General features: G+C 33.1%; 1 protein-coding gene across 2 annotated transcripts; it reads left to right on the top strand.

The window, feature by feature from the left end:
- The first annotated feature begins 31,662 nt into the window (after positions 1–31,662).
- LOC143226204 (endoplasmic reticulum resident protein 44-like) lies at positions 31,663–58,303 on the top strand. Of its 2 annotated transcripts, none has more exons than XM_076456874.1 (13): positions 31,663–31,816; positions 33,336–33,405; positions 38,593–38,702; positions 40,707–40,752; positions 46,040–46,224; positions 47,626–47,741; positions 48,015–48,078; positions 50,328–50,444; positions 50,977–51,088; positions 53,219–53,360; positions 54,616–54,739; positions 54,889–54,999; positions 56,477–58,303. In XM_076456874.1, the coding sequence occupies exons 1-12, from the start codon at positions 31,778–31,780 to the stop codon at positions 54,973–54,975; spliced, it is 1,212 nt and encodes a 403-aa protein (XP_076312989.1). In that variant the 5' UTR covers positions 31,663–31,777; the 3' UTR covers positions 54,976–54,999; positions 56,477–58,303. The 2 variants fall into 2 exon arrangements, with proteins under 2 accessions (XP_076312989.1, XP_076312988.1); XM_076456873.1 differs by lacking the exon at positions 31,663–31,816 and adding an exon at positions 32,046–32,192.
- Positions 58,304–72,089: the final 13,786 nt, after the last annotated feature.

The following is a 72,089-nucleotide window of genomic DNA, read 5'->3' as shown; positions in this document are numbered from 1 at the left end:
GTGACAAGTATTTTTTTTTTGCAAGTGATTTTACCTATTGTTGCTTTTTGTTAAAAAATCAAATAAACTAACAACTTTCTATAATTCGCCAAGAAATTCAAGTTGAGACGATAACATGCGAATACATAATTCATTTTTGTTACGAAACAAAAATTATGCCACACATTTTTGTTTTAATTTAGTTTCCTTGATCACTTTCTACAGTATATTTATATTAATTACGACCATTTATGTTTATTAATAAGTATCATGGAATATTTTGTTAACAATACGGTTTAGTTCAGTGGTAGGACAGAGTTAAGTCTATAAGTCTATAAATTTACATCTCTAAGCTACGGAGTTTCATCTTCTCCACTGTTGACACAGCAGACAGCTTAATTTCGCTTTCCTCTAAAAATCAGTCAACCAACCAAACGATACAGTTTTTAGAAATTGCAATTTCCTCTCAAAATTTCTAATATTTGATTAAAAAAATTAATTTCTTTATCATTCTTAAACCTAAACTTTAGCCGTTGATATGACTTTTTGCACTAGTAAAGTTCCGTATATGTAAACCAAAAAGATGTTCAATATTAACTTTATTTATTGGCAATGGCAAGCCACCTACAGGGTCAGCGGTAAGTCTGAGAAAGACAACTCTAATAATTGGGTTTTGATACCAGCGATGGATGTAATACAGACAGTCTATTATATAGCTTTGCTCTTAATAAGAAATAAATAAAATGTGATGACAGCTCCGCCTGCCGCCTGCAACATTACTTAATTAAGAGTAGCCTCCTTCAAAATGAAAATTTCTTTCAAGAACAAACTGTGGCTTTTCAATACCAATGCGAAATCTGTGTTGCTATATGAGAAAACAACTGAAGAGGTTGTTAAGAAGCTACGTGTGTTCATCCACAAATGTTAAACAAAGAGGTGAGAAGGAATACAGGACCAGCAGATATTATGGTAGAGATTTGTAGGAAGATATGAATGTGAATTGGTCATGTGGTAAGGAAACAACAGGACAGTAAGATATCATGGAATATCTTATGAAAATAATGGAAATAAAATGGATAAGCCATTTGGTAAAGAAAGAAAAGTACAGTGCCAAAAATGAGGAGTCATATAAAGAGAAAGACCCAAAACGACATGGAGAAGAGTAAGCGAAACGGGATTCAAATCCAAAGCATAGCCAACGTATGGACAGGCCCAAGCAATGGTCCAAGATATAATAAGGTTGCGAGAGTATGTGGAAGCCTTAAGTGTCATTTCGCGTGAAAAGGATTAAATAAATAAGTCCTCAAAAGTAAAGACTACTCAGAAAAGGTACCTAAACATGTACGTATATATATATATATATATACACACACACTACATGGCCAAAATTATGTGGTCATCCGACCATCACACCCATATGTGCTTGTTGAACACCTCATTCCAAAACCATGGGCATTAATATGGAGTTGGTCCCCCCTTTGCTGCTATAACAGCCTCCACTCTTCCGTGAAGGCTTTTCACTAGATTTTGGAACACGGCTAGGAGGATTCTCTCCTATTCAACTGCAAGAACATTAGTGAGGTCGAGCACTGATGTCAGGCGAGAAGGTCTGGCATGCAGTCAGCGTTCCAAGTCATCCCAAAAGTGTTCGATGGGGTCGAGGTCAGGCCAGTCAAGTTCTTCCATACCAACTTCGACAAATCATGTCTTTATGGACCTCGCTTTGTGCACGGGAGCATTGCCAAACTGAGACAAAAAAGGACCTTCTCCAAACTGTTGTCACAAAGTTAAAAGCACACAATTCTCTAAAATGTCGATGTATGTTGTAACATTAAGATTTTCCTTCACTGGAACTAAAGAGCCCAGCCCAAACCATGAAAAACAGTTTTCTCCTGACATCCGCCAAACCCAGATTCATCCGTCAGACTGCTAGATAGTGAAACGTGATTAATCACTCCAGAGGACGCGTTTTTACTGCTCCAGAGTCCAATGGCAGTGTGCTTTACACCTCTCCAGTCGACTCTTGGCATTGCGCATGGTAATCTTAGGTTTGTGTGCGGCTGTTCGGCCATGGAAACCCATTTCATGAAGCTCCCAACGAAGAGATCTTGTGCTAATGTTGCTTTCAGAGGTAGTTTGGAACTAGATAGCAAGTGTTGCAACTGTGGCCAATGATTTTTACGCGCTACACGCTTCAGCACTCGATAGTCTCGTTCTGTGAGCTTTTGAGGTCCACCGCTTCGTGGCTGAGCTGTTGTTGCGTCTAGACGTTTCCATTTCACAATAACAGCACTTACAGTTGACCGGAAGAGTTCTAGCAGGACAGAAATTTGACGAACTTACTTGTTGGAAAGGTGACATCATATTACAGTGCCACGTTGAGAGTCACTGAGCTCTTCAGTACGAACCATTCCACTGCCAGTGTTTGTCTATGGATATTGCATGGCTGTATGCTTGGTTTCATGCACTTATTAGCTGAACCCACTAATTAGAAGAAGTGTCCACACACGTTTGGCCATGTAGTGTATATAAAACAAAGACAAGCCCAACTAAAAATAAAATATGCTGCACAAATCAAAAGGATCTTCACGATACGGGCTATATTGGGGGGTATAAAATGTACCCTAGATTTTGGAGGTGATAACGAAAGTAGAACCCACATTGCGGTGAGGATACCCTTTCTATTAGTCTTTACCTACGTTCACCAGTCTCACATGAAAAATTTCATAAGTAATAACAAGATAACTGAATAATAAAGTAACCAAAAGAAATATAAATTATGAGAGCAAGGTGTGGGTGCTAAAGCTCATTAAGTCTATATCACAATTTTTTATTAAGTTGATAAATCCTTTTGACATTTTGATGTCGATTTAAAACAAAAAGCTATATAACCCCATCGCTTTCAAAAAGTTGACCTTTTTCATTAAGGGCAAAACTTATCAGATCCCTACTAATCAGAATGATAACCAAGCAATGATTTTTGAAATGGAAAATTTATGTTCTAAATAATATAACCTCTGTCGCAAAAATATATATTGTTTTATTGAGTGTCATGTAGCTGAGTGCCATTATTCATATATTGTTTTATTGAGTGTCATGTAGCTGAGTGCCATTATTCATATATTGTTTTATTGAGCGTCATGTAGCTGAGTGCCATTATTCATATATTGTTTTATTGAGCGTCATGTAGCTGAGTGCCATTATTCATATATTGTTTTATTGAGTGTCATGTAGCTGAGTGCCATTATTCGGTGATCTCCTTTATTTGATAATATTTTGCAAGAACTGCAACTGGTAATATTTATATATGTTTGTTGGGTTCTTCTATTTAGAGACCTTTACGTGATAACTATGGTAATTGTACCATGATGAAGTAATAAAAGTGTTAATTACAAAAAACAAAACATCGGCCATCTCTACAGAAAAATTATTCCCATAGGGTGTCCAATAAATTTCCTCCTAAAACTCTACTTAAATTATACTGCTGTTAATAACAAATAGCAGTAAATCTAATCATCTGACAGTTAAGTGTACGTTACTACTTATCCATCGTGAGTGGCATTTTTTCGATCTATCAAACATGACTGTACGTTTTGTGGAAACAACTTGAAAGATAAAACGTTTGTTCTGTCCTAAATTTGTATAAATAAGATAAGTATTTTAATTAAAATCAAAATGACTCAGATAATTTGCTAGGTCATTCTTTTCAACGATCTCTACCTTCTAATGTTACGTCGTAAATTTGTTTATATATATATATAACATACATAAAGTAGTTTATATATCTTTTTAACTTCTCCCTCTTAAGGAAGAAATACATAAGATTTCTTTGTCATTAAAATGTTTCAAAGTTATTATTCAAATATTATTTGAACGTGAAGTAAAAGTAACCTGGGTAGAAATATGCCATTTCTTTGTTGGATACATTTCACCTAGAAGAATGGTATATTTTGTGTTGGTTTGTGCTCGATAAGCGTGATATATGATTCTAATTCATTGTTGAAAAGTTCAAAATTTAAACACCACAGATTTCAAGGACTGAAAGATGTCAAAATATATTTATAGGATGGCTTAAAAAATAAAGCATTAAAAGTGCTGTTAAAACATTTAGTACATATTAAGGATGTGTGTATATGGATTACTCGGAAAATTCACAAGGCGTAACTGATAAGTAAAACACAAAACTTACCAATCACTGGACAGGAATAAAGTGTATATCTTCTCAAGATTCTGGGGTCACTCTGGTAGTCAAAAAGATATAGTGTTAAACTTCAATTCTGTTAATTGAGCCTTGATGTCGAACATGGTGATGGTGTATTTATACAACCGTCCCTCCCCCGTTGCCAAGCAACTTTCAGCAAGGATAACGTTATACGCGCAAACTCCGAAAATGAAAAGTCAGTCCTCTCTTCCATTGGTTAATGAAATATAAGTGGGAGTAATTGGGTCACACGCCAGCAACGAATGAATTGTTAGTTTTATAAAAAACAGAAACAACAGATATATAAATCGTTCTCTTCAAAATCAAATTTAGTTATTTTATTTTCGGCTGCATAACCTTATGAATATGATGGATATCCTAAATTATTTATTTTTTCCAAACTAATATTTGGATGTTATTATATAAATATGTACATATGAAATAACAAACATACAACGAATTCAAGCGCAAGATATTATGTATAGAACTTGATTTTGTAAGATCTAATTTTGGTTTAAATATCATATTTGCTTTCTGCTGTTAGAAATATTATAGGTGTCTTTATAGTTACAAATTTCTAAGATTATTTATTTTCTTATTTTCAGTTTTATATTTCGCGAACTCGATTGCATCTGCGCCATCTTGAAATAGTGGTATTAGCATGTAAAATATGTACAAGAACTAACGGAGATAATCTACAAACCAAAGAACAGAAGTAAGCATCTTTCATTAATGAAACCATCTTATGAAACGACGGTCAATGGAAGTAAATATTGTAATTTAATATGTATTTATCTTATTGGTGATCCTAAGATACCTAAAGCATTAGAGCATTGTATAAATATTATCATTATATGGATATTACCATTTGAAAACAAAAACTGCAAATTAAACACTTTCGTAAAAGTACATTTATTTATTTGTATTAAAAAAAAAACTATACGATCAAAAGCACTTATATCCTCCATTGAAACACATTGTATCTTTCTCATGAAAAGGTCAGGTGGTTAAAGCACTCGACTCGTAATCCGAGAGTCGTGGATTCTAGTCCCCGTCGCACCAACATTGCTCGCCCTTTTAGCCGTGGGGACGTTATAACGTTACGGTCACTCCCACTAGTGGCTGATCTACAAAAGAGTAGCCCAAGAGTTGGCAGTGGGTGTTGATGACCAGCTGCCTTTCCTTTAGTCTTACAATACTAAATTAGGAATGGCTAGCGCAGATAGCCCTCGTGTAGCTTTGCGCGAAATCCAAAAAACAAACAAACCCTCATGGAAAGAAAACAAAAATGTCGTTTTCCTACAACCAAAAAATAAATCCTATAGAAACGTTAAAACATTACAACTTAATGAAACGAATCTTAAAATGATAAATTATTTTTAAAGAGAATATGATAATTAATATTATTTCAAAACAAGTAAACATAAGAACAAACAATGGCCTGAAGATCCAAAGAGTTAGAATGCAGTTTTAGACAAGCATCATCAGATGAAAATCTGGTTAATACAAATTAGTAAAACAAGCAGATGTAGAAGATTTCGGATTTGATTATCATATGTATATAACATTAACTATAAGAACTAAATCTGTGTAAGTTTGTGAAATAGATTAAAACATTTTATCTATGTTCAAATATCAACAAAACTATGTAGTTTAGAAAATGACGATATAATCTAAGTTTAGTCTAGTTTAATGAGACAATATATGGAGCTTTTTACTACTTCAACACGAGTTGACTAGAATTATCTTATTATTATTTCCTGATGTCACTGTTTCAGATTTTGTGCTCTCTAGTGTTGAACAATGTTGTGTGTTTTTCAAGCTAATACCTCAAAGAACGTTCTGAAGATTAGTGTCAAAATCAAGACAATATTTATACATTAGTTGTAATCATTAATCATATTTTCATACAATTTTCATTAGGCTTGCTGGCATTGTCCACAGTAGAAGACTGGTATAAGTATTTACTGATAAATCGGTTTTATGTCACCAATCACTTAAGGGATTTTTCTAAAATCTGATAAGGAGTTATTTAATAGTCGTAGTTTTGAATTGTAGGCACAAGTCGAACAATTATTTTACTGTCTGTAAAACAATTTTATAATTCCTAAAAAACGTGAACCCCTAATCAATTCCAAGGTAAATATTTCAGTAATGAATAAACGCTAGTGCGATATCTTCTGAAAAGAAACAAAATAATACGGCGTGCGATCAGTTTGTTTTGTTTTTGGAATTTCGCACAAAGATACTCGAGGGCTATCTGTGCTAGACGTCCCTAATTTAGCAGTGTAAGACTAGAGGGAAGGCAGCTAGTCATCACCACCCACCACCAACTCTTGGGCTACTCTTTTACCAACGAATAGTGGGATTGACCGTCATATTATAACGCCCCCACGACTGGAGGGCGAGCATGTTTGGCGCGATGGGGATGCGAACCCGCGACCCTCAGATTACGAGTTGCACGCCTTAACGCGCTTGGCCATGCCGAGCCCGTGCGATTAGTAGAAGATTTTAAAGAAATCTCTGCTACTAGTTTTTTAAAAAGTAATTTATTACTTTTTTGTTATATGTACTTCAATTTTCCCATCTCTTCAAGTGAGATAGCTCTGTGAACGTCTTTAAGAAACATGCAAAATAAATGGATATAATAAAAGCGTTAATTATGCCATATATATTATTCCTTAGCTTTAGAAATATTCGAATGGAATATATGACGTGCGATCAGTAAAACTCTGAAACATCCCTTAATATTTCTTGAATGGTAGTTCAGGTTTTTCTTCTTATATCAATGTTCCAGGGTGGAGTTTGTGCAAAAGCAGCACAGTGGCACGTCTGTGGGCTTCAAAGATTAAGTATCGGATTTCAATACTCGTGGCAACCAGAGCACAGCTAGCCCTTTGTGTAATTTTGTGCTTAACCACAAACAAACAATTTGTGCAAAAAGTAAAAATTCACCAAAATGTAAAAACAAAAACATCACGAAAATATTATATACTTATTCAATATACATATGAGTTATATAGTATAGATCGTGTTCTTGTTCTATAAGTGAAATGTTCAATATTTCATGAATAGTATATTTGTTTTGTTTCAACAAAACAAGACCAAAAATTAACAAGAGAATCAGATATTGTAACAAAATAAACAAATGTAATTTTTTTATTGTTCAGTATAGGGACTTATAGTTGAACAAACTTATCAACTGTAAAATAAAACTGTTAACGTAGATAAAGTTGTATTAATAATTATATTATTTATTGTTATTATCTTACTTCTTTATAAGTCTCGGGAGTATCAGAGTGAGAAGCTATTCCATAGAGAGATTGAAACAGGCATATCGTACTTAGGCCTGCGTTGTACTTGGAAAGATGTCTTGCATTTTTGCTTATTTCTGTAGACATATTTTTAAAATAACAACAAGAATCTTTAGCTCACCCGTATTTTTAATAACTTCGTTTTAAATTAAACTATGGCTGTGGCATTTGATGCCTCTCGACCATTTGTTCATTTCACGCTTCGTGAGATAAAACTGCATAATAACAAAGTAAATGTCGCACACGAATTTCTTTCTTGAAATGTCGCCCTAGGAGAATAGAAGTAATTTAATCACAAGTTAATGTCTCATCATTTTTGGTGAAAAGTGTTTGACAAAAATATAATAAAATCATGTCTATGTTTACTCAGAATTCATTACATATGCAATATTACAAGCAGGTTGACTCAAGCTCGAATAAAGCAAATCTACTACATTTTACTTATGAGATAACAATTCAAACATATAACACGAAAAAATACATTGACCAAATACTTTCAACTGTCATCTGGCTATATGTCCATTCAGACATCAAGTTCACACATGTTTCTTCACCTGAGAATCTCACTTCTGTTTAACAGCAACTCGTCTAAATCACCATTTTCTGTAAATCTCTTCTTTTGTGTGTGTTTTTATCTTTGGAAAACTCAATGCGTAATACAACCTGATTTACCAGTAGGCTTAATGAAATTACGTGCCTACTTAATTAAAAACATAATTGAATACCACGGTGTTCTCAATAATATTATTTATGATATAATTATACAATAAAACTATAAGCCACGAGGATCATAATTTTAACAAAATATTTCGGGAAAAGTACATATTTACACTTTCATATTGCATTAAGGTCGATTTTTAATATTACAATTTCGTCAAAGTACAATTAAGTTTAAATATGTTTTGAATGAAGTAAAGAAGTAAGAAATGATTTGTAAAAGAAAAAAATTTGCATCTAGTATGTTCTCCAAATGTTAATGGCAATGGGCTTGGCGATGTTAATTGGAGACAGATGTTATGGGGATTATCCTGTTTAATTATTTTACCGAGACATGATCCAAGGCGATGCTCCGATGACTGAAAATTATAGCTACAGATCTCATTTACTGCTTAAAGAATATTAAGTAATAATAGAAAGTCATTTTGAAAAATTCATAACGTTTTTACTCACTTTTACAGCTAGAAGCTTGAGATTTCATCAGTGTTCTATGGAAGAGCAAAGGGTTATTCTTTATGTTACTTCTCAGGAAACAAGAGAGAATTCTCAATAGCTGCGAAACTTGAATTCTTTTAGGCAGGATTAAAGTAAATTAATCCATGATATTTTTTTGTCCTTTTTCATTAGCTCTTTTCTTGTGTGCGCCAAGCATGGAACATGCGTATATCCGATGAGGTTTATTACTCATCAAGATCTCTACCAGTCTACTCTTAAATTAAAATAGAGTAAATTAACCTATGAGACCTTAGGCACGATAACATACATCAATCGAAAGGGTTTGGCCTCCTGAGTCCAAAACTGTAATTATATCTGAAATTGGTCAAGACGGAGTATGAGCTAAAAGTTTGTACTTGCAAAAAAACAACAACTGCTAGCTCTGTGCTCTGCCCACCACGGGTATCGAAACACGGATTTTAGGGTTGTAAATCCTCAGACATACCGCTGAGCCACTGGGGGGCCACTAAGACGAACATAAACCTACTAGAACCTGTTTGTTTAAAGCTTAAAAATGTTTTTGAAAGAATGTAAATATGTGATTATATACGTTATTCTGAAAGTTGTGTGTATTTTCTTATTGCAAAGCCACATCGGGCTGAGCCCACCAAAGGGAATCAAACCCCTGATTTTAGAGTTGTAAATCCGTAGACACACTGCTGTACTAACAGGGGCATTTTGAACATTGATGATTGAAATCTCCTTTTGTTGGAAGAAACAGCTTATGGAAAGTTAAAAAGTCCTGTATTTAGTATCAAAAGGCATATTAGAAAGCAAACAGCTGAACTTTTGTTGTTCATAAAATTCCCCCTGAAACCCTGTATTTACTAATGAGAAGAAAATCTAGCCGAGAGAAACACGTTCTTAACTTGAGGCCAACTTCTTTCTCTTATACATAAAGAAAATAATTTTATCTGTTTCTTTGTAATTAAGCAAAAAGTTACACATTGGGCTACTTCTGCTCTGCCCACCACATGTATAGAAACCCATTTCATAGCATTGTAAGTCCGCTATGCCATTGAGAAAAATAATTTTATCGTAAAATAACTAAACTTTTATGTCTCTAGTGTGAAAAAAAAATCTCAAAGATATCAGCTAAATACATTCCCAGAAAAACAACCTTGTTTATTTGTTTGTTTTGGAATTTCGCGCAAAGCTACACGAGGGCTGTCTGCGCTAGCCGTCCATAATTTAGCAGTGTAAGACTAGAGGGAAGGCATCTAGTCATCACCACCCACCGCCAGCTCTTGGGCTACTCTTTTACCAACGAATAGTGGGATTGAGCGTCACATTATAACACCCCAAGGCTTGGAGGGCGACCATGTTTGGCGCGACCGGGATTCAAACCCGCTACCCTCAAATTACGAGTCGAGTGCCTTAACCACTTGGCCATGCCGGGCCAAAAAAACAACCTTATACAAAATAAACAGTGCTTGTCTATTATATCGGGCAAAAACTAATGCGAAATGATAGAAAGCTGTCTCTGGTGTCAGCAGGAATATGTTGCAGAAACTACTTAAAATATTTTTTTAGTATCAGTGGAAACATTTGACAGGAATTAGTGAAACTCTTCCTTTTGTTAGTATATAGAATATCATACAGTCGGAAATAATCAAAATTGTTTATTGTTTTCTATTGCGGCGGAGTTAAAGACCAGTCATAGCTAATTACTACACAATATGGTTAAATTAAGCATGTGACTGCAATTATCACAGAATTATAACTATAATTTATGCTGAAAATAGAAATACAGAAGATATTTGGATGATTTTACTAATAAATAGTTATAACAACATTTGAATATTTTGCAAACAAAATGTTGTAACATTATAACTGTGCCTAAAAGATTCACACTAGTTTGAACTACCATGAATTCCATAATACCTGTATGAGTTTTGTTAAAGCCCAATTAAAATTATGTCAATATGAGTTATTTTATTAGTAAGAAAGCATACGCTTAGAGTACGTTCGTTGAAGCTGATTAGATTTTCTACAAGACTTCTAATAAACACATCTTATCGAAGAGGAAATTGTCGTTAATTCTGCTAAAACCGAAACTCCTTTATTTCAACTCAGTTATTCCTTTCGTATGTTTGAGACTTAGTCGATTACCTTCCGTAGAGAACGTAGTAATACTTATACGTAAAATAAATTGTCTAAGGTAAATTACAATTTGTTACTGGTTTAGTATTAAGTAAATTATTAATAACATAACACATTTAACATTACTTTAAACTTTAAGGATTTTGTCTCGAATAATAAGGATAAGCAATTTGCGGCAAGACTCCACACGGTTATTATCTGATTAGGGTTACATTCATTAAACTTATAGTGTATACTTACGGCAGTTATGATTAGACAAGACGTAATTATTCATATAGCAAAAAAAAAAGTTCTATGACTTCTTAAATTATAATATATCCAGAATTACTTAAGATACTAACTTTTATAGCATTGATTGAACGCACAATCTAGTTTAGTGTAAACATGAACCTTTTATATCACACTCTCAAACTATTGTATTTGTTGTACGTTGCGTGGAACAACACACGGAAGCGCGAACCTACCATCTTTGTTCTACGCTGTATAGCACTAATTTGTATATGATTTTGTATGTGCACCTAAGCTACTGAGCCCATCCACCCACATCATGAGACTTACTGTCACCCTTATAACACGCATGTTGTTTCAAGTGCGAAGAATAATTTCTCGTATCGTAGGGATCGGAACCAGATCTAGGTTAGAAATTCAGACTTATACAGCAGGGGCAAGACGCGTCCATTGAGCGTTACAACTCACTCAAATGGAAGACGCTATAACTTTATAAGAGATACTTTCGAGATGAAACTGTGTATACAAAGTATAGTAATGCTTTCACTTTTAAATAAGATGTTTTTCACTGAATCCATAAGTCCGATCTGCTGTGTAAAGTGGAAAATCAGTAAGCCTCGTTATAACGACTTTTTCTATGAATTAGAAATAATGAACGATAAGCCAGATTTGTAGACTATCTATAAGATTTATTTATGATCACGAGTATGCAAAAAACTGTAATATAACTGGTAAAAACTACCAAATCCACCAGACTCCATGATTCGTACATGTAATAGAAACACCAACTATCGCGTCTTGATTACTAATTTTGAAGTAATCTCATCTGGCTTATTCAGTAATGAACTTTTAATTAAATAAATTTGATGTATTATCTTTAAATAATAACACAGCTTCACTAGAGTTAAATCTGTTCTGAATACTTGTATAACATTGTTCATTATCCTATTCTTTATTGTTTATTGTTGTCTCTTCTTTTACTTCATCCTTTTATTCTCTATGTTTATTATTTTTTATAAGATGTTTAAACTTTATAATTTGTCTGTACCTAATAATTTACCATGTTCAGTGTAGCTTGCTGAAGATAGAATATGTGTATTCTGAAACGTGCAAGAAATAAATGCTGGTTACAGCTGTCGTTGTTCTGCTGTTCAATGTTAACTTTCTATTCCCATCGGATGAACCTGTTGTCAGGAAATAATCTAATGAGTTTCCACTAAATACACTCTTGACTAAACGCTCCATCTCGTGGAACAGTAGTTTTGTCAGTATTTTCAGATTAGATGCTACTAAGAATATTAAAATTAGTGTACTTTGTGATGAAGGGATTCGATTTAAAGTTACACTTATGAGAAGATATAGTGATTTAGACACTATGTTTTATGAGAAAATTCAGATGTAAAACTAGTTGTGATTTCTTAAATTATCTAAGTGAACGAGGTTGACACAAGTTAATGTCTTTTAATTAATTTCGGTCCTTTTATCGTGTTTGAAAATTTGGTATTGGAAATAACGAGTAGTTTTGCTAAACTGGTTCAACTGACATTCACAGGGAAACAGTAAACACTTCTGTACATTCATAGATATTTACTTGTTTTCACTATTAGCGGAAAACCATGGTTCAAACTGAATGTTCATAAATGAATAGAATTTCAACCAAAGTATAGAAAACAATGAAGATCACTCAACATTTTAACTTGTTTGTATGACCATCAAATGTTATACCATTGATGTCTCCAATCAATAAAGTCTTCACTGATGTTTCGGTCGCGACCTTTAAAGAGGTAAGGTGCATTCTTTTACCTCTTCCTTCCTCCTGCAGAGTTGCTTGTTTTTGTTTCAGTAAACGATGATGTTGTATTTACACAAGGGCCGGAGCTTACATTGGAATACTTCATCTGTCCCTTTTCATAGAGGCGTGTCCATGTATATTAAATAACCACTGATGACTCAGTGTTTGTTTCTTTTTTCTTTAATTTTGCGTAAATCTACATGAGAGTTATTTGCGCTAGCCGTTCATAATTTAGCAACGTAGGACTAAATGAAAAGCAGCTAGACATCACCACCCATCGCCAACTCTTGGGCTACACTTTTACAACGAAGAGTGGGATTGACCGTAATATTATAACGCCCCCACGTCTGAAAGGGCGAGCATGTTTGGCGCGACGGGGATTCGAATCCGCGACCCTCAGATTACGAGTAGCACGCCTTAACACGCTTGGCCATGCCGGGCCAGCCGTGGCTAAAGGACGAATATGTTTGATGTGACGGGGATTCGTACTCGCGACCCTCAAATTGCGAGTCGAGAGGCCTAACCACCTGGCCATTACAGGCCTTAGACTAGAGGGACGACAGCTATGAACATCACTCACTTTCAACTCCTGGGCTACTCATTTACCAACGAATAGTGGGGTTGACCGTCACATTATAACTTTCCCACGGATGAAAGAGCGAGAATGTTTGATAATGAAGATTTGAACCCATAGCTAGCAGATTGTGATAATCGTAAGCTTGCACTCTTTAAGGCTGGTATTCGGAGCTCGATAACCGCAACTGACACAACTTGGATAATTTATAATGTAGTTTTGCTCTTATTAAGCAAACAATAAAATTTCATTTAAAATCTTCGTAAGAAGTACGCACTGTATCATTCAAATAATGATCATGTTATAAATGATCACAATTAAAGATATGATAAAATTTAATTTTACCTTTAATAATTGTATCCATAGTAGCTGTTAGAGTATCTTTATCTCAAATATATTATAAAATAAGTTTTTGTTTTATCATGACAATACTAAGAAATAAATTAGTTAAAATATTATTCAGCTCTTGATAAAAAAAAATGGTGTTTGATACTTTTGAGTCTATTCAATGAGATTGTTATACTACATTGATTTCATGTTAAATATTATGTAATTTAATTTCGGTCGATATAATTCAGTGACATATCAAACCAATATTTATGAATATTTAGTGCATTATGAAACTTAAGGAAATAACGCTTATTGGTATCACAACTGATACTTTAAACATAGTAATTTGAATACTGTGTTTGTAAGAGAGTCAACATCAAAAAGTTTGGCCACAGAACTTGTGTTTATTTCAAATTAATTGAAACCCCAGACACAATTTGTATTCGTTTTTTCAATCTTTCGAACAAAGCTACATAAGGACCATCTGCGCTATGCCCACCATTGGTATCGAAACCCAGGTTTTAGCGTTATAAGCATTCAGGCGTTGTTTTGAGTTACTGTAGAGACACTAATTTTGTATCTGTAAACTAAAAAGAAGGCAGTTAGTAGTCAAGTGCACTCACCGCCATTTCTTGATTAATCTTGCCTGATCAAATATTGGAATTTGACTTCACTATTAAAGCGTACTCAATAATCCCAAAGAGCAGAACATCTTTTTGTGACAAAAGAACTTATGAACTTTCAGATCCACAATTCGAAAAAATAACTAGTTTTCCACGCTTGATTTTCTGGCAGGATAAATCGTGAACTAATACTAGAGTACCGTAAATGTATTACAAGATAAAAAATCTAAACTACGAACACAAGTAATTGGCCAGATCGTTAGGTCACTTGATTCACAAACTGAGGGTCACGGGTTCCAATCCCCGTCATATCAAACACGCTTGCCTTTTCAGCCGTGGAGGCGTTATAATGTTACGGTTAACAATAGTATTCGTTGGTAAAACAGTTAACCAATGGTTGGAGGTCAATTGACTAATCTTTTACTGCTAAATTAAAAACAATGTGAATATTGAAAAACACTTTTTAGTACCGCTACCTCTATCCTGTGTCTTCCACTTTCACCTAAATTAGAGCTTTTCAGTCCATCGGCTTTAGCAATCAGTGTCCTTGATGGTAAATGTTTGTTTTGTTTGTTTAGAATTCAGCACAAAGCTGTGTGTCTGCGAAATCACACCAATAAAAACCGGGTTTCGATATCCGTAGTGGGCAGAGCACAGATATCCCACTGTGCCAGTAGAGGGCTGTTTATAAATGAAAATTAATGTTGCCAATCTTCTAGTTCCATGATTTTACTGAAACAGTTGAATAGTTATTTCATGTAAAGTTGTGTAACCATTTCAGGGTAAAATTGAAGTCACAACCGAATTTTAAAATATTTAATGGCTACTTGTCTTAGTGACAAATATCGCATGTGGCCTTGTGGTTAACGTCCTGAGATGCAGGTCGAACTGTCTAAGGTCTGTGACATTACTTCCTCTTCGGAGCTATCAGGATCATCATGGTTGATATATCAATGAAAGAACCTAAATCACCGATTTCTGAAAGTGGATGTGACCTACAAGTCCTCCCCAAATGCCACTGTTCCTGCCTTAGGCTTATGTACAACTATAGCATGGTCAAGATTACAAATGTAGAGCTCTCAGAACTTATGTTCACTTTCATGGATTTCTATATAAAGTTCTGGAAAATGTCCCAACCATCTCTTCACCAAACTCTGTTCTAGTTAACATGTTATATCAAACTCTATTCTAGTTAACACATTATGTTTGTTGTGGAGGTGTAGACAAGAAATACATCATTGATAATGGTTCTTGATGTGTTCTGTAACTATCCAATCCAGAGAGAGTATTTGCCAATCCACTCACATAGATTTATGTTAAAGATAAGAAGTGTCATTATATTAACCGTGGGGACGAGCATTATTGTTCGTCAGAATGATATTAGGCGTAATAAATCAGCAGAGTGTTTGACAATGTTTTCAAGGACCATGTTTCTAATGGTATCGTGATCAGTAGGTCTATTGTACCTGATGCTCTTAGATCTTATCAGACAGCCAGTGGTTAACCACTCGCCTTCCGCAACAGTGGGAGCAACATAGTTCTCTTCAGTTTGTGTCTACGTGCCATAATAACTATTATGAACATTAAGACACAGGACACAACATAAAGATTCATCTTTAAAATGAACATGATTTCTATGACGTTTTTACTGGATAGTCGTGACACTGACTGCATAGGATAGTCGTGACACTGCTGTATTTAAGCGTTTTGATTATGTGACCATAATTTGATTTTACTTCAAGATAAAAGGCTCTCATATTAGCAAATTGGAACCCGTTTCTCATCCATAAATGGCGTTATTTTAATTCTGATAGTTTCGTGGAAATGTGTGGTGAGTCCACATTATCGACAAAGCAACTATATCGGCCAGTTACTGATTCTGATTAAAAAGTTAGCACACAGAATCACATACAAGACTTGTAATGGTTATAAAACGAAGCCCAAAACTCGAACACTTTCGAACAATTCACTGTTTTTCTCCATGATAATAAAAGGTTATGTTTAATGAGTGTAATGAAATGTATATAGGCACGGATGTCAATGTCACGTAAACCGTGAGGTTAACCTTGAAAACTAGCCAATCATAACTTAGAGTTGTTGGTGGCAGGTTTCGATTGTGCCAAAGAGGTGTGTACAGAAACAGTGGTGAAAAATAGAGAAAATGATAATGTGACGTAATGTATTGGATATAAAGCAATTACTAATATACCGGTCTTGATACTGCGTTATGGAGCATGACCTGTCCACTTCTGGAGGCATTCTGTGACACTGTTTCTCACCTGATATCTTATACACAGTCTTTTATATGCAAAAACGGCTCGTTTGGTCGAAACGTTGTTCGCTCTTCTATGTAAAGTGTTTTCTCAGCCCAAACGAGCCGTTTTTGCATATAAATTTCTCAACAAGTGGGTTTCTCGTCATCACTGATTATACACAGTCTGTAAGTTAACACTATGTAATATTTTAATGGCAGTATCAACAGATCTGTACGTCTTATTACAAAAATGTAATCCTATTGAACTGGCCTAATCATAAACAATGTACATTGGCTATTTCCTTTAATAATAACCAAACAAATTAAATGAGTACAATTATAAGCATCACTTTCTTTCTAAAGAGCTGTCAAAATATCTGTGGATTTCTCTCAGAGTGAAGTCCATTGTCACACTAACAGATACAAACACATACATGCCAAACATGGACGATACAGAGTGTATGTGTGTTAAGAAGACCACGAGTTAATACAGGTGTATATTTCTTGCTTATTTCAAATTCAATATTTAAGCGTGTGCACAAAAATTAGAACTTCCTAACTTATTTCGTTCAGAATATTTGTATAGGCGGATACTTCAACAGAGCATTTTCAATATAATAGCTTTTTCCAATGTCGAGATAAAACTATTACTTTCGTTTCTCAACCAGACAGACATCTTTACGACACCATGATATCGTTTTCGAAAAATAGTATAACGTTTCATATAAATAAACAGTTGGCTGTTCATTAATGTGAAGAGTTAATAAAGTAAATAATCGACGTTAATCACACACACAAGTTTATTATAACGTTCGATGACAGATTAATTTTCATTATTTCATTAACTTTATTAGGACTCTTAATTTCTGGACAACTCAGGGAGTTATAACCCAATATAGGCAGACACATTATAATTGTATACTTCAAAGAATCACAGCACATCATACTTAGGCATATAAATTTTCAGTTTAATACATCAAGACATCAAACGCGTTTTTAGCAATTAGTATTTTTTAGCTCATATCAACGAGTTAAATATATGATTATTGATTTTTACTTTTTTAAAGTACTTTTTAGATTTGGATACTTTTGAAAATAGAATATAAAGTATACTAAATAAATGCAAAGTTGGCTATAAAAGTAATGTACTGACGAGCTATTAGCTGCGAAAAATCTAGTTTCTTCTATTTCAATAAAGGAAGGCCAGGCGTGGTCCAACACTTGAGTTCCATTATTAAAAAATACAAGAACTAAATATATCGTGCTCTGCAATTTGGAGCCGTAGGTTCATTATAAGTTTGTCGGTCAAATTTTACTTGTTATTCGGTAAGAAAGAGTAGCTCAAGAGTTGGCAGTCAGTGTTGTTAAACAAACACAACCTAACCAAGGAGGTGATTTAGTATGTAGGCTTGGTTCTCCTTTTGTGCCTAATATGATGGGCGCAATTCACTTGTTGGAACATTGCATATCTAGTTGTGTTCGATAAGAAAATACTAATAATCGAAAACAGAAATATAGTTTATTACATATCACACAGGAATCTAGATAAACTACATGTTCTCTTAAAGATACCTAATACGCTGAGATTAACTGCACGACCTCTTAAACAAACACCTCATAAAGTTGAGATTAACCATCTGACCTCTTAAAGATACACTTAATATAGCTGGGATTAACCACACAAAGACCATGCAGAAAACCTAGATTCTAAAAGGGTTTGTGTAGTTCTAACCAGCTATGCTTCTTCGCTCTGACCATCAGTGAAAGGTCCGGCATGGCCAAGTGGTTAAGGCACTCGACTCGTAATTTGAGGGTCGCGAGTTCGAATCCCTGTTACAACAAACATGCTTGCCCTTCCAGCCGTGGGGGCATTATAATGTGACGGTCTATATCATTATTCGTTGGTAAAAGAGTAGCCCAAGAGTTGGCGGAGGGTGGTGATGACTAGCTGCCTTCTCTCTAGTCTTACACTGCTGAACTGGGGACGGCTAGCACAGATAGCCCTCGTGTAGCTTTGCACCAAATTCGAGAAACAAACCATCAGTGAAAAAATAAAACAACAAAAATATATATTTGAAGTTTAAATACTTGGAATGTTGGTGTGATGGATCTACTTTATTATTCTCACAGTTTAAGTTTGAGTGTTCGTGTAGTTTATATTAGCTGACAATATTTCACTTATGAATTTTGGTTTGTATGTTTTTGCTATGTAATCCTAAATAATGATGTGTGGATTGTATGCAAAAAGTTTTAATGGTTAAAGTAATCAAAGGGAACAACAGTTATTTATAATTAACTGCATCTATAATAAGTTATCTGGATAGAATATTAAACCTCCGTTCTTACGATTAGTCATCGTCAACGTTTTACTTAGAAATTAAGTTAATATTTTATTTATTTACTGTTTTTTCACTTATATTACCAATGGATCACAGACGTTTCATATGAAAACCAATTCGTGTGATACGTAAAGTACTGAGCTCTTCTCCAAATCTATATCTTTTTTTTATCATTCAAACTACACTTAGAACAAGTCTGGGAACTTGTAGTGTCACGCCTTGTCGCAGTGTTCATTAAAAGTTTTCTCTTTTTTTTTGTTTTGTTTCAGAATTTCGTTCAAAGCTTTCCAGTGGTCGTCCCCTAATTTTTAGCTGATAGATCAAGAGAAAGGCAGCTAATCACAGCATCCGCTGCCATTTCACGGTCTACTCTTTTCTTGTCGAATAGTGAATGAGATTTTCTCACCGGAACTTACGCACAAACCCAAAGTTCTGAGGGCATTTTTGCAGAAACAGTTGTGAACAACCATTTGTAACCACACGTTCAAGCTACTCCCCAAACTATACCCGAGTTTCATTAGAAAGTTCTCTAAGTTCTCATGCACCGACTTCATATGTTGCTGCTAAGTTTCAGTTTCCCGATTTCTGCGAAAACAATTACAATGTTTAAATGTTTGAGAAATTTGAGGTCGGTATCCACAAAGTGAAGAACTAGCAGCTTGTTTATTTGTTTGTTTTTGAATTTCGCGCAAAGCTAGTTGAAGGCTATGTGCGCTAGTCATCCCTAATTTAGCAGGGTAAGATTAGAGTATCTTTGCCATCAACACCCACCGCCAACTCTTTGGCTACTATTTAACAACGAATAGTGGGATTGATCGTTACATTATAACGCCCCCACGTCTGAAAGGGCGAGCATGTGTGGCGTAACAGGGATTCGAACCTGTGACCCTCAGATTACGGGTCGAACACCTTAACCCACCTGGCCATACCGGGTCCAGGTAATAAGAATAAAACACATGAAAACACTTTGTAGTCTTATATCGTATTCTTAATACATCACATTGCCATATTATACTCATATAGGTTTCTTGACCTTCAAACCTTCCTCAGACGGTATTGTTTTGAAATTTGATATGTCAAGAAGTGTTGTATGAAAATTTTTTACGTTTAAACTAGTCTGGACACTCAAAACTGTGGGCTAGATAGCCAAATGTTTTAACTTTCTGCTTAATTTCAAACAGACAAGACCGTCGCTTTAGAATTGTTGAAAATCAGAAGTAAATTCTGAATATTTTTTCCCCTATGTTTGCAATTATGGATTTCACTTTTGGATTTTCCTGAAGGAATATTGTAAAATATTAAAATATTCAAACACAACTACAATCTACATGAAAACCTCTTATAGTCAGGTTGTTCAAATAAACTAAAATAACTCTAAAAACTTTACGATTATCTTATTTGCATATACAAAACATTTTCTGTGCACGATACTTACCTCGTTGTACAAAATGGAATAGTCAGCCGTTTTGTTTCTATTAATCCCGTTGACCTGAAATCCGTGTCAAAAGATTTAATTTTTTTTAATATGTTTCAATGTATATTTCTTGATTAATACTTTTTATAATGACTTTTCCTCACTAATTTTGTAAATTCTATTTGAATGATATCATTTATTTCTTCTGTTCAAGATGCACACAACTTTAATACAAACAGTGAATCCTTTTGCACCTGTATACAACCTTACCGCTGATACATCAAGGCCTTTTAATTTAGAACAAACCATTGTTTGTTTTCATTTGTGCTTTGTAGTGGCAAGTCTGCAAATGTACGACACTAAAATTCGGGTTGTGCTACCAATGTAGGACAGTTGGTTAGGGAACTCGACTCATAATCTGAGGGTCGCGGGTTTGAATCCCCTTTACGCTAAACATGCTCGCTCTTTCAGCCGTGGAGACGTTATAGTATGACGGTCAGTCTCGTTATTTGTTGGTAAAAGAGTAGCCCAAGAGTTGGCGGCGGGTGGTGATGACTAGCTGCCTTACGTCTAGCCTTACACTGCTAAATTAAGGACTGTTACAGCAGATAACTCTCATGTAGATTTGTGCGAAATTCAAAAAACAAACAATTTTTTTCTTAATTTTAATCTAACACTTATCTTATGCCTTGCCAGTTGTAGAAGTAAATGTGATAAAGATAACCAGATAATAAACATAAAAGTGATAATTTTTACACTTAAACAGCTTCGTAAAGAAAATCAGAAAATGTCTGTTGCCTTTAAACATGTGGGGTACACAGTGAAGGAAATTACATATTTTGATAAAAATGTTTGTTGTATGTATTAACGCTGACGAAACTGCAAAGGCGAAACGTTTGTTCGAAATTAAGCACAAAGTAACACAATGGACTATCTGTGCTCTACCCACCAAAGTATTGAAACCCAGTTTTTAGCATTGTAAGTCCAAAGACATTCTGCTGCATCTCTGGGAGATAAGACGAAACATTGGTTAAAAGAAAATTCATTTATAATTACCTAGAGTATAAAAGCCGTATTTAAAACCATTTTACTATAAGGAAAATGTATATCATAACTTATTTAGTTTCGTTTAGAATCACGATAATCAGTTCCTAGAGTAAAATAAAACAAATGTTTGCCACTAGGTTTCAAAATCAATCTTAAGACTGATACCACTAGGTTGTTATAGGCTTTTATTAATTTCATTTTTACATCTAGTGTGAAGTTAATACACTCCACATGGTAACAATATCAAAACTTTAACAGGATGTTGCACCTTTTCTTGTTTATAAAGACGAATATATTGTTGGCACTGATGGTAAAAACAAGTTTGGGTATATTAGGTTAATTCTTATTACAAATGCACCAAATATTGATTTTTTTCAATTATTTTTAAAGTTACACAAAATATTAAGTAAGTGATAATTGTATTGTATTGTTCTTTTCGTATTTTTTTGTAGTTAAACACAAAGCTACACAATGGGCTGTATGTGTTATGCCAACTACAGATATCGAAACACTGTATCTCGCGTTATAAGTTTGCAAACTCGCCGTTGTGCTACTGAGAGACTTACGCCGCTTCCTTCGATTACATGTTTCATGATATACATATGTACATATGATTTAAGTCACTTTTATGAACAACCACCTTCCCAGTTCTGTCTGCAGGTAGCTAAAGGTAGTAAATACATGCGACATTGTGGTATTGACCACCAACATCTCCTGCTTTTCTCTTTTTTTCCTAATCGTGTAAGGCCGGCAAAATTGAAGTTAAGCCTAACATACAGTGTAATTCCAAAGCAATTTTGATCGTACTTTGGCCAGTACCTCTAAAAATTAGGGCACATTGCATAACGACCCACCTTACGATTTGTTCTCCAGTGTTGGGTGTTTGTTTTATGACCGCATTTTTATGTTTTTTAATTATATATATATACTTGTTTTCTTTTTCTTCTCTACAAAATAAAATTATTTTTCATTTAAGGTTATCCTGGTCAACCTTCTTTTTGATATAATTATTTTATAATTTTTATAGCGCACTTAAATAAACATACATACACATACATACACATACATGCATATATACTTTTCGTTTAATTTGTTTTCACAGGCTCAACTTGTTTTATTTCATGTTTATGTCGTTTAGTGGCGAGACGTAAAAGTTATCTTTAAACAAACAAGCTAAGTCAAGACACTAGACTTGCCAAATTGGTTAATTTGTCTTACGCCTAGCGTCTGTTTATCGCATATTTTAAACATAATGTTCTTTTCTCTTAATCACACAAAACTCTTTCTAAATAGTTATCTTTTGTTGTTATTTCACTGAGATACGACTAATTCCCCAAGGTGTCAGACAGTCGCTTGTTTCTGCTGAAGTAATGAACGCTTATTTCTCAAGCACACAATTGACAAAAACTGGAGCCAAAACCGCTTTCAATCATATACGATATGTAAATTGTCAAAGATAAGAGGAACGTTCGAGCAACTCACAATGAAATAACATTAGAGTAATAGAAAAAGAGAATTAGTTCGTCATGGCATGAGACTGGAGGTAGAAACTCTTGTAGTATGTCCTCGAAAACCACTTGTAAGAACTAAGGAAACTACTAATTTATAGGTAATGGAGCCACATAAAAATATCTCGCTAATATTGTTAACGTTAAGACACTTATCCTACTATTCAGATATTTAAACAACTTATAATTATCCAGTTATCAGTTTAGATTGTTGTATAGCCAGATGTTTAGATAAGATTATGATACAATCCGTTCTAAGCATATTGTGGTGTTAGCAAGAGGACATATATAAGGATAGTATTCACTGACCAAAGCAAGAATTTCTGGTATCCAAAGAATCGAAAAGGTTGTTCTGTTATCCATACATTTATACATATGGTCATCTACTACCCAACTAACTGATAACGCGGAACAATTAACATGGTAGGTTCCACTGCTATCCACATATCTATTCAAGTTATTCAACTACCCACTTTACTCAGATAATTCTACCTTCCCGATATCTAGGTATATTGTTTTACAGTTTTGATGTCTTTACAGATTGTTATGTCATCCAAAGACATGCCCATACATATCGTTCTACCCTTTAAAAGACAGTATTAAACTATACAGACATTTAAACAAATTACACCTAAATATGCTTTTTCATACCATCCAGATATCTAGGCAAATTGTTTTAATACCCAATTATCTTAGAAGAGATCTATAAAGACTGCATATATAGTTAACTAAATACGTTTTTCGTATATTCTAGAAGTTTATATACCTTAACTTAATGTGAAGATATTTACTCGGTTTTTATTATTTTGCTGTCGTTCGTTTACAAGTCATGTTGAAATAACCTGTCATGAACCAATCAATGTTTAGAGGATTTTCTAAATTTTTAATGGTTTTTTGAATGTTTGTTTCAAATTATGGTTTAAATAAGAATCAGGAAGAAAGAATTCTCACTAGCCACAGCTCTTGAAATTAGGCAAGATTAGAGAAAATTAATATATTAAACCCTTGTTTCCCTTTTTATCAGATACATTTTAGTGCGCCAGTAATATCATTCGTAGGGCTCGCATATATCTGTTTTGATTTTATTACTTATCTGTATCTTCGTCAACCTACTCCCCAAATTAAAATTATTTTACGCAGAATAAGAGCAAATTTCTCTATGAGACCTTTGGTGTGGTCAAAAACATCAATTGAGAGTGTTTAACCAATCTAACACTTTGCGTTTTGGCTTCAACCATTGTTAACACATTTAACTTAGAAAAAGCAAAAAGTAATAAAGCGCTTGCATCTCTTCGTAATTCGTTCTTTAGATATAAAAATGTCTAAAAAAAGGACTAAAAATGTTTGTATTGAGATATTTTCTTCAACGTTTCCTAATAAGAAAATAAGTTTTAGATATTTATTTCTGAGCAACGTAACATATTATTCTGTATAGTGCTGTGAAAATACATTCTTACTTACAAAAGTGTTTTTTTTTAAACAAAAATGATAACTTGGATGAACCTTTTTATTCTGTTTCTTGCTGGAACAGTGGTAAGTCTTCAAATTTACAACGCTAAAATCAGGGTTTCGATTCTGCTCGCTGGACAGAGCACATAGCGCGATGAAGCTTTGCTATAAGAAAACATATACACCTTTTTTGTTCCTTAGACTCTTTACCCATGTTTACGTATAACACTAAACAGGTGATACCATTGGAAAATTTATAAAATCCCTAAAATTTCGACTATCTAGATTCTAGATCATGCACTGAAGACACAGGAACGGCAATGAAACAAATAAAATAATTTCTGATGAGTTTTGCTCCAAACGTTAACAGAAGAAACAACTTTCACAGCTTAAACATGCATAAATAACGTATTTTAATTCATAGAAATGTATGATTTTTTTCTTATTCTGTTGAAAGATAAAATATATATTTAGATTTCCTATTTATATTGTTTATATTGTGTTTTAGAATGATATTATCATTAATTAATGAATACTTTTTATGTGTTGCTGCCGTTATTGAGGGCCCGGCATGGCTAAGCGTGTTAAGGCGTGCGATTCGTAATCTGAGGATCGAGGGTTCAAATCCCGGTCGCACGAAACATGCTCGCCCTTTCAGACGTGGGGGCGTTATAACGTGAAGGTCAATCCCACTATTCGTTGGTAAAAGAGTAACCCAAGAGTTTGCGGTGGGTGGTGATGATTAGTTGCCTTCCCTCTAGTCTTACACTACTAAATTAGGGACAGCTAGCGCAGGTAGCCCTCGAGTAGCTTTGTGCGAAATTTAAAACAAACAAAAAACAAACCGTTATTGACCACAAAGCTCAATACATATAAAGCTCTATCGTCATGATGAATTATAAGCAGATGTTAACACCATTTATGTTTCTGTTACATGTGTGAATTTTAATTAGATGAAAGTTAAGTAAAATATGAAACAATTAATACCAGGCTAAACAACGACATTTTTTAATCTAATAGTTAAGTTTCGCCCGATAAATAATTTTCCTCACAGGTGTTTACAAGACGTGACTGAAGTAAAATACATCACATCATAATGCAACTCTTACTTATATGACACTGGAAAAACTATTTTATTACGTAATGTGCAACCCAACTTTGCGAATTTTCTATTCTGTGTGCATGTAGATATGCAATAAGGGTTACGATTTTCCTGTTTCGCCTCCATTTTTCGCCACGGAGAACTTTATTTTCCTCCATTCTCAGGGTGTTGGTATGACGTCATGTTTTTTTGTTTTTTTGTTTTTTGGAATTTCGCACAAAGCTACTCGAGGGCTATCTGTGCTAGCCGTCCCTAATTTAGCAGTGTAAGACTAGAGGGAAGGCAGCTAGTCATCACCACCCACCGCCAACTCTTGGGCTACTCTTTTACCAACGAATAGTGGGATTGACCGTCACATTATACGCCCCCACGGCTGGGAGGGCGAGCTAGCGCGACTCGGGCGCGAACCCGCGACCCTCGGATTACGAGTGCCAGGCCAGGTATGACGTCATAAATACCTCAAACGCAGATCTAATGCACTGGCTCTACGGGTAGTCGGCTAGTGTTAATAACATACAAATTAATGCTTACATTAATTGAAACTAGATATTAAATTGAGCATTTACTTATTTATTGGAATAACTATGCTTATTCTGAAACGAAATTTTTTCACAAAAAGGTTAATTTATCTTTCTCACAATACAAACCTTTGAAAAAAGTATCAAAAACTTGCTTTGTTTTTCTGTAATATGGATGTTACGTGGAAAGAATCGTCGCGTGGCCTGGCATGACCAAATGGTTAAGGCGCTTAACTCGCAATATGAGGGTAATGAATTCGAATTCCCGTCCCACCAAACATACTCGTCCTTTCAACTGTGGGAGCATTATTACTCGGCGGTCAATCTCACTATTCGTTAGTAAAAGAGTAGCCAAAGAATTGGCGGTGGGTGATGATGACTAGCTACCTTTTTGTGTAGCGAAATTCGAAACAAACTAACCAAGCAAAGCATAGTTAGATGCAACCATGAAGGTAACTTTCGAACTGGGCTTGGTTTGAATTTCGCGCAAAGCTACACGAGGGATATCTGCGCTAGCCGTCCCTAATTTAGCAGTGTAAGAGTAGAGGGAAGGCAGCTAGTCATCACCACCTACCGCCAATTCTTGGGCTACTCTTTTATCAATGAATAGTAGGACTGACCATCATATTATAATGTTCCCACAACTGACAGGGCGAGCATGTTTGATTTGATAGGGATTCGAACCCGCGACCTTCGAACTACGAGTCGAGGGTCTTATCCATCTGGCCATACTAGGCCCTGAAACATTTGAGTGAAGAACAATTGGTTGTGTTAGTTTTTTTCGGTTTTAACGCCTACTGCTATTAAAAATAAACAATTTCCGAAGACATGCAAACGAGTCCAAGAATATGGGATCCCTCAGTGGGACAGCGGTAAATATTCAACTTAAAATAATAAAATTAGGGGTTGGATTCTCCTCTGTGAACACAGCAGACAACCGATTTGGCTTTGTTATAAGAAAGCACACTCACACAAGAATCTGGTCAATGTGTTCAAAGATACGGCAACGTTGGTAATATGATGGTGAACAGTGATTCTTTATGGCGAGGATAGAAAATTTTTCTATTTTTCTTTTCTATTAGAAACAATTGACTGTTACTGTGTTTATCTCTTACTTAAGACGTGGCCTAGTGGATAACGTACTTGGACTATTAATCACGGGATCCGTGGTTTGCGTTCCATTGCCGAAGAAGTACACTCCTCTTTCTGGGGCCGTAGGTGCGCCATAACAGCAATAGTCAAATAGTTGACGGTATGTGATCCTTCCTTTCTTCTAGCTTTCATAGGCTCATTATTTAAGTTTGGAGAAAACTGTAGACTTATCTTCAAAAACAAATAGGAAACTGGGCTCCTTCTGTTGTTTTGCATAAATCTATTATCCAGTCTTTTTATTTAAATTTTACATTATATTTTTAAAATGCTAATGTCCCCTGTAGATTAGTGGTAAATTTTCGGACTTACAACACTGAAATTTAGGGCTCAAATCCCCATGGTGAACGGAGCGTTGTTAGCCCATTGTGTAGCTTTGTGCTAAAAATATCCTAGATCCATTTTGTTAATTCAATATAAATTATTATTCTATTTAGCGAACATCCTATTTTTGCCAACTTCAAATCCATGCAGAACTGAGAAATAAAGTCCGTCAGAAAATTTCTTTTCAGATTTTTCTCAAAAGGTAAAGGGAGGAGCTAATTGGTTGACCAAAGGGTAACCTAATGAAAGTAAAACAACCGACCAAGTTAAAATAAAAACAATTAATCCACAAAATACACCACATGGGCACAGCGGCAAGTCTGTGAGCTTATAACACTAACAACTGTAATGGGCAAAGCAAAGATAATCAATTATGTAGTATTTCATTTAAAACAAACAAGTAGTATGTCAGATTACTTATGTGATAAGTTACAAAGAAAACAAAACTGTGCGATCAAACAGCATATCCCTTGATAATATACATCCCCACCCCCACCTGATATATAATATGGTCAGTTATATGCCACGATTTTATATGTTTATTTGTTTGTTTGTTTGTTTTGGAATTTCGCACAAAGCTACTCGAGGGCTATCTGTGCTAGCCGTCCCTAATTTAGCAGTGTAATACTAGAGGGAAGGCAGCTAGTCATCACCACCCACCGCCAACTCTTGGGCTACTCTTTTACCAACGAATAGTGGGATTGAGCGTCACATTATAACGCCCCACGGCTGAGAGGGCGAGCATGTTTGGCGCGACCGGAATGCGAACCCGCGACCCTCAGATTACGAAGCGCACGCCTTTACACGCTTGGCCATGCCGGGCCATCGATTTTGTTGTGTGACGGCTGTCGAACAATCAACATTTGGGGTGTTCGAAGATAGATTATCTTCCTTCGCCCTCCAAAAGATAATTACCGTTAATCTAGAGATTAGGTAGATTGTCTGTAGTTGAGTAGTAGTTTGAATGTCTTGAGTATCAGTACTAAGATAAGCCTCCTTTTATTGAAAACTTTCAGAATGTCTATCTCTGTCAACTCAATTTCCGTCCCTAGCTCTCACCCACGCATTGTGGTAAAAATAAATGTTGCCCCCCAATGTCACAACGGTATGTATGCAGACTTACAACACGAGAAACCGGGTTTCAATACCCGTAATGGGCAGAGCACAGACAGTTTAAATGCATACAAAAATACATTTCACCGTACAATTTCTCCAACCAACTTTAACACGAAATAATTACAACACAGTGTCGTTTTTTCCTATTATCATGTTATCATATGTCAAGTAATAGTAACACGTTGGCGTCCTCTCTAAGACTACAAAGCAATAAAAATAAAACTGTCATTTCTACTATTAAATACCAGTTTATAGTGCGCAAGTATAAGAACAATGGATTCTTTAGCTCGAAACCTGGTCAGTGAAAATGGAGTTACTCGGAGCACTGCTGCCCCCTCTCCTAGCCCACACACATAACAAACTCTTAGTCATCAGATCCATCGAATCCCCACACAAGTAACCAATATTGAGGCATTTTGATTCATTATTTTCCCCTCTAAATATTCTACATATAATTTTCACATTAATAGTGAGACGAAATGAATTTCGTTATTTTCCGAGCATCCTGAATTTTACAACCGAAATACTTGCCACGATGTCGATTAAGAAGACGATAAAAGAGTAACCTCACTCTGAACTAACGTTTCTGGATGACATCGATGGTTTACTTGGCTCCAAAGTTCTCAGGAAATACTTGTGCCTTTACTGAAACTCGTTTACCCTCCATCAGACTGCAAATAGGCAAAACACAATGATTCAGTCGTGGTGGTGTAATTGTTCAACAACTAACAACAGAAGATTTCAGCTACCTATGCTCTCCGTAGAATTCGCAATTGCGAGTAAACTGTTATCGCCAGTAAACAGTATTAGACCATCCAGTATCTTCTTAAGAAAAGTGGATATTTATGTCACTATTCAGAAAATTAGACAAGCTCTAGAATAAGATCCTTCAAACAACACTTACGCTGTCCACAGGATCATGTCCCACAAACCCGGAAGAATTACTTTTTTTTAAAGTAGATATAAACTCTCGTCAGTTAGCTGATCGAATACTCCAGTGTGGCTGTTTCTTCAACTTCTTTCACTTCAGACCCAAGAAACCATTCATAAAAAAGAACAATGAGATTTCTAAAATCATACCATAGCTCTTCATATCTTCACTAAGACTACAGACCATTCATGTCCTCACTAGAGATAGAGAACTTAAAACACTAGCCGAAGAAAGAAAATGTGCTGTTGATATTCAGAACAAAAAGATTTATTATCAGAACATTAAACTCAGACGAACACTGAAATCCAAAGCCAATGAACCCAAGGTGATTTAACCAGAGAATCTGACTCCTCAGATGTTGAGTGTGACAGTAACAACAGCAATACCAACGCCACAGAATATCTATGCCATTGACTTAAGATGTCATCCACTGTATTACATCAAAAGCCAAGAGATTTTTGGTCAAAACAAGAAATTAATTTTTATAATATCATTCACTCAAAAATTGACAAATTTCTATAAAAAGAAACACCTTATATTTCACTCCAAAATTATATATGTTTTTACTGACGTTGTTTTTCTCCTATTTTAGGTTTCAGCTTGGGCACTGGTTAATAAAGTCAGGTAGAATTTTCTGTAACTAATAATTCAACTTATAGTTGCATTTTGTATTTAAAACAACTGATTGCTATTTTATTACATTCATAATTAATTACAAAAGAGAGCCCACGTTTCGTTCAGAAACAATATTTTTTGTTGGGCTACATGCAACGATAATTTTTGCTTAATTAATTCACCGGTCTTTCGGAATGTTACTTTGACTTTGTGGTATACAAATAAACCATACATTTCGACCTTCTATTACTGTACTAGTATTTATTCTGAATTTATTTTTATTCTATATATATATATTTAGGTCTCACTCAACAGCTGGCTGAGGAAGCTGTTAAGTTCGTCGTATTGTAGTTGCCTTTGTTGTTTTGCCATTCTTTATTCAATAATATATATTCAGTGGAAAACATATGTTATTTCGAGGATACGACTTCACCTGTGTTTGAATGAAAAATATCATTCCCGTGAAATGAACTTTCTTACAAAGGATAGGAAGTTGCGTTTAGACAGTCGGTACGTGATCTTGAAGAGTAAATAGTCTGTAAAAAAAAACCTTCTAAAAAATGATAGTTCAGCCTCCTAAGCACCTACACACACGGTGTTTGTGCTTAGTGTTTAAATAAAGATTGTTTATTCATATTTTACTTTGTACCCATTCTTTTTATTTCTTTCATTTAATTCAGTTATTCAGAGAGTAAGTACTAGTTCATAAAAAATATCCTGATTGACTCACATGTTATTCTTCAAACCCAACAATCACTCATAAGTAAAATTAGTTTCACCTCTGGGGCAAAGAAAAGTTTAGAACAATAAAATCAAAGAAGTAGAAATGAACAAAAATGACGTATTAAAAAGACAACAACGTCAAAATAAAATATAAATGGAATTAATAAAACAGAATGAGCCACACCTCTGTAAACATCTCTTAACAGTTCCAAGCTGATTTGTTAACTATGAAATGTGAAACGGAAGAATCCATTAAGTCTGCACCAGTTAGAACCATTACCGTGCCAAGTTTGGCCCGGCATGGCCAGGTGGGTTAAAGCGTTCGACACGTAATCTGAAGGTTGCGAGTTCGAATCCCGGTCGCACCAAACATGTTCGCACTTTCAGCCGTGGGAACATTATAATATTACGGTCAATCTCACTATTCGTTGGTAAAAGAGTAACCCAAGAGTCGACGGTGGGTGGTGATGACTAGCTACCTTCCCTCTAGTCTTACACTGCTAAATTGGAGACAGCGAGTGCAGATAGCCCACGAGTAGCTTTGTGCGAAATTCAAAATAAACAAAGAATAGTTAATTTTATACTATTACAATAGCTACAGCTATTATATACACTATTTATTATAAATACTGAAACAGTCAGAAATTGGCTATATGATTTGGAATGAACTAAAATTATATTGGTATTATTTTATTTTGAGATTCATTTTTCATTGTATTTGTCTGAAGCATATTTTTAAATAACAAAACACATAAAGAAAACGAGACCAAACAGTATTTTTCTTGGTGATGATTATGAAAAATATAATTTTTGGATTGATCCCTTGAAATTGTGACAGAATTGTACTCGTGGATAAACTAGTCATTTATTTAGGTTGTAAACATCTGTGTAAAATTGAATTAAAAATTAATTTTTTGTTTTAATTTTCTCAAATGGAAGCTTTGTATATTTTGTTTTCGTTTATTAATCTGGTAAGTTATGCTAGCATTTTAAAACTGTGAAACATTTTCAAGAACGCGTTAAAAGATATTATCAGTTTCTTATAAACTTTAGGTTTATGATTTGGTAATGATGTAATTAATTTTAAAATGTTACCAAAGTATGTTCATTGCGATTTCGTAACATTCCTTTATCTCATTGAAATCTCAGTCCACAGGTAAAGTTAGTTGTTAAATTGTAATCTAACAGTAAAACCGAGAGGAGGCTGCGTCACCATATAGTCAAACGCTCGAAATTTTACGTTCGACAGTATTTTATACGGAGCTATGTTAGTGTGTGAAATTGAAAATGTGTAGCATGCCTTGTCGTGGCGTCGAGAAATTACCTGTACAAATTTCAGTATACTATGTATGTAAAACGTTTGAAAATTGGAATGGAATATGGAAGACAGTCTCACTTTGAGACGTATGGCAAACGAAACATAGAAGTTATATTTAAATGTGATACCAAAGTATAATTAAGACTGTTAAAACTGTTTTAGGGTGTGATAGATATCAAAATATATAATGTTATTACTTATATAATCTGCTGACACTATGAGAGAATGAATAATACTCACAAACATTTTGTTTTGTGTGTGTGCTCTGTTCTGATTTTAGACCGTCAAAAATAAACATTATAAAAGCAATTTGTTCTCTCATCAGTGCAAATAAAACTTGTCATAAAGATACTTTGCAGCAATTCTCAAAAACTAAATAAAACATTTAGGATTTTACCTTGAATTTGCAAGAGTTACAAGTAGAAAAATTAGGGTTTTTGAGTTTATATTTTGATTGATATAGATGAGTTCTTGTGCAAAGATAGCTTATAACAGCTTGTAGACTGAAGCAGATGGAGGTGAGATTTATGCCTTCCTTATGATTTTATAGTAGTTAAATGTCAAACAATTTTGCAAAGTTAGGGTTTTAGCCCAGCTTTTCCTTTATACATTACAACCAAGCTAAGTGATGAAACTTTGCATAAAAACACCTATCAACAGCTACCATAGACTGAAACAGACAGATTTGGGATTTGATGTCTTTCTTTTGGTTTTACAGAGGTTAAGGATAAAAAAAAGTTTGTGATTTATACAGTAGAAAGATCTCAACTTTCATATTTTGTCTATTTATGTACATGTTACAAAGAGTTGTTATTCATTGTGTTTTCACTCGCACAATGCATATATCATGTTGAATAATAGAGGTTATTTGTCTGAAATGTAAATCTAAATTTGTGTCATTATCAATAAGTATTTTTGTAGAAAGACATTGACCTATCTGTTATAAGGTTGCAACTTAATATGCACTATTACTTCATTCTCTCAAGGAAGTTTCGTGATTATATTTACTGTGACTTATGCTCCCTAGAAGACTCTTTTGAGGATTTTATTTAATAAGGTTTATCAAGGTAGTCGTAGTGTATTTACTTGAAAATATGTGGCTTTCTTTTTTATTACATAGAATTGAATAAATGTATTAGATATTGTACAGATATTTTTATTTGATTTTGCAGTTTTGTATCTTCAAAAGTATCAGTAGCAAGGCAGTGCAACTAACATCAGAAAATCTGGATGATCATCTTGGTAAGTTTAAGAAAAGTCAGTTGAGACAGACATAATACACACCTGTATATACAGTATATTTTATCTGAAGGCTAAAAGAAAAATGTTTTTTTTTAGGTGAAGATCAACTACATGTAAAGATAGTTTAGACCTGATTATCATTTTACAAGTGTATCACTTAATACATAAACAATTCTTAGAGTGATAAGAGTAACAAAATAATTTTTTGTGAAATACTTAAAATTTTTTATGTTTTAAATCTTTGAAATAAATTATATTATGAACTATTTTATATGGTATATTTATTTAAAATAGCTTGAGATTAAATTTTTTGGTCACTTGCAAATATTGGCACTTACTTTAGATGTTATTTACAAAACTACCAGTCAAACTGGAAAAACAATAAACAAAATGTAGATTCACATGTGTGCTCTTAGGAGAAATAACTTGTGAAGTGATGTAAATTTTAAGGAAGCATTGTGTTTTTGTATCTTATAGCTGACAAATAAAAGGCCCATCAGTTACCATTGAATGATTGTTTCAAAAAGTTTTTACTTGCTGACAATTTTTTAATATAATCTTTTACAATTTCTTTAAATATTCATAATTATCTTCATCATCAATTTGCGAAAATATTGTCCATTAATCATCACTAGCTAAACACTGGAACCCATTAAATTTTTGTCAGCTTGTTGTCACTAATTTTTAGCTTTAATAGCAAAAAGTGTAAAAAAATGATACATTAATAAAACACTTGGATTATGGAAAACATGTATTTAGGAATAAATAACTTATTTTATACACATATATATTCTGTTCCATAGTTGTTGTTTTTTATTGTTTGACCAATGAAAAATTTAAAAGCCAACTAATTATTTAGTTCTGTTGATGACTAAACCAAGATTTTGTAAGTATGCTAATACACAACGTGTATTGCTTACTTGACTAATTTTTCTTGTATTGATAATTTAAATATATCTATCCACTTTCTCAGATAGTAACTGATTGTATCCATGATTAAAAAACAGTAGGGTTTTATCCAATAAATTGAATGCATGCATTAGGATGTAGGAACTTCATACTGGAGAGAGAGAGAAAAAAATAATTAAATAAATGGTGATGTATGTGCTGTTATTTTCCAATAAACTAATATTTATTTTATAAATCCATCAACATTTTATTGTTGTCATTGTTACTGGACTTTTATTTTTTTTATCCTTATGTGATTTGTGGGGAACAAATATTTGTACTGGAATATTATTTTGGGGATTGGGAATGAGGCCCTGTTAGATCTCCATGGAATAGCCTTAATTAATATCTCAGTCTGAGTATTACATTTAAAAATATATAGGACTTATGTTTCTTATACAATCTAAATGTAAGACTGACTTAGAGGTTTGGTATTCATTGCAGTAAATAGATAAAGTTATGATAAACTAGGTAGTTTTGGAAAATATTCATGAAGTTCCAAAAGCTTTTAAAGAAATAAAAAAAATTGTTTTGTTATAAATATATAAATTTAAGTTAATAGTCAACTCAATTACTATGAATTTTAACATTTTCATTACATAATTTACAAATGTTTGTACAACTTCTACACATTCTGTGTATATGAAATGTGTACTGTACTATACATTTACGTTATTGTTTAGTAATCGCATCTACTGAACTTAGACTGTTGGGATAAACATATTCATTATTCAGCATACCTCGTTTATGTTAATTTGTATTCACAGTTTTTGAACTCATAATATGCCATGTCGTTACACCCTGAACTTGACTACTCTGTGAAATAGTGATTTTCGTACTGTTCCTTTTGAAATCTTACTATGATGAAATTCTTTTATATTATTGTTTAGTAATCTTGCATACTAAAGTTGAACTGCAAATTTAAAGATTATTGATGTTATTGTCTTATATTACTTGTTTCTTTTTTAATAATAACTATGTTTTTCATAGATGATCTACTAAATTTTGTTACCTTATGAGGATTCCACTTGTTTGAGCTCAGAGCATCATTTTAAACTGATCCTTGGTGTGGATACCTGTACATGGTGAGGGGACCACCCAGTTTCTCTTCAGTTTACCTTCTCTGGGATCTGAACATGCACCCATGTGTTTGCTGTGTGTGATGACTTATGAAGGGGAGGAGAGGATCCTGCTGATTGAGGGGTCAAACCCAAATACTCCACTTTGGCCTTGCATTTCAATAGATGGATGGCCTTGGAATAGACTCCCTAGGGTCAACTGGCTGGTCCTGTAAGACTAGGGTCAACTTGAGTACCAGTGTTGACCATTCTCAGCAGGTGATGTGGATATTGTGTTTGATGCTGTTACTTGTGCACGGTGCTCAAGAAACCCGGCATTATTGCACTTTCCTTGCTTGGCATTGTATGCATCTCCAAGTAAGACTCCATGGTGGGTGGGGTCAGTAAACACTGAATATTTCTGCTTTCATTATGAATTCCCCATATCAACATAAAATTAAAATAATTAAAAAAGAGGTCATCATTAAACAACCATATCTGGACAACTCTGAACAGTAGTTTTCAATCCATTTTGCACCTGTACCTTGCTTTCTTATCTTACATTCTTTGTATGACAAACCTTTAGGGCAAATGCCTACCTTTTTTTTATTACTCAAAAGAGATTAGAGGGACTTACTGGCATGGTCAGTCAAGAAGCTACATTCTGGAGACATCTTGGTGGAAATATCTATCCCAAAATACAGTGAACTTTTCTTGAATTTGAAGGCCATTGGAGGTATACCCTTTGAGGTTACTCCCCTTACCACTTTGAATTCCTCATGAGAAGAATTTGATAAACATTCACAAGTTGAAAATTCTTGCTGTTTTATTCAACCAAGAGGATTCTCCAATGAGATGTATCTTCATTCATAAGGAAGAAATTATGCTACCTATTAAAGTTCTCACTTTGACATTTACATCATGTTCATCTGCCACTGTCAAGGAAGGTTATCTGAACTGTAAGGTAGGGCCATATATTCCCAACCCTTTCAGATGTTTTCAGTGTCAGCAGTTTGATCATTTGAAGGCAATTTGTCATGGTTTTGTGGCATGTGCTTGTTGCAGTGGAAAAGACCACAATGCTTACAAGTGCAAACTCATCCCTCACTGTGTTAATTGTAGTAGTTCCCACCCCTCTTACTTTTGTTCTTGTCCTAGGTGGGCAGAGGAGAAATAGGTACAGCATTTAAAAACTGTTAACATCATTTCTTACCCTGAGGTTTGGAAGTTATTATTCCAAACTCCTTGGGCATATACTGTTGTGTCATGTTCCACTGTTACAGTGGGAGCACAGACAGATCTTTCATGCCTCTAACAGATTCATTCTCCAACCATGTGAAGAGTCTTTTATCCTCTTTGGATAAGAGAGTTGACAAGGCAATGTCTACTTTTGTATCTATTCCCACCATTCTATCAGATAACTGTCAAGTCTGCTCATGCCCACCTTCTTTGGGCCTGAGATGTAGAATGATTATTCATTCATTCATGCTCTCAGTTTCTACCAACAGACACCTGCCTACTCAACTAAGGACAGGATCCACAGAGGTTGACAGAATTCCTTGCAATAAAGAAAATACAGCATGGTTATAAATCAAAGAGTTCTCCTTGACATGAGTAAAAAAAAAATGTCCACTTTGATAGCTGACCCATTTTTCTCTATCGTTTATTCGTATATATAATTTTTCTGGATACCTGGTCCCACATCAATATTTGCAGGAATGAGCTAACTGATACTGCAGCTAAATCCATCTGCTCTAGTGCCCAATACAGTCGTGCCTATGAATTATGGTCCTGTATTAAAGGTGTGGATTCACATCAGTTAGCAGTGGACTTAGATTGAGCAACAATGTGACAAGCCTTTCCAGATCAAACCTTTTGATGTTCCTTAGCTGTCTTGTTTTCATTCATAAGGATTGGAAGGAGGAATTTGTCCTAACTAGATTTCACATTGGTCACAGTTTTTTAACTCATCGTTTTCTTTTATATGGGACTGATCCACCAATATGTGACCTTTGTGTCACTTAAGTCACAATAGCCCATGTTCTAATTTCTTGTTGTTATTATGACTGTGAGTCATGTCTTTTCTATTGGGTTTACTCCTGATGTTGGACGGTGTCTAACTTATTTGTATTTTTAATTATTTACAATCCATTGGTCTTTTTAATTCTGTTTAAATATTTTTTGGACGTTGTTTAATTTTAATTTAATTTATTTTTTTACATTTTATAATTATTTTGTTTTTTTACTGGTTGTTTGGCACAGATAGGCTAGTTCTTTTGTGCCAATAAATGTCAACCACCCAACCATTTAAAATTGTCATGCATATGACATCTTGTAACATACACACAAATACATGCACAAATAAAACATACCCCATGAAGATGCAGCTCATTTTCCTGTCAGCTTTGTTGTCAACAGATGAATAGAAGAACAGAAAGCATTTGATGTCACCCTAATGATGTGTGTGTAAATGTGCAAAAGTTTTAATTCTTTAAGGGGGTGGGTAGAGATCATAGTGAACAATGTGTTTATTTTGATTATTTGTATTAATCTATCTGACATTACAGGCAATATTAGTGCATGGAATATCAATGGTTTCTACTTTCTTTTCATTTCTAAAGGTAAAAAACAAAAGTTATTTTGAAAGAGTCACTATGATTTGTTACTTTTGGAAGTATATTAAAAAGTATGAAATGTTTAGTCATAGTTTATTTGGGTTAAATTGCTAGCAGCCAAACCTCACAGCCCAGCATGGCCAAGTGTTTAGAGAGTTCAACTCACAAGCTGAGGGTGACAGCTGTGACTCTGTATCCCATCAAAGATGCTTACTTTTTCAGCATGGGGGCATTATAATGTAACAGTTAATCCAATTATTCATTGATTAAAGAGTGGCCCAAGAGTTAAAAGTTGGTGGTGATGACTAGCTGCCTTTCCTCTAGACTTATTATTATGTATTTTTCAAGCTTAACAATTTAATTTTTTTAATGTAAAAACAAAACAAAACTGGCCTATAAAATAATATTTCTTTTGCAGTTAGATTTTATTTCTTTGGAAAGTATTGTGTAAAATGCTGCTTTTTTTTACACTATTTGAGCATGTATTATGATTCAGGTATTATAGATCAGTAAAAAAAGTTATTAGTAAGTTGCATATTTCATGTTTATATTTTGTCCTCTTGCAGGAAACTATGAATTAGTATTTATGAATTTTTATGCTGATTGGTGCAAGTTTAGTCAGATTTTAGCACCGGTTTTTGATGAAGCAGCAGACCATGTAATGAATAAGATTCAGGTGAGTTGCATGACTTAACCACTCTTCTAACAACTATGTTCTTAGTAGTTTTAGATAAACATTTTGAAACATTTATTTTTAATAAGCAGATTAGTAGAACTATTTTCAGCAAAATTATAACTGTGTGTAACGTTTTGTCATCTGGGTAATTTGTAAGTGATGTTACACAGTAATTTACTATCACGAACAGCTTGTTCAAGGTGGTTAATTACTGATTGTGAGCTATTTCAAGATTAACAGTAATTGTCCATTGGCATGATAGTGAGATACTTACATTAACTTATAATTATTGTATGCTGTGCAACCAAAACACATCTCAAAATACCATACCATACAGTTCATTTTAGATCTGAAATTTAAACAAAATCCTTCATGTGACAGTATAAGCAAAGTTCACCATAGGATTTCTGAATTTGGGGTATTAAACTGTAAAAGTGAAGCTTTGAAATTAGTGCCGAAGCTGATGACCTTATAATAATTATGCCTCGCCTTCCTATTATAGTGATAGTGTAATAGTTTGTATCTTTTGTTCATGCATATTCGTGTGTTGGCCTTTATAAATTGATGGGGTAGAGGTGTAAAATGAAACATCTGTGACATTCCAATGTAATCTGCTCAAAGACTCGTTTCAAAACTGGAAAAACTCATCACTCTTAAAACAAGTGTGTAACCACTGTTTAATAACTACAAGTCAGAGTAGCAACTTTAATCTGGCAATAAGACTGATTGCATGGTTACTATTCAACCCCAAAGGGGCAACAAATAACAGTTTATGATCAGCTTTCAATTTTTTTACTAATAGATTGCTGTATAATTTGAATAATGTCATGTTTCTTTTGATTGGAAATCATTTAGATTTGAAAACCAGATTAACAGTCATGTCTAATTACATGGGTCATATTATGCTTGAAAGTTCACCCACACATATGCAAGTAAATCCAATTACACTCTCTCATTTCGTTGATAATTGTATCACTGAGCTCCCTGCTGTTTGTAATCGTCGAACAATTGTAATGTATACTGTATATTTGTACATAATATCTGCCTCAAAGAGTAAATGTGCTTGATTTGATGATAACTGTTGAGTGAGTAGCAGTGCTACACAACTAAAATTTGTGTGTGCGAACTTACTCCGTTCTCTTCAGATGTAATTTTTATGCACGTGTTTCTTTGGGTTCTAGTTTATCAAGAACCATGATGAAATATGGTAAATATTATGTTACTGTCTTTTTACGTATTTGTTCAGATCATCTTTTTATTATTTATGATAGTTATTTTTCCACTTGCATATAAATATTTCCTAATATCAGTATGAGAAGTAGGTTGCTTCCCCATTTAAGATGCTATTATGTTACACAACCTATGGTTATACAAGATGAAAGAGTAGAGAAATTTGTAATGAAACTTTATTTTTGATAATAAAAACATGCTTTGTAAGATCTTTTAATCTAAAATATTTTCATTTGATCAAGAGGTTAAAAAAGACAGTCAGTGCACACTGTGAAACAAGTCATGCATTTCTACACAGTTTAGTTTTAAGATTACCAGGACTCAGCACAGCCAGTTGATTGGAAATTTTATTATAGTGGCTGTTAACAGAACACTCACAGAATATTATCTGTAGTTTTTGTTTGTTTGTTTTTTCTAATATATTAAAATATTTTTACGTACCACATTTTCACAATAATTAATAGAAAGCCTGGAATATTTGGCATTATTACTTTGTCACTCACTTAATACTAATATCAAAATTAGAAGGAAACATCATAAAATATTTGTATAATGAAAAAGAGAGAAAAAGAAAATAAACATAATAGACAGAAATAAATGTCAATAGGAGATAAATACTTGGTTAGGCATCCCACCATATTACATGGCTATTCCTGGTGATCTTTAATTTTGGGAAGTCACAAGTATGTTAACCTGACAGTTATGTTGCTTTTTCTATTAATGTTTTATAAGAATGATTTTTACTGAAATTTGGGAGTTCTTTCATTTTCTCAGGATCCTGGGAAAATTTTGTTTGGAAAAGTTGACTGTGAAGCAGATTGTAAGTAGAACTTTAGTTAATGTTCAAATTAACATGTTATTTCATGTAAAATATCTTTTTTAATCATTCTAAATTGTATTATAACATATTTTGTTATTTATGCTCATTTAATATTACTAGTATCTCATAAAAAAAAAGAAAGCAAAAAAGAATTGCTTTTAAATACAGTTAGAGATGTTAAAAGTTATAAAATCATACATCAATCATGCTTCATTTAATTAATAATGGAATATTGACTTACATTGAATAATTTGTCATTTTTTATATTTTAAAGATTTTGAAAGAGTTATAAATATTTTGTGTTGATGTACAGCTTACATTTTCAGAATCATGTATTGTTTTAGACTGTGGTATGTGTTACGGGTTAATTTATTTGAGTGGGAGTTGCGTGTTTACCTTTGATATTTAATTACATTATGACTTTCATTTCAATTGTTGTTTATTTGTTCATTTAAAAAAAAGTATATGAAACAAGTTTTGGGTGGAACTTAAAGCCTTGATCCTAAGAATCTACTGCATAATAATGTAATGATTATGTGGACTTGGTCATATTTTGGTCATGAAACCTGTGAAGGGCATTTCTATACTGTACCTTTTCATCCTTCCATGAACATGCTTAGGATCTTTGATTTACTTACCAAAGCATCAGTTTGTTCCTTTCTCCATAATCAATGATACCAATATTTATGAAAAACTGATTTAAACATGCAGTCATTTCATACAAGTCACGAATGTATGTAGTTTGTAACTTACATAAGTGGCCCTTTTTTAGCCATGTCCATGAATGGAAGTCGATGATTTTCCAATTTATGTCACAACATATTTCTTCAAAATGTGTGGATGATGTTGTTGATGTTGTTGTTTTGAATTAAGCACAAAGCTACACAATGGGCTATCTGTGCTCTGCCCACCACGGATATCGAAACCCAGATTTTAGCAATGTAAGTCTGCAGACATACTGCTGAGTCACTAGGGGATGTGGATGAACAGAAAGCCTTGTTCTTGCAAGCAGTTCTATGGTTGCACATAAAAATACACCATTAATCATATTTTTACATAAATGCACTTTTAAAATTAAACTAATAGGAAAAAAAAAAAAATAGTTTGCATAGTATTTGATTGTCATTAATATAAAGAAATAAGTTTTGAGATATCTCATTTTAATGCACAAGCTAGTAAGCTATCTTCACTTTGCATCTACCTAATACATTTGAATGCTGCTAATGCCACTGGCTTTGAGGCAGTTCCTACCCAATTTAACATGTCTTTACATGAACTGCAATGATGCATGATTATGTTATCATGCAATAAAAGCCCTCCACCAAAAGTATGGCAACATAAACTCTATATGCAGTATTACCCTCTGCTTTTGCACTCCCAGTAACTTTATTCTTGTCCTCAGAATTGTGTTGAACAAATATTTTTAAACTTTGCATTTAAGTTCAGTTTGTTGAAATTTTCATTGTTAACAAACCTCTGATTTTTGTTTTATTTGGCTTTTGTTTCAAAAGCTTTAATTTTTACTGTGATTTATCAAATGATGGTGACACATACTTAGTCATATGTCAATGACTACTTACATATAGGTCCTGTTTATACTATTGTTTCTGGAGGTTCATTCTCTGTTGGAGATGTTATAGTCATTGTTCAGTGTGCTATGAATTACCTCATATTTACTGAGCTTCCTATTCCCAATTTGTTGGCTAAAAAATTCCTTCTTCTCAGCCAGGAATAAACTGTTTGACCATGACTTTAACCTGACTCACTATTTTGAAATGACCTTAACCTTCAAATTTCTTTCCTAATTTTATTCTCAGGTGTGTTTTTTTCCTTATCTTTTGCCTGTGTTCTTTATTATTTCCACTATGTGATCCACAATTCTTGGGGTTTACCTTGTTTTACTTCCTTCCTTGTTATTAGTATTTATGCTATTTCCTTTCTTTATTGGCTCCTATCTCACACCCAGTTATCTTACCTTTTTCATGTTTGACTTTTTTTGTTCTTGTTAGACTTGTAAACTTTCTTACATTTCTTCTCTTGATTCTCCATTTTTGGTATGTATTTGGTCAGCTTAAGGATTGAATATCTTACCTTCTGTTTTGCTCTCTGGTTTCACATTTTTGTCTTTTTCTCATCATCCTCCTGAATCCCCTCTCCTGCCTTCATCTTTCGTGTGAGGCACTTCATCATGCATCAGCTGGGTTTCCTGTAGATGTTCTTTCCCTTCTCCTTGCCAACTTGGCCTGTTTTACTTCTGCTCCATCTCTTCTTACTTTGTACCCCTAATGTTAAATTATTGGGCCAAGCTTTTTACTGTACTCCTTTTTATTCCTTGTGTGAATGATAATCATTAGGTTTCATTTCTTGATTTAGATGTCTCCAGTGATGTGCAGTTTTTTTGTGATCTGGACTGATGTTACATGGCTTCAGTCTTTATTATCTTCTTTCCTGCCCTTGCCATTTACTCCTATTACTCCTCTGGATCATTTTACTTCTAATCTTCTCATTCCATGCCTTCCTCTTTTTCTCATCCTTCCTCTACCATAAGTCTCATTCACTACTCTTCTTGTAAGTAAGTATCAGACACTTATCACTGTGTGAATACCCATCTTTTTCTCCTGCTTTTGATCTCATTTCTTCTCAACAGTTGTTTTTCACCTAGGTCTCTCATTTCACTTTTTTATTTTTGCTTCTCTTTTCATTTCCTTGGGTGTTCTGCAAAACCTCGTAAAGTATCCTTATGGTTTATATATTTTACTCAATTGTCCAAGCCAAAGAATACCTCTTTCATCGACTATCATGGAAAAAGCTAGTACTATGCCCACTTCTTTGACTTGCACTTGCTGGCTTTTAGATATTTCTGGCTGGATGTCTCATTAGGATATGGGCACTTCTCTGTGTCTCCTCTTCTTCTTCACGTGGAGCATAGGAGACCTTTGCTTCCACTTATCAGTTTCTAGTTGCTAGAATGGTGGACTTTTTACAATATAGAGAGAAAGAGAAATAAGGTGATGGTGACACTATCAGTGTAGTGCATGTTGCCCTTCAGGATCATGATACATATCTCCTGCCCTCCTCCTCTGAGCCAAAGCCTGTTCAGTAGTGTTGAGGTGAGCACACATGGTACGGTATGAACTCATCACAACCACACTATGTGTATTGGCTTGCTTGTGTGAAAGTGTTTGTACAGTTGTGTTCTCATTTTACTCATTGCTGTAACAGTTTGATCTAATTTGCCTCTTATTCCTTTGTTGTCAACACAAAAGGTATACCCTGATTTCGTTGAGGTGCAGTTTCCCAAGAGTGTGCCTCTGTGGAGCATCTGCCATTAGATGTCACACCCCATAGGCTTTCTACCGTGTGATTTCCGAAGGGAGCTTGTCTAAATAACATTTGCTCCAGCCCCTCCACCAATTTACTGTGGGATTCTAGCTTTCCTCTGTGTAGAGATAAGTTATAATCTGAGAATTAACATTTTCCTAATCTGAAAATGTATTTCTGGTAGATATTCATCACTTCACACATTCTCACCCATCTTTCCCACTTTTGATTTCTTTTTTAATGAAGTTATCAAGAGTTTAATTTCATAGGAGGAGCTACTGTGCATAGAGGTTGTGCCACCCTTCTATTGATGGAGGACTTTTGTTGCATGATGACATCATTATGCACCAGGAAAATTCATGTTAAAATTAGATGGTAGTTGCATCCAGGTTAGTGGCATGTAAATCTCCTAGGCACACATGTGAGGAAGATATGTTTCTAGGCTGACTATGTGAGAAGTGAGTAGCTATTTTTGTTTTAATGCTCTATTGATTTACTTAGCAGTAGTGTATCTGATAGCATAGGGATGTTTGTGTAGTTGAATTGATGGTTTTAGCACTGTATACTTTAATGAGTGTTAAATTTTGGGTTGGTTTTAAATTGGTTATGTGTGTTTTTGAAACATTGAATCATGCAGGGCAGACATATTATACCAATGGATTGAAGTATGTTTCTAAATTTTGAGTATGTTTTCAGTTGTTATTAGTCAGATTTTATATTTAGCTTGTTCATTGTCATATTTTGACTTTCACATTACATGTGTGTTTTGTCTAGTTAAGTTTAAAATCATATATGAAACGGAGGAAGTTTATTGGTGTTGTTATCTAAAGGAGGGTTCCATGTAACTATAGTTTTGGGAGTTGTCTTCTTACTTTAGAAGATTGTACATGTAATAGGACATATATTTTCATTCTCCATTTGTTGGAGAAATCTTTGATTTAGTAATGGCTGAAGATTAATAACAGTTTTGTTTGGGCTATGAGATCTCTTCCACAGAGCCACATCATGTGCAAACTATAGAAAGAAACTGAAATTTGGACACATTAATGGCATTTCAGTCACATACATGATGAAAAAAAAGAGGGCTAACAAGTCACCAGTTTTATTATTGATTGTATATTTGCATTTGGTACATTTTCAAATTAAACATCTATTCTTTAGATTACACCTTTTCATTGAAGATGGTTAAGGTTAGAAACTAAGAAGTTTAGTTGTTTTTATTCCATGTTTTTGTAGATGTGTTGTGGTGTTATATGAAGTTGTTTTATTGTAATTGATTTCATGTTTTCTTTGTTGTTAGCAAGATTATACAGGACCACATTTCCAGTACATATGCAGTCAAAGACTATAAATAGTTTTTCACAGGAATGTTTAAGCCACTCAGTTTGTTATTTGTTGAAATTTTAATAAACTGATTTTTTTAACAAGTTTAGTGACAAGTCTATTTTGTCTTTTCTATTTCAATGAAGTTTTTATGTTGGTGTTCAGTTTGTGACTGAAGAAATTGTAAAAGGATTTAATTTTTTCACCAGCATAATGTTCACCTTTTAAAAATGACCTAATCATATACAGTGTGGAGAATTTGCAAAATAATCAAAATAAAATATTGATAAAGAAGGGTATGTTGTAATACAATAAATATTTCTAATGAGTTTTACGCTTAAAAGAAGTGCAGTTGAACTGACAGAAAAAGTCCTCAAAAATCCATTCATATGTGTTTATTAAATATTGATGTGAAAAATTTAAAAACAAATCTTCACAATAATCTGGCATATCCTTTAATATGGAGTGTATTGCCACAGTAACTACAGAGGTATTAACATGTTTAGAGGGTATATGGTGATTTGAAGTGTTAAAAATGTGGCTAGTGTTTGAAAATAATTGATTTTTGTAATACAAGTAGATGTTATTTTACAAATTATATATACATATATAAATGTGTGGTCAAATAGTTATTCATTCCTAGCTAGCATAGCAGCTAGGTTCCACATCACCAAATACCCAACATTAAAGCTCTTACGAAATGGAAAGTTGACGAAAAAAGAGTACAGAGGTCAGCGATCAGTAGAAGCTATCACAGAATACATCCAAAGTCTCCTGAAAGATCCTGTTAAGGAAATAAAAGAGCACAGTGATTTCGATAGTATTCAGGTTTGTCAGTTAAATTTTTTATTTACAACTAAACATGATTGTGAATGAACTTGTATGTCTTATTCTACTTGAACTGTAAATACTGTGTATGTGTAGGTTTGATGACTTTCCGTGAAGGTTTGTACTTGGCTGTTAACATTGTATGCTCTGTTATGGGTAGAAATTTTAACATCAATTTTACATTATTGAAATTTTTATTTTATTTAGAGAATGAAGTTATCTCTATTATGTTGTATACTTTTGTTTCAGATATGACTAAAAGGAAAATTTTGAATTCATAAAAACTAGTTTTATTTTAGAATGAAGTAGAAGCTTTTATAAAAATATATTTTTTTGTAATTAGAACTGTAAGACATGTTTTGTGTTAATAAAATGTTATTTTGAAAGATTACATAATTTTTAATACATGGATATCTTAATATGTAAATGATTCTTCTATTTACAGTATGAGGTATATAAAAAGTTTCATGGATTTAATACATTTATATCATTAAAGAATAGTTTACAGATGGTGCTTTAACCTATCAACTGTTATTTTGTTTCACACTTTTTGTTTGGATTAGTAAGCATTTGGTTACTTTAATAATTTCTTTATTTTGCCATTTGCTGCTTTCATCTCTTCAAATATTTCTTCTAAAATTCATGTTCGAAATATTATTTGTTTTTCTCTAAAATAATTAGATTAAATTGTAAGTAATTATCAAATTTCAGTGTTTTCACTGTGTGCATCACATTGAAGTTTTTTACACTTTAGTATTTCCACCTTGTGGTGTATGTTTTTAGAGTTCTTAATTTAGTAGAAAAACTACAAGTGTATTGTCTTCATGCAGTGGTGAATTCAGTATACATTCATATGTGTACAGGTACAAAATGAATCACACTGATGTTCACACCAGAAAGAAATAATAATAATAAATTGGTTGTTTTTACTTAGACCTCATATGGCTGATGACAGTTGATAGAGCTACAGTTGTTAACATATAGGTTTTATTAACTGTTTTCTTGTAATATTTTGAATTTACAGCTAGATACTTTATTTAGTAGATAATGAAGGTCATAGCAGATTCTTTTAAAGATTTAGTTGTAATGCATGTTATCATAACAATCAAATCAATTGCATAGGTTCTGAAGAGTATACAAGTTTCTAAAACCTTTTTATTCATAATAATATGTTTTTCCATAATACATTTCTGTTCAGATTAATCAAAAGGAATCTTTCTTGGTTTAGTACTGTATCTTCACTTACAAACATTACATTAAAGAAGAAAATTAAAACACATTTTCACTGTTTTTTATATGAATGTGCTTTCACAGATTACATATATGAAGAAAATGTGTGAGGAGATCTGAAAACCATAGTATAATTTAATGTAAAAATGTATACTATTTGTTTTGGAACAGGAAGACAAAAAGACTGGGATATTGTACATCACCTCCATAGACCAGCGGGAATATGGAGTATTTAAAAAAGTTGCCATGGATCTCCAGGATGACTGCCAGTTCTTTGTTATAACAGGGTAAGCTGTGACTGAAACAAAACATTTGCTATTCTGCATACAAGTAAAGTTCATAAATAATAAATAGAGTAATTAATAATGTTTCAATATAAGATGTATTACCTCTCTTCATAGTTTTATCATATCAATATATTCCTGCACATGCTTATATAGTAATGATAATGTTGAAATTATGTACCTGTATCTCTAAAAGCATGTCATGTGGCTTTTTATGTTAAATGTTTTGCAGTTAACAACCAATGGGAATGTTAAACAATTAATTATCTTATTTAGAGAGCTTGCAAAATATCATCTTAGTGGTCATAGAAGAATTGTATTCAAACCTGCCAAGTCAAAGGTTAGTAGCTACAAGTATCATCAATATGCTGTTTATGTTTTTCACTAATTCTCTGATGTATTTTGAAATGCTGATAAGGGTGTTTTAACATTTATTTTGTGATTATGTTATTTATGTTAGGACATTAAATCTGTTTTTGCACTACCATTAATTATAGAATAGTAGGAAAACAAAATAAACAAGTATATATATATATATATGTTATTTTTCAACAGGTGTGTTAGATAATATCCAGCTACAGAAGTGCACTCTTTTTTTTTTTTTTTTTTGTTATGAATGAATTCAGTGAGAATGAAAAAATGTACCAGTACCATATACATATATATTTCTGTATTTTTGTGTGGTGTGTAGTTATGAAAACACACAGGCATTTAAATGATACTTATGCATGAATCACAAACAATAAATGGTACCTAAGCAGTTAACTTAGTAATGGTACAAAACATTATTACAGAAAAGAAACAAAGTAAATTTTTCACTAGTATTTTGTACCTGAACCCTTTGCTGTACAGTTTTTCCAACACAAAATTTTGAAACATTGTCCCAAATGACTTTTGTTGCTTACTAAAATTTGGCTTGGTTTTTGTTCTTCCCATTTTTTAACATAAGTTCATACAATATCAGGAATGTTAATAATGGGATTTTGTTTTATAACTTGGATGATTGTCTTGCTACAAGGCAAATCTTCAGAATCTGCTTGTACTTATCATCAGTCAGAATGATATTAGTTTTCATGCAGGTCACCAGTGTGTGCTGATGACTGAAATCTAAACTCAGACTTGTACTGGTTTCCTAACATTTTGCATCGCAGACATTGTAAATACAGTATGATATTGTTCTCCTTTATACTTTCAAACTGTCATTGATTATTAGCAAAAAAAATTCAAATTTGGATTCATCTGTTAAGAGCACATTTCTCCTGCTTTACACATTCTGCTGTTTATAATCTAATTTCAACCTTTTGGTGTGCTTACTTTCTTTCAGCAGAGGATTTCAAGCAGCTAATACCAGTGCATGCTAAAGTGTGTATTACAGTTCCCAAAGTAACATTCACACCTATATTATACAACAGGATCACTGGTCTCATAAAGAACTTTGAAAATACTAAAGAATCATAGTTTCACATACCCTTTTCTCGGGATAGCACACCATTCCAAATGATTTCTATATGCTTGTCTCAGACTTGGAAACCACAACTGGATTCACACTACTTCTGATGGCATAGCATGACTTTCTTTACAGATATTGTATTAGTGTGCTGTACTCTCTGATTTGCTAGAAACCATCCAATGATAGTGCAAGCTATCAGTATGTGAATGTATTCTGGAGCATTTCATTTTCACACTATAATAAGGTAGTGTTTACCTCTTGCACACTTGTTCCTCTCTTTTCTGTAATTGTTTCCACATTTGTGCATACAAACAAAATTATTTCATTTTAGTTCAATTTAATGTAAATGGTGTGAAGCTTAAGTACACACATATATATATATATACTGAGTTATTGTGTTGATATGGTTTGGGATTGATAAGGATTGTGTAATTCATCAAGTACATGTATATACTGAGTTATTGTGTTGATATGGTTTGGGATCGATAAGGATTGTGTAATTCATCAAGTACATGTATATACTGAGTTATTGTGTTGATATGGTTTGGGATCGATAAGGATTGTGTAATTCATCAAGTACATGTATATACTGAGTTATTGTGTTGATATGGTTTGGGATCGATAAGGATTGTGTAATTCATCAAGTACATGTATATACTGAGTTATTGTGTTGATATGGTTTGGGATGATAAGGATTGTGTAATTCATCAAGTACATGTATATACTGAGTTATTGTGTTGATATGGTTTGGGATCGATAAGGATTGTGTAATTCATCAAGTACATGTATATACTGAGTTATTGTGTTGATATGGTTTGGGATCGATGAGGATTGTGTAATTCATCAAGTACATGTATATACTGAGTTATTGCATGTTGTGTAAGAACTGTGAAATACACCAAGTGCACATATATGTTGAGTTACTGTGTGTTGCATGAGGATTATGAAATACACTAAGTGCACACACATGCTGAGTTATTGTGTGTTGTATGATTCATTTCTGTGAGAACAGTGAATAATAACAAATAAATGTACACACCTAGCTGTTGTGTTTTGTTATGTTTGAATTTGAAGGGAATATTGAAGTTTGCTAGGTATATGTATGTTTCTTATAATTATTGTGCTTCATTTTGTTTTAGTTAGGTGAGAATGATAAGTTATACCCACTAATGGATATCAGGTATGATGAACTAAGTGCTTGGATGACAAATCATTGCATTCCATTGGTCAGAGAAATCACCTTTGAAAATGCTGAGGTATGGAAACTAACAGTTAAGGCATATATTTACATTTAATCCACATGTTTTAAAGATGTCGAAACCACAGATATGCTCACCTTGGATTACTTACATCATTAACTAACATATATTTGATGTATAGAAACTGCAACTTGATAATTAATCTTGCATCTCAGTAGCACAGCATTAAGTCTAAGGGCTTATAATGCCAAACATCAGGTTCTGATACCTTTGGTGAGCACAGCACAGATGATCAATTATATAGCTTTGTGCTTAACTATGAACAAATAATTAATATTTATTTATTTATAAGGTGCTGGACTAAAATGTACCCATGTTAAAAGAAACTATAGTCTAATTCAAAGTCTGTGGATTCATGGTGTACTTGCTGTGGTAATCAAAGGGTTATATGATTACCCCTCTTTATTGATTTGAGATGTTACTTTTTTTAGAAGGAAATGTTAACACCACATGTATAATACTATCTCTTCATTTTTTAGCCTGTAACTCAGTGTGCAGGATAGATTATATTTTATGGTTCCTTTGGTAGGAATTAACAGAAGAAGGCTTACCGTTTCTCATTTTGTTTCATCACAAAGATGATAAAGAAAGCGTGAAGACTTATACGGCAGAAGTTCTCTCTCAGTTGAGTGCTGATAAAGGTAAGTTAAATATTGTTATGAATTTGTAGCTGTTGAATTTGAAAAATTATTTATTTTACATTGTAATTATTTCTGTATTTTATAATTTTAGAATGTTTTGGGAAGTCATAGTTGTAAATCAGAATTGGTCAAAAACAAGGTATTGAAGTAAGTATGAGATATGGTGCTTGTTGGTGTTGTTTTAATAATTATAACAATGAGTTCAAGTGTTATATAATTTTGAGATTTTTTCAGTCTTGTTAAATTATTGTTTATTACAATTCATTAATAACAAATATCCAAGTCAAACAGACCACATGCAGTATTCCATCTCTAAGAGACACGCATTTCCTAAACTCTCTGAAGATGATCTATCACAGAGATCACTGTTTTTGGCTGGATAACAGTGAACAGAGAGGTGAGATTTGTTAATATTGACAAGGGAGAAGGGAAGGTAAAAACACTGTTTACTACATTCATGTAAAATGCCACAGAAAAGTCTCTTCATGCTAAGCCTTACAGATCTATTTTATTCCAACTTTTCTTGATCTTGTGTCAAGGACACTACTTTGTAACCAAAATTTACATAATAGATCCTGTTGACTCAGAGGTGCATTATTAATAATATATTTATTATGTGAAATTTTTAAATGCCTCTAAAACTAAAAAGGATTTTGAATCCACATGGTATTATTTTGATAAAATGTAGGTTTTTATAAATGTGCCAAGGCTGAAAAACTGATAATATTATTGTAAACTCATACTGTTAGCTTGAAACGTGAAATTAATCAATTTTGTAGCCACCTAAAAGTGTGGTACTTTCATTACTTTTAATTCTTAAAGTTAGAAGTAAGTAATATATATCTGTGTTCCTTCAAATTGAAACCAAGCACAAATATCTAATCTTTCCTATAACTAGTGATTCAAGGGCTATTATATAGAAGGACTAGGATGGAATAAAAGTCACAAGACACTGTTGAAGTTAGATAAGTAAAATACACTTTAATGATGAATAAACAAAAAAATGGCTGATCATGTAATGGAACATTGCTCATTGATGATAAATTTCTAAAGACAGATAAAATGTTAAAACAAAAAGTAAAGAATGGAAACTTATTTAAAAAAACTACTTAAAAATGAACTGAGAATGATTTACACAATCAGTAAAAGTAACGGTTAAAAGGTTAAAACATAGATAAAACTTGAATCCCTCAAAATAGAAAACATTTTTTTAAAAGCACTAATACTGTATTCACAAGTTACATCCTCTCATTAGCTGGCTAATCAGAAAATTGGGTCAGAAGGATATGAAAATGTGTATGCTTTATGTGAAAATTGCAGAGAAGTCATGTGCATGTAAGTCAAACATTATCTAGCTCCATGATTAAATCTTACTGCAAGAAGGAGTATGTAAGGCAGAATTTAGTACATGACCTCAACTGGAGACATTCCAAATTAGAACTTAAAATTTTATAGTTGTGAAATGTATCGTATAGGAAAGAGGAGTATGTGGCATGCAAACCACATATAAACATTTTTACTTGTTTACTTATTGTCATGTAGAAACAAGACATAACTCCTATAAATATAACACACTATCACATAAGTGTCTTCATAATCTGTTTTTTTCAGTAGTCAGTTTTCAAGAGAATGACAGTGTTATTCTTATTATTCTTAACTAGAAAATTATATATACATATGCAGAAATTAATTGGTAAAACATGAATATTCTATATAGTATTAAACAATTTGTATTTAAATAGTCTATATTAAAAACACCAGATAATGTAAAAATGGTTTTAAATATGGTATTTAATGATATAATTTTATTATTCATTACTGTTGTATTTGAGGTTTTCTATTGCATTTGCAATTTTTTTAACAGATGATTGATTTGGTGCATAAAGGAAAAAACACCATATACAGTCTACTTGTTGAAGTTTACAGCTAGGGAACTAAAAATATTGTATCAAAATAATAATAAAACTGTGTATTAATTATAGGAAGCTAGTAATGTTGTAAGTTTTAAATAATTGACCATTAAGTAATTTTAGAATAATTGAATGAATCTCTTTAACTGGATTGCATATATTTGTTAGTGAGAATTTGGAATAAACTTGAAGAAAAATATGCCTTTTTATCACTATTTAGGTTCCATCAACTTTTTAACAGCCGATGGTGATAAATTTACTCACCCATTACATCACCTGGGGAAGACTCGGAAAGACTTGCCTCTTATTGCAATAGATAGTTTCCGTCACATGTATATCTTTCCAGACTTTAAGGATATTACGTAAGTAAATGCAGAGGGGCTTATATTTATGCAAATGTATATATTATAAAGGTTTGAAGGACAAAATTTAAGGTATATGTATATATATATATATATATATATATTAAAATTATTTTTACAGTTAAGGAGCTACATGTAACAAACAAGTAAAGTTTTAGTTCCTGTTTTATTCTAAATTGATTGTAAGAATACGTCACAACCCTTGCCATATGTAGCATTATATATTTGACTTTGATAGCTTGCTGAAGCATTGTACCAAACAATACATGACTTTAGTTGAAATACATGGCAAGTTAGAATTGCTAAGACTAGAGTTAGAACAAATTATGGATTACAACTACCTGAAATACAACTCTTTTAGACTTCAGTGATTTAAAGAAAGTACAAGTGGCTATAGACAAGATATTATACTAACTACAGCTCTCATAGCTAGAAGTAGAAAGCAATTATTACTTTAGCTGAAGTATATTGCAAGTATAGTCTTCAGATAAATATCAAATTGGAAGTTAATTGGTTAAAGTTGGTTATTGGCACTTTGTCTATCATAATGAATCAAATCCTGGACTTTTGTGCTGCAAGTCTGTAAACTTACTACTAACCACCCAGAAGACCACACTAAAAGTTTCAAAAGAACCTGAAAAAAAAACCTGGAAATATAAATTTATTATGATTACATGGAAGACTTTATGAATTGTTTAGTATCTATTACAAATTCAAGAATCTTCAGTGATTCAAATTTTTGCTTTACAACTTTAAAAAACAAAGTTTGCTCTTCTGAAATGTAATTTGACCTTTAGTGACTGTAGAATTAGTTTAAAACCCCAGGTTACTATTTCCGTGTTACAGATGTATATGAACATAAATATTACTATACATTTTCAAAATTTCTGAGATTTCTTTTTATCTTTTCATTGTATGAATGTAAATATAAGTTAATTTAAAAGTAAAGAAACAAGTTATCTTGAATTGTCAATATTATGATTTACTGAAATCAATCATAAGATTTGCGTAATAGTTTTCAGTTTCTTGCAAAAATATATACAGTTTTTGTACCTATTTATTTGTACTTAATACAAAGTTATTTGTGCTGTGCTCACTATGGGTATTGAAAGCTGGTTATTAGTATTGTAAGTCTTTAGACTTAACACTGAACCACTAGACATCTTGCAAATACTGTATTATAATATTCTTTTGTCAGCATGTAATAAGTCTTATTTTAACATTTTGTTACAATTTTTCTTCTTTTTTTATCTAGTGTTCCAGGAAAGATCAAACAATTTGTTAATGATCTTTATTCTGGGAAACTACACAGAGAGTTTCATTATGGCCCTGAATCAACTGCCAAATCCTCACGAGATGAATCTCTAGACATGAGTCAAGTAAGTTTTAGGTTTACTTACTTCAAACAACCATGTTATAGAATGATACATCTTTAGTAAGCAGTCAATAAATGTTTTTAAAATAGGCCAGTTTCTCGCACGTAATATGCCTTTTTTCCTAATTAAAACTTCTCCCTTTTTCTCTACAGAAAATCCAAAGTGATCCACCTGAGTCTTCATTCAAAAAGTTAGCACCCTCTAGAAACAGATACACACTTTTACGTGATGAGCTCTGATAATAAAGACCAGTTTCTTCAAAGGTGAAATATTTTTTCCATTTTTATAATAATAATAATAATTCTACTGTCAGCTAAGGAATATATAATAGTAATATTTACATAATCCATTTTCATGTAATGAAATTGGCTATACAATTCTGAAATTTGTTTAATTCCTGCTTTGCTGTTTTCTCAAGTATTATTTCATACCCTCTTCGGTTAAGAGGATTTAAATGGCTCTGGTCTTTTTGTAAAATGAGAGAGGGTAAAATTTAAATGACAATCTTAATTAATAGCTCTATCTTCATTTTTCACTTCTAAGCATTATTTACTTTCAGTGAAATGTTGTAGATATTAGTAATTAAATTCCACCGAAGATCCAGCTGGTTCTTATAAGTTTAACTTGTTTAAAGTTAGATACACTATAAAATTGTAATTACTTATGGTTCTGCCTATCTTTTAGACTTTGTATTTTTAGAATGGTTGTGGTTGATTTAGTTGTTTCCTTAAGAACTTGTGAGTAAATAAAGCCAGTTTTTAGTTTATATTAAAATTTCCATTGCACCAAGGAAATACTGACGAAGCCTCACAAATCTGGTATAGTATAAAAGATAATTAACAGACAGTTTGTTTTTCCTAATCTTCATAACGTAGGTTCACTGGGAAAAAAAATTACTAAACTTCCTAATAACTAGAAGGAACTTTTCAGTTTCAGATTAAATTTTGCATTTTTAAGCCTGATGAAGCAGTTAAAACTTGGTACAGAATGTAGTGTTTGAGGAAATGAACTTAGTCTGAATGTTTTAATGTGAAAGTATGAATGAAGCATAACTCAATGGTTGTGGTTGTATTTCAGGTTAATTCATGTCAGTTTATTAATCTCCAATATGTGTGTGTGCATACACCAGATTATGTAACTCAAGCACTCACAAACTATTTCAGTTAATCTCATCACTAGTTGTGTATGTCTTAGAAGCAGATTTTGGTTAGTAACCACTTTAAATATAGTTTTTGTAAAGGCTGTACAAATATGATGAATCACTAAAAATGGTCTAGACTTACAGATTCTGATGATATAACATTATAAAAAAGAAATTTAAGCCCCATAGGGCAGTCTAGGTTTGTTAAGACTTTTTTGTCAAGGTCTCCTGAGTGAAGCATAAGCACACTCTTAAAAGGTCTTCTCCACAAGAACTCGGACAGGAGAAGTGCATGAAAAATTTCACTCTTGATGTTGTTTAGAATCTCAGGGCAAATATTTTAGGTATTGTTAATGTTTTATTAACTAGTCCTATTATGAACACTTGTTCCAGCCTCACAAATCTGGTATAGTAAATACTCTTAAATTGATTTTTAAAAACTCCATCATAAGAATTATGGGTTATACTAGATCCTTCTGTAAAAACTATTTCCTGTTTAAAGAAATCAAGTGTTTCAAAGTTTTTGTGAAAGTTGCCTAATGACTAATAGTTTTTTAAATGTAATAAGTAATATATTGTGTTGTTTTTTTTATCTTTAGATACTGAAAATGGAAGCCTTTACTGCTGTTATTTTCATCGAAAAATAAAAAAAGTTACATATGTAAAATTCAACTTTTTAAATTTTAATTGGGCTCAGTTATATAACTTATACAGGGTGTCCTAGAAGTCTGGACCCATAGGGAGAATATACATTATATTCTTAAAGTCCAACAAATACATTTCTAATGTCAGTTGTACATGTTTCAGGAAAGAAAATACCCTGATGGCACAATATACCAAACACTAATATGTTTATATCTGTTAATGGCATGCAGTTTGAGTAATAAATACATTGTGTAGTTTTTATCCCTATGGGTCCAGGTTTCTGGAACTCCCTGCACAAAAGAATTCAGAAAAACTAAGTAATAATGTTTTAAATCCATTAGATATAAATAAAAATAATATGGTATACTTGTGATATGAAACTACTGCCTTTCTTGGATCTTTCTAGCTTTTTTTCTAAGAGAAATAAAACCAAACAGAACTTGCATACTGATATTAAAAAAAAGTCTTTATTTCTTGTTATCTCTTAATATATTCTAGTTTGTTATATTCTTTACTAGTATGTACAATTTTTTGGGCCAGTTGTGTCTGTGATAGTAGTAAATATATTAAATTTAGTAAAAGTTCATACTCGTATGTGTTAATTGAGTCTATATATATTTGCTAAAACAGTTTTTCTGTAATTGAAGTTACATTTTTACAAAATAGTATAAATAAATTATAAGCAAAACAGATTATATGGATATGCCACTTTGTCACTCCTTAGACCTAAATTTAATTTCAATAAATCAAAATGAAATAGAAATACTAACCCTTTTATTTTAATTCCAAATAATAGTGTGTGTGTGTGTGTGACTTTAAATGTATTTGAGGTTTTGTGAAGATTAAGCCAAATAGTTTGTTTAGTGACTGAATTAATAATAATTAGTTTTAATTACTGACTATGAACTTTAATCCAAAAAAAAAATGTTTCGTTTGTAACTCTCACTGCTATGGACACTATGTATATAGTGAAAGAGTTGTATATAAAAGACACTGTTTAACCTTTGTTTTAGGCTTGAAAGGTGAAATATTAACCATGTGTGCATTTGGAATTTTGGTTTCACTACCAAGAAAGGGTTTTTACTCTTAAACGTAATAAAGTTTACATGTTTTAAATGCATGATTAAATGGTAAAACGTATCTTTGTTTTTTAACATGTACTTAAAAAAATTTAGCCTGACAATGAAAGGGTTAAGATTTGATAGAAACTCATCAACCAAATTGGATGTTACTGCTTTACAAACAATTCCTACCAACTTGAGTACCATGATGTGTGATTCATTTCATGTCTGTAATTGGAAATGTTTTCTCTCAATGTAAGTTTACTACTGAAGAAAGGAACTTAAGGGATTTTCTAAATATTCTAAAGTTGTAAAATCTTGAACAATTTTAATTATGGTAAAATCAGAAGGAAATACCTTTAATTTTATTAACCATGATTACCAACTTAAATCTTTCACTTTTTTTTTTAATAAAAATAGTTTTTCACAAAGAATATTCCATGTTATAAGAAATAAAGACTTTAAGATTTAAAAAAAAATCTGGAGTAAAGTGTAGAATTTCTTTACATTCTAATGATTTATATTTTCAATATAATACTCTAGTTTTCTATCCATTTTGATCCATATCAGTACAGAAAAGAAACTGATTGTATTTACTTGCTTTGTTTTTGTATTTGTTATAGACGTATCTAAATCTTTGATAAGTATTTAATATCTTTGTGATGTACATTTCTATATACCATTATACAAATTGCAGTTCATAAATACGGTTGTTCTATAATCAAGTTGCTACTGTGTAGTAGTTCATGAGATTTAAAAAAACAAACAACAAATTAATATCAATGATGTTAAAAGTCTTGTCATGAACACTGTTTTACAAGCTTTGGCAAAAATGCTCTGTTCTCAGTGTTTGCTTTTGTTGCAATCTGTTAAAAATTGTTAAATTTACTGTTTGTGAGAAGTTTACAAAAAATATGCAGATGTGTGTGTTTTAATAAAATGTAGCACCACAGAAGTTGTCTGTTCATACAAGGAAGAAATGGAAGGTCGCTAGGATAATGTGTACACTTACAGTTTGTTTCATTAGATGACTGACACTAAATATTTAATCCTAAGAGAAAGAAGTGAATTCTAATAAACAAATTCACTAAATCAATACAAACATGTAAACAACCTCAGTTTGCACAAGTTGCTTAGCTAATATAAAACAATCACTTATGAACGTTTTTACGTATTTGTGATGTGGTGAATATTTTTTTTATTTACTTAAAACTTAACAGTAATTAAATCATGCTATTTGGTAGTTAACATGTAGTGTAAAGAAGCCAATATCAGCCATCTTAACAGAGTTCATTAGGACACAAGTTATTGATATAATATGCTGAAATAATAAACCTATATCAAAGTATTTACTTAATACTGCTTAAATTAAATTTCAAACCTTATTTGTGTCAAGTTTTCTTGTAAAAACCATCTATATCTAATTTCTGAATACACTAGATTTTTGTTGAAGTGTGCTTGGTTTTTATGCAGGAATAATTCTAAATTTTGGACTAGTTAAACAGATTGTGATTGATTTTTTATCCATTACGTTTCCAGCTTGTGGTTCTGATCTTCATATTTACTTGTGAATGTTATCAACACTAAATATGCAGTGATATACAAAATGTGTATAGAGTAAACAGACATTTAATTAATCCATTTTATCAGTTTGTTGGTAGATGCTGTTCATGACATATTGGTTGCATAGAGTAATTTTTTGTGCTTTTTAATACTTTTTTTTTAAGTGAGCTTAAAGAGCCAGGTACTTTAATTTGCTTTTTGATACTTTTATCTTAATGAAACAAATTTTCTTGTATAATCTGTTAGGCCCAGCATGGCCAAGTGGGCTAAGGCGTTCGACTCGTAATCTGAAGGTCGCGGGTTCGAATCGCCGTCGCACCAAACATGTTCGCCCTTTCAGGCATGGGGGCATTATAATGTGACTGTCAATCCCCCTATTCGTTGGTAAAAGAGTAGCCCAAGAGTTGGTGGTGGGTGGTGATGACTAGCTGTTTTCCTCTAGTCTTTCACTGCTAAATTGGGAACGGCTAGCACAGATAGCCCTATAGATAACCCTATAGCTTTGCGCAAAATTCAAAAACAAGCAATATAATCTGTTATTATATTTCTGCACAAAATATACTGAACAAAGAATGTTACTACTTGAATTTATACATGATATACAGTAAAACCTCAGGCGGAATTGCACGGGACCGAGTAAAATTTCCCGCTTGGACAGTGAACATGCATTTCCTTAGTTATATATATTTTTCTAGTGGAACGTTATTCTTGCTTGGCTCCAGGGAAGTAAGACGTTTGTGAATAAAGTTATTACACTGTTTATGCTACATTTGTTAGAACGTGTGGGTGCATGTGTGTGTTTTCTTGTAGCAAAGCCACATCAGGCTATCTGCTGAGCCTATCGAGGGGAATCAAACCCCTGATTTTCGCGTTGTAAATCCGTAGACATACTGCTGTACTAGCGGGGATCATATTTATTAGAATAAGAACAAAAATGGACATTCAAAATATACATAAGTACACAAAATCTTAAATTTATTTGAAGAAAGTGTCCAATTTCAACTGTTTTGTTTTTATAATGGGTTTCTCTTGCGGTTAAAAGAGAATGCCAATTCTATGGCCTTCTCATGAAGTTCATTTTTGCATACAATTTGATAGCTTTAATATAACTTAACACTTGCGATGAAGAAGGAATTTCTATTTCCTTACTATCTTTTCCATTTTGTTCATCTTCTGAATTTCTTACACTGTTACCATCTTGCGATTCTATTATAGATTCTAAACCAATTTCATCAGTTTCTGTTAAAACATTCTTGTCAACGCTCACAAAACTTTTCACGTTCACAGAATCATTTGCATCAGTATTCTCAATCAGAGTTTGGATTTCACGAGAATCGTCATAACAAACAACTTCACAAATTCCGCCATTATCAAGAATAAATCCACAGTTTCGAAAGCATTTTATTATGCATTCATCTTTTACACATTTGACTGAATAACTTAAAAATGCAATTGCATCTTACACGTCAATTTTCATGTTCATTTCAGATGCTCTATTACAGTCGTTCATGTTTGCAATAATATGATGAAGCATCAATTTTCTGTATTTCAATCTTATACACTGTATAATTCCATTATCTAGTAGGTGTAGAACTGATGTTGTACATTGAGGTAGAAAGACTAAACGAACGTTTGAAAGTTGAACTTTTGGGTGACAAGTTGCATTATCTAGGAAATGTAGAATATTTCTATTTTATTGTTCCATTCTATTGCTTAATTTGGTAAAAAATTCCTTGAATATAGCACTTGTCATCCACGCTTTATTATTCGCTTTCCATTCTACAGGAAGTTGATTCTTCCTTAAATTTTTGAAACAGCGCGGATTTTCACTTTTACCTGTTACCCATGGTAAATTTTCCCTAAATTTTAAAATCAGGAATTTATTTTTTTTTCGTGAGTGCTATTTAAAGGGTAGAATTTTGCACTTAAAAGACAAATATATTTATACAAATCATGAATCTAATTTAACTGCAAAAATAACGACGGCAGAAAAAAGAACAGAATATATTTAGCCACTACTTACTGTAATTATTAATTAAATAAGAAATTAATATTTAATCAAAACCATTTTTTTGCCTTACCCAGGCTCTAATCGTACTTGTTGATAGATGAGGTAGGTGTTTGTCTTCTGTTTTTTTAATTTCGCGCAAAGCTACTCGACGGCTATCTGCGCTAGCCGTCCCTAATTTAGCAATGTGAGACAAGAGTAAAGGCAGCTTGTCATTACCATCCACCGTCAACTGTTGGGCCACTCTTTTACCAACGAATAGTGGGATTGACCGTAACTTTATAACGCCCCCATGGCTGAAAGGGCGAGCATGTTTGGTGTGATGAGGATTCAAATCCGCGAGCCTCAGATTACGAGTCGAGTGCCTTATCCACCTGCAATGACGGGCTGTCCTTTTATAATAGAAATCTTAAGATAATGCTGCAAAGTTTCAATATTTCCAGCTTGTACAGGTTTTACTGATATTCTTTCAATGAAACTACAGTAAAGAAAAGAATGCTTTTCTCCAGTGTTTATGATACATAATTCAAAATAAATCTGATAGAGATAAGCACAAAAAGTAGATCTAATGCCATCTGGTGAGCACTGTTTGTAATATGTGAATAAATTAGAGGAAATAAACAAACATTTGTAAGAAATTGCCCGGCATGGCCAAGCGCGTAAGGCGTGCGACTCGTAATCCGAGGGTCGCGGGTTCGTGCCTGCGTCGCGATAAACATGCTCGCCCTCCCAGCCGTGGGGGCGTATAATGTTACGGTCAACCCCACTATTCGTTGGTAAAAGAGTAGCCCAAGAGTTGGCGGTGGGTGGTGATGACTAGCTGTTTTCCCTCTAGTCTTACACTGCACAATTAGGGACGGCTAGCACAGATAGCCCTCGAGTAGCTTTGTGCGAAATTCCAAAACAAACAAACAAACAAACTTGTAAGAAATAGTTTGCCTAAGTTAACCCCAACAAATATTCTTTGAAATATGCAAGGCTTCTTAGTTGCTCTAGGCAAATCATGGAAAATATTAATATCTCAAACATATCTGATGCAGAAAATTACTAGACAAAGTTAAAGGCTTAACTTAAGTAAGTTAAGCACTCAAACATTCCAGTTTATATATTTAATACTTCAACAGACACATATTTGAAAGTATTGTAGCATATCCAAAATAAAATTAAAACACAGTTTGACCTAGACAAAATACATGTGTCTGTATATGATAATAACTGAGTTCTAGCAGCTGACAGTTGTTTTATTAACAAAACAATGCATCAAAAATGTTTAATATTTTAACATTTTCAACACAACTTATTTAAAAAGAAGGGTTTTGCAGCTTAACATAGTGAATCTATACTTAATCTGTCTTAAAATACAATAGAAGGTTATTTTTAAACACTGATATAACTCTTTATTTTCTTCCACTGAGCTCTCTTTTATTTTGTAAATTTAGAAGATCATAAGCAGTTTTATTTGAAAGGGAAAAGCCAGAATATACATACTAGCTAAATATAAGTGTTGATTCTTTTAAGTTTTAATAAAGAATTCTCTATTAGTTGTAAATTAAAAACTATGTAAAAATATTACCTATATCTTCACACAAGATATAAGTTTTTGTAGCTCATTAAAGCACTATTTTAGTAACTTTCCTCAATTTCTTTTCCAAACTTCAGACACTAACCGATTCATTATCATAGCTTACAGAACATTAGTTCTAATACTAAATTTCCCTTTACAGTTTAACTGTCCAATTACTCACTCTGGTAGTTCTATTTTCCTAGCATCATTTAATACCCCAAAATTGGGAAACAAGTTGTCTCTAAGGTCGATAATGATTAAAAATGAAAGAGATATGACAATCAATTTAAACGTAAAAACCAAACAAGTAGTCATTACTTAATAGAGCTGTGCTAACCTTAGTTTGCGGCCAGTTTTCATGAATTGAAACAACAGTATTTACTAGTAGTGAAGATATTCATACAACCTTTTAACATACCTCAATTTTCTGGAATGCAGTTCTATTAGAAAAATGTATTTAGGAACCTGCCAGTCATGAACTTCTTTCTGAAGTACTTTATAAATTAAATATCCTTACACTTAAAAAAGGCCCAGCATGGCCACGTGATTAAGGCACTCGACTCGTTATTCTGTCAGCCATGAGGGCATTATAATATGATGGTCAATTCACTATTCGTTGGTAAAAGAGTAACCCAAGAGTTGGCGGTGGGTGGTGATGACTAGATGTCTTTCCTCTAGTCATACACTGCTAAATTAGGGACGGCTAGCGCAGATAGTCCTCGAGTAGCTTTGCGCGAAATTCAAAAACAAACAAACAAACCTAACATCTGAAAGAATGTATAAACGCACAATATATCCATAAAAGGAATGGCCTGAAGACTTCGTATTTTAATCCATGGAATGAACATAAAAATTAATCATCACTTATGGCTGGTTGTTTCTTAAAAACTATATTCGGCTTCAGTTGTATTCAAATAACATCTACCAGCGTTAATTATAATGATTTAACCACTACACACAAAGTACAATCGACCAAACAATACAATTTCACACTGCTAGAATTTCAAATAAAATAACTAAAAACTTCACTTACTCAGATGGCAGTTCAGAGATGTGTTCATGCATAAATGGATAGCTGAAAAATACGTACAATGAAGGATGTGAGAAAATATGCGTTAATAACATACTTAAGAACAAAACTTACTAATTTCCAGAGTACCTTGGTATGCTTAAAGACTTTACACACGTATTTTTACTCTGTAATAAATACATAACGAGGAAAATACTACTGTAGTTTTTGTATGGTTTTAATGTTACTTCATCACTTTAAAACTACTTCTTCCATACAGCTGCGATATGAAGCATATCATGCATTTTCTACTGCTTTAGTTTTACAGTTTTCAAATTACATTATTTCTGGTTTATTTTTAGTAAAGAACATTGGTGAAGGGATCTGATGTGTTTGGATATTTCGCACAAAGCTACGCAAGGCCTATCTGCTTTAGGTGTCCCTAATTTAGCAGTGTAAGACTAGAGGGAAGGCAGCCAATAATCACCACCCACTGCCACCTCTTGAGCTACGCTTTTACCAACGATTAGTGGCACTGACCCTCACTTCATAAAGCCCTCACCGTGGAAATGACGAGTATGTTTGGTATGATTGGGATTCGAACCCGCCACTCTCAGCTTACGAGTCGAGTACCCTATCCATCTGGCCATGCCAGACTGGTGAAGAGAATCCCTAAATCTCTTTTATCTGGGTATTCACAGAACTGTTCATAAAATATCAGTGGAACAACAGGTAGCCAGCTTCAGTGCGTCAGAAGAATCTCGTACTAATCAGGGAATTAGTTTCACTAGGCAGCTGTTCTATGTTGGAGGTGAACTTCAAATTATCAACCCCATATTAACGGTTTGTCAAAAGCGGTACAAACTATCAAGCAGATGCTAAAAAGTTTGTTTTCATGGTTGAGACAAACACCATGATGGTGTGATATAAACTGGTTGTTTACTAAATATATTTATATTTTGTGGATAATTACTGATTCCTATAGATGGTCTGCCTCAACCACAATGTCCATAGGAATATGTGCAATAGCTGCAAATTGCGTTAGCTGATATACATCAGTTTTCTATCAGAAGGCTAAAGAGATTATATGATAATATAAGGCAAAGAATGTCGATTTAACTTTGGAATCTGGACCTGGCTTTGACACCTGCCAGAGCCCATCAGATGGTGCTGTGCAAAAAAATGTATGGGCGACCATTTGTCAGTGAGTTAAGACGGCTGTCAAAGATAAGTTTGATAGTACAGAAAATGTACTGTAATCCTTACTTTCTGAGTTAATATGTCGCACGCAGTAGTCACAGGATATTGGCTGTGCAGTTAGGATAGCTTATGTTGGTAGGTGTAACACTTAGAACATAGTCAGTTTGCACACTGGAGGTGTTGGTTAGAAATTCAAAAACTCAGCTAAAAGAGTGTTGTGACCATTACAAACCGAGCTATCAAGTACCTTTATCCAAAAAAGTAGCCGTTTGATGCCTTGTGAGGAAATAGGAGTAACGGAGGTTAGTTAGAAAAACATGTGAACTTGTATAATATATTCATGTGTAACAAACTGGAGATATGTCTTAAGACAGCAAAAAAATTGGACTTATTTCATTGGACTTGTCTGTATTTATATTTCTGTAACAGACGGGTCAGCTCATGAGTGGCGACACAAAATGTTTATTTATTCAGCTACTAGTGTCGGAAGTTATTTAGGGTAGTAAATATACTTTACTGTGGACTATTGTTAATATGTAACTAAAGCTAATACAATTCACAAACTTGACTGAGAGCTTTAGTTGAAAGGTCTGAGTCCCGGTAACGTTTTCTGACGATTGTTTATTTTGTTGTGCTTTAAAATAAGTTGAATGTAAGATACTATAACTAACGGAATTTACCTGAGTAGCCTGAGATTTGATGGCACACGATATCAGTGGCGACATTTCTATGGTTATCAGTATATGTGATGATGTGAACTGTGGAAGTACATTTATATGGCAATATAAGAATTACTGAATATATGTGTTGGGTGTTGCACATTTCTATGACTAAAAACATACCTGTTAAACAATATCTGAGTGAAAGAAGGGATTTGATCAGAATATTAAGATCTCGAATTAAAGAAGTGAGCTGTGACTGTTGCCTGTGGAGTATTATTTAAAGATAATGAGGATCTGTTACTTTCATTAATGTAAAAGAGGTAATATTTCAGTTTTTACATTGAAGTATTTGGCATATAATGAATCTTCATGGAAACATTAAGAGTAATAGTTAAAACTCACTCTACAATAGTTAGACCTGTTGTTTTCCGAACAGTAGCTAATAAAATGCCAACTGGATCAACTTAAATTGCTTGTGAGTAGGGAGAATTTCTCAAATAACAGCAGGTATGTGTCAAAGTTAAACTTTATGCACCCGATGTGTTATTTGGTTGTGAGTAGATATTTTTTTAAATTATGGAACTTGAAATATTAATGAAAGAATGCAGTTCTGTAAGTATTTTCTTAATATTTCAGTAAATGGCTGAGTTATAATAAATAATGACGTTCGTGTGATATTGCTTTGAAAAAAAGTGCTGAAGGTCATAAACAACACCCATGTGATTTTCTTTTGAACCTTTGTTTAATTAGATCGACTTTTCCCTGAAAGGAATTATAGATGGGAGCAAGATGTAAAAATTGTAAGAGCTAATGAACATACATGGCCAGAGAATCGAGGTTAGCGACCGTGCAAGAATCCACTTAGATTCGGTTACGTGTGTGGATAACAAAATTTACCGTTGTCCTTATTTCTCTCCTACGGGATCTAGATTATGTTTTGTATAACAGCTAACCAATAGTTAGAGGAATGTGGTTGGGTTCCTGGAAAGTTGTGGACCATTATTATGGCAATAATGACATTAAAGAACATAACCAAACTGTGATCAAGCGCAAGAATGGCTGAAGTCTGATGGACCAGACAATACGTTTGTGGCTACACGTAAGCCTTTAGAAATGTTAGTTGACCACGACTATAGTTTTTACATTTTATTCCTAAAGGAATTTTAAGACAAAAGATCTTTGTGTCTATAACTTATTTATTGCAATTAACTTTCTAGCTGTTAAGGTGTTGTATTACTTTGTCATCTTTGTTAAAAGTTTCATTTTATGGATTACTGTATTTTATTACTTCCTAAATGGGGTAGACTATTTTTGTTAAAGTTTCGTTTTTATCGTTTTTATAACGTCGTTTTCTTCTATTGTTAGAATGTTGTAAAACAAGTGATTTTCAGGAATAAAAACAAGTTACTTTGATTGATTTACTGACGTGCAACTTGAATTTTGATCGATTTTAAGTTTAAGAGCTAGGAAGTTTCCGGACACTCTATAAGAGAAGGGATAAATAAAGTTATATCAACCTTTGAAAACTTAGCGCTTAGATAGAGAGTCAGATTCATATTGCATTCTAATAGATTGTGTTGTTACAGTCTCAGACTAGAAGTAAGAGATCTGGAGACAAATTGGTGAGGGAGAGTTTAAAATTTCTCTTTTTTCCAGTTAACAAACAACACTAACATTTGTTAGAACGTTTTAACCTTGAATTAGACATTGATTTTGAACAAAAAAGGATTTTGATTGTTCACAACCAATGTTCAGTTTCTTGTTTTTCTGAGCGTAAAGACTTAATCAAAGAAGTTCCAAACACTGCTCTGCAATGCAGTGCCTCCTATTTTAACGGTTCTTGATGGAAACTCTTAGATAAATCAGGACAAATTAAAAATACACAGAACTTCTTGTTTGTTTTTCAATTACGCGCAAAGCTACACGAGGTCCTAATTTAGCAGCGTAAGACTAGAGGGAAAACAGCTAGTCATTACCACCCACCGCCTACTCTTGGGCTACTATTTTACCAACAAATAGTGCGATTGACCGTCACATATAACGCCCTCACTGCTGAAAGGGCGAGCATGTGTGGTGTGACGGGGATTTGAACCCACGACTCTCAGATTAGAAATCGAGCGCCTTAACCACTTGGCCATATCGGGCCTCAGAACTTCTTCATCCAACATACCGTGACTACAAATTGGCCTTACGACCAATCAAGCATTATACCAACATTCAACACTGAAGTTTAGTTATTTAAATTTATACTTAAATTCTTACACGCTACAATGAATTTTAAAAATCACACCGTCTTTCCTTTCATGCGTTAGTATTAGAATATACTAAAATAAATGAAGTTAAACATTTTCATGGTAGTTTCTTCAGTTAGTGCTTATAAAATACGTTACCTGAAATATAGGAAAATATGATTAACTTTGTTCATTTTGAACTCTCTGGAAATAACTCAACTTAGCTACACAATGGGCTGTCTGTCTTCTGTTTAGAGGTCTCGAACCCCCGTTTCTAGTGTAGTGAAGTCCGCAGACATACCGCTGCACCACTGGAGGACAACTCTATTTTCAACAAACAGACATATCAAACAAGAGTTCAGAACTTATGTTTTACTCCAGGATTCACAGTATTTTATTTTATATGTATACCTATTATACTAAGCTTTATTGTGCATGACTACTAGTTGTTCCTATTTTTCAACTCGGATGTTGTAATAACCTTATATTTAAAATCCGTATTCAAGCCAGTAACGGGTTGAATGCATTATATCAAAAATGATTCTGAATTTGCGAATCGTCAAGTTACCTCCAAAAACAGCCGATATAAAGTGTCAGTAGTGTTGGTTGCATCAAAACTACTTTTATGACATCAGATAGACCATAGTCGGACATGATGACATCTACTGTAACAACGTAATGAAGCTCCAAAATCATTCTAATGTAAAGTATTAAACCTCTGTATTACCGAAATCAATGTAAAAAAAAACACTTTTAGTGTTTGTGCCTTTTTACCTGGATATATAAGGCAACAAAACACGAATGTTTATAGCCATTGAATTTGCACCTATCCAACTATGAGTCCGAAGCATTATGACAATGTTGCACAACGTCCTTTAGAGTCACGTAGTTAGAGACAGTTAGTGCTTCCTTTGTTAACTGCTTCACAATTCTAAGTAAAATAAAGTTGTTTTGATGGGAAGTCACGAAGTGACCTATAATACACCATTTTTTTTTTTTTATCGGAACAAAATAAACTGTAATATAAATAGAAATCTGATTGCTGGCTATAATGTTTACTCACACATTATAATTTGTAAACATTCTCTTCATCTGGTTTTACAACTGTGTACATGTAGTTCACTGTTGTGATTTTTTTAAAATAAGATTTCAGTTCAACGTTTTATAAACAGACCAATTGTCGTGTTTCACTTACAACTACATCCAATACATCTAAAAGTCTTATACTGCTTAAACTCCACCCACTACTACATGACAGCCCCGTGATGTATGTCTTTTAACTGCATTCAGTATTTCATGACAGAACCTCCCAAGTTATTTTACTTATCATTATGTCTAATATTTCAAGACAGTCTCGAGTCGTTTTATTTCTAACAATATCCAGTACTTCAAGACAACCCCGTTTTGTTTGATATACAATTACACCCAGTGCTTCGTGACAACTCAGGGACTGAATTGTTCCTCATAACAAATTAGGAATATACTAAAAAAAAGGTTTATTCTTTCAGTATCACATATTTCTTTATGTATAAAACGAGCTCATTATTTAAGCTTAACCTGAGGTAGAAAGGGCTGCCTCAGCTAGGCATTCTGGGGTTGGAAGATGACGTAACATCATAATTCCACAAAGTGGCACCAGAGGGCGAATAGTCCTATGTTGTCTTACTAGGGAATGGATAGTTCTAAAGTGCGTCATTAATGATACGCGATGAGCTCACCAATAGTGAATGGGGGCAAATGTTTTGTGTGGTTCGCCGGAAGATGTCGTTGATTATCAAGCTGTGTTATGTTATATAAAAATGTTAATAATTCTTAACGCTTCTCAGATTCTCCACGATCGCTATTATGAACTTTATTGTTTCACTTCAACGATAATAATAACAAAAAACAAAGTATTTGAATAAGTTAAAATAATAATTACAAGTCTACTAATTTGTAGACATTTCATAAATACTGATATAGTAGCTTAACTTACAATCTACATAGAACTAAAAAGTATTGTTTTGTGTCATTTTGCAACCAACATCTTCAAGGCTCTACATAAATATTCTATGTATATCCCATTAACTAACTGTAAAGCAGTATAGTTTTACTCAACGATTTACATTTTCGATTATCTGTAGAGTAATGTGTGGTACTATTTACGTAAAGGACTATATTTCGCACTATTTTAAATTAATGAGATTATTAAATAGTTTTGTTTCCAAACAAACAATAAGTAGTAAAACATCACTCAATTTATCATAGTTTATAAATTCTCGTTTTCACTCTTAAGACTGATTTTATCTTTTAGTTCATAAACTATATTAGGAAATTATTTTGCTCCAACTACATATACTGACACCAATATCGAACTTCGTCTCGTGAGGCACCAGTCACAGTTTAATATTCGTAGTATAGTCCAGGATCTCTGAACAAGTTACTTCACGTTTGTTATATTATGTACTGTGTATTCTGTGATTTACACGTAAGAATATCGGCATACTGGTTTAACTTATGACCTACATAGAAACTTGTTGTTGTTGTCCTTTTCGTAACAACATATTACAAACACGTACATACACATAACATGCACGTACTCATATTCACACTCTAATTTAACGTACTATCTACGTATCTACGAAATTAATTGTTTAATGTTGACTTATACGTAAATCGTCTGAACACTACATAAATAATATATGCATCACATTAATTAACTATAATATAAAACAATTTCACTTTATTGTTTATATTCACGTGGCTATACCTACGCTAGTTTGTCCTGCAATTACTTTGACTTCAAGCACAATATTAGTTGTGCATTATCATAGGGTAAACTTCAACAAAAATTAAAATTGATCTTTTATATGATACATATTAACGCCTTGTATGGCATACTTGGTAAATATATTTATATTACTTTAATTTTCAATAAACATAGAGGGCTATTTTTCTATTTCAACCTAAAATATTCATACTTTATATATTTTTTTTGTTCAAACGGAGAATAGACAGCAGGAATACATTCAGTTTGTCATGGTTTATATAGCCCTGTTTTTATTCTTATGTTTGGTTTTACCATTAAACTTCATTGCAAATCATTTTGCACAGCGTGATTAAAGAAATGTTTAAATTAGACTTTGTAAAATAGTTTAAATGTCAATCGAGAAATTTCTTAGGAAGCATTGGTCACTAATTAATGTCCACAAAACTATTCCAGGAAATTTTGTGAAACTATTTAACGCTTGTTAGATTATGTGGTGTATTCTTTATGAGTTATATTTATAAATATTTATGTAGTAGTTTAAATTATAATCTATGTAGAGAACTTTTCTATGTTAATTTAAAACATTTAAACATTAAGCATTTGGATAGATAAATAATATTTTGTTTGAAAGGGTTTCACTTACCCATATATATTGCTTTAACTTAAAATCTACATAGATACCTGTTTTCATGTCAACATATAATATTCAATATCTTTATATATATTTTATACATCGAATTTATATTCTTACAATAATTTAATTCACAATCTAAGTGGATCTTCAAACATGCTCACCCTTTCAGCCGTGGGGGCATTATTATGTGACGGTCAATCCCACTATTCGTTGGTAAAGAGTAGCTCAAGAGTTGGCGTTGGGTGGTGATGATTAGCTGCCTTCTCTCTATTCTTACACTACTAAATTATGGACGGCTAACGCAGATAGCCCTCGTGTAGCTTTGCGCGAAATTCAAACCAAACCAGTCCTAAGTGGGTGGAACTTAGACAAACTGTTACTTTATAAGTAAAGCGTTCACACTGTACATAAATATTATATGTATCACGCTAAATAACTGTAATGCAGTACGGTTTGACTTTAGGGTTCTTTATGTATAGCTACACATATATTAGAATATCTTACAAATACATAATTCTGAAAAGCACTCTTTTATCATGATGGCAGAATGTATCCAATTTTCAATTTCACGTAAAATAATTAGTATGATGAAAATTTTAAAGTTATCATAACTTATATAAATAGCTCTTTTTCATTCTTATATCTTGTTATTAAACTGTATTAGAAAATTACTTTTCTTTTCTTTCTATAGAACATTAACTTTGAAGTGTAAAGTGTCAGACCTTTACTGTATACAAACTGTCTTCAAAAGACGGTAACTATGATATATATCGCAAGCGAGTGGACCATAATTAAATCCAAAAGCACTGACCCTACAATAATATAAAGATTAATTTACATTACTGTCTTTAAAGTACAAAGCACTAATTCCTGAGTTGTAAGTGTA

The sequence above is a fragment of the Tachypleus tridentatus genome, chromosome 9 (assembly GCF_004210375.1).
Source record: "Tachypleus tridentatus isolate NWPU-2018 chromosome 9, ASM421037v1, whole genome shotgun sequence".
NCBI classification, from domain to species: domain Eukaryota; kingdom Metazoa; phylum Arthropoda; class Merostomata; order Xiphosura; family Limulidae; genus Tachypleus; species Tachypleus tridentatus.
Note: the sequence above shows the minus strand (reverse complement) of the source record. Positions and strands in the feature narration are given on the sequence as shown.

Excerpts from the sequence above, each read along its gene's own strand:
- LOC143226204 (XM_076456873.1), top strand. The coding sequence starts at position 32,133 with ATGTGTAGCATGCCTTGTCGTGGCGTCGAGAAATTACCTGTACAAATT. Across the intron at positions 33,406-38,592 it reads AAATCTGGATGATCATCTTG|GAAACTATGAATTAGTATTT; the intron begins GTAAGTTTAAGA and ends GTCCTCTTGCAG. Across the intron at positions 47,742-48,014 it reads CAGTTCTTTGTTATAACAGG|AGAGCTTGCAAAATATCATC; the intron begins GTAAGCTGTGAC and ends TATCTTATTTAG.